At 42.6% G+C, this 72,089-nt stretch overlaps 2 protein-coding genes across 2 annotated transcripts; both read left to right on the forward strand.

Moving 5' to 3' along the window:
* Window positions 1-279: 279 nt before the first annotated feature.
* Window positions 280-14,456, forward strand: ENDOU (endonuclease, poly(U) specific; the record flags this gene model as incomplete). The annotated part of the gene is made up of 10 exons (XM_081083998.1): window positions 280-346; window positions 3,228-3,350; window positions 5,754-5,837; window positions 6,339-6,473; window positions 6,918-7,089; window positions 7,472-7,671; window positions 10,723-10,836; window positions 11,438-11,544; window positions 12,271-12,413; window positions 13,335-14,456. The coding sequence occupies 10 exons, from the start codon at window positions 280-282 to the stop codon at window positions 13,453-13,455; spliced, it is 1,266 nt and encodes a 421-aa protein (XP_080940124.1). The 3' UTR covers window positions 13,456-14,456.
* Window positions 14,457-17,016: 2,560 nt separating this feature from the next.
* Window positions 17,017-52,384, forward strand: RPAP3 (RNA polymerase II associated protein 3). Its single transcript, XM_081083362.1, has 17 exons — window positions 17,017-17,124; window positions 21,042-21,200; window positions 22,599-22,739; window positions 26,456-26,578; window positions 27,390-27,517; window positions 32,293-32,414; window positions 33,107-33,177; window positions 34,200-34,325; window positions 35,570-35,697; window positions 39,291-39,412; window positions 41,197-41,267; window positions 41,385-41,486; window positions 43,880-44,118; window positions 45,779-45,965; window positions 47,578-47,675; window positions 48,144-48,244; window positions 50,858-52,384. Exons 2-17 carry the CDS (start codon window positions 21,048-21,050, stop codon window positions 50,941-50,943), a joined length of 1,998 nt encoding a protein of 665 aa, XP_080939488.1. The 5' UTR covers window positions 17,017-17,124; window positions 21,042-21,047; the 3' UTR covers window positions 50,944-52,384.
* The last annotated feature ends 19,705 nt before the right edge of the window (window positions 52,385-72,089 follow it).

Here is a 72,089-nt window from a genome sequence, read left to right on the forward strand (position 1 = left end):
TTAGTTGACTAGGTCTCCATGGAAACAGCATCTGGGCCCCTGTAGAGGCACAGATGTAGGTTGCCCCAACCATCAGAGGGGCTCAACACTGGCATATGGGGTCGCCCAGGCTCTCTTGGGCAGGATGGATCGGGAGTGAGGATCCATTCTAGCATATTGACATCTTGGCGGGTGCAGAGAAATTTAGTACTTCATTGGGGGGGTGGGGGTGGTGGTGGTCATGGCTAAGCTCTTCATGGGGAATGGAGGAAGAATCTGCGTCTGAGAAGAAAGGCCAAAATGAAGAAAGGCAGCGAGCGGGACGAGGGCAGCTGGTGGCTGGAGCAGGGATTCGGGTGCCTGGCTGGTGAGCGAGGCACACACAGCACTGGTGTAAACAGTAGGCATGGGGGAGGGGGGGCGGGGTGTGCACTGGTGTGAGGAGTCAGGATGAGTGTCCCCAGAGCAGCACAGCAGGAAAAGTCCCTTTGAGGAACAGCTCCTCCCACCCCTCCCCTCCACCCTCAAATCCCAAGGTTATTTTAAAGCAGTGGTTCTCAACCTTCCTAATGCCGCGACCCTTTAATACATTTCCTCACGTTGTGGTGACCCCCAATTTCATTGTTACAAATTGAACATAATTAAAGCATAGTGATTAATCACAAAAACAATATGTAATTATATATGTGTTTTCCGATGGTCTTAGGGGACCCCTGTGAAAGGGTTGTTCGACCCCCAAAGGGGCCTCGACCCACAGGTTGAGAACCATTGTTTTAAAGCCTAAGTTTACAGGGAAGCGCGGAGGATCCTGGGCCAGGCTTCTTGCCGGGACACAGTTCTTGAACGGAGATGAAGAAGTTCACTCAGCTGGGGCCGGGGGTGGGGGTGTTCTCCTGACACCACAGAGCCGCCTATTCACTCGCAACCCGTCTCAACGGGTGCCAGCTGCTGGAATGAAGCGAATTCTTTCCTCGGACTCTGCTGACCTGGCCCATTAGAGACGCTGCCCTGTTTTGTCTGAATTCTCTCCTTCGGATTCTGGGTGTACTGCCAGGCCGACCGGGCACCGACCGGGCAGGCAGCTGACCGAGCCTTCCTCCTGGGCTGAACATTTCTCCTGAAGGTCTTCCCATTCAGGCTCTAAGGGAGCATCATTTAAGATTCAAGAGGAGTTCCCTTGGGCCTGAAGAGACAGGGGCCTTGGGCCTGCTCTTTCTTAGGGACAATTCCCTGGATCAGAGGCCTACCTTCCTGTCACCCTGGAGGCCTTGCACATAAGGTGACGTTGCCTCAGACCCTGGGTAACCTTGACCTGACACTTCTTTGATGTAAGGAAGACAGACTTATAGTGGGGACGTCAGCTAGGAGTCTGTCAGCAACATTCGTCATGGACACCCCAGCCCAAGGGAAGGCCTCGCTGAAACCCAGGGAGGGAGTAGCCGGACAGGCATGTCGGCGGGAGGGAAGACTGCTCCAGCCAGTCTGAATTCCTGTCGCCTTGAAGACCGAGCATAAAATTTTGCCACTGTTTATCTCACAAACACTTGCATAGTGCTAATCTGTCATGCACTATCCTAAGTGCTTTACAAATACTAACCCATTTAATTCTTATAAATATTCTATGAGATGGGCTCATTATCACACTTTTACAGATAAGGAAACCAAGTCACAGAAGGTCAAATAACCTGCCCACGATTGCATAGCCAGAAAGCAGCAGAACCAGAATTCCAGCCCCAAGCAGTTTGGTGCCAGACTCCAGGTTCTTCACCTCCCTGCTGTGTCACCCTCATTAGCACAGCATAACCCCTAATCCCAGAATCCAAAGCAGTAACTTAGCCCATATGCTAATATTCATCTCTGCCCTAAACCCAGGCTAAATTGAGGTGCTCTACCTGCATGGAATCATAATTAGAACCCAAATCCCAAATCTAGTCTAAGGCAAAACTGGGCTAATTTCTTCTCTCCCAGCCCTGACACATTCCACAACCCTGAATGTGTCTTAAAGCTATCCCCAATGCTTTACCCAAACATGAATACAAAATTGTTATTTTATCAATAAGTTTAACTCAAGCCCAAATCCTAACTGCATCACTTAATCTAAACGTAACTAACCCCCACCCTGGCCCAAATTAGGTTTCAGTTTCCTCATTCACACAAATCCCGGCACCGCCAGTAACTCTGACTCTGATCTTGAGGTTCTCCAACCCACAGCCTGACCCTAACCCCAGCACCCGCTGAATCCAAACCCCAGGAACCTCAAGTGGAAAGAAAGGCTCTGTTATCACCCTCAAAGCCCAGAGTGGCGGGAAGGGCCCCACAGCCAGCTCCACCCCGGCGCGCACCCTCCACTGTCTTTGCTGTGGTGGGCGTGGTGGGGCTTGTTTTCTTAGGAGTGGTGGTGGGTTTGTGCCGTTTCTTTTAAAATGTCTTGTCCGCATGCCCCCGTGACCAGAAGCTTGTTTCTGCAAGCCCTTTGGCTGGAGTAAGGGATGTGGTCTGTGGTTACATCACAGCGTATTCCAAAGGCCAAGTCTCACCCACACCGCCTCATTCCCCACCCTGAGATAAACGGATCTGAGTGCATTCCAAAGATTCAAGAAACAGAAAGACGGGCTGTGGGGCGAATAGGATGCAGAGAAGACCAGGTGAAGGGGAGGGAAGAACAAAGAAGCAGGAAGCATAAAAGGGACAGGATGAGAGGAAGGGGGTAGGGGGGGGGGCAGGGGGATCCCTTTCATCTACAGGACAGGTGAATAGTGGCCGCACCCAGCCCACAGTCCTCTCTATTGGGTCTGCCTGAATTTTTTAAAAATTTCACATAAAAATGAAGGCTTTCTCTTGAAGAACTAGACTAGGCTGTGGCAACACTGAGCCTGTATCCCAACATGGCAGCAAGTGGCTAGAGCTGACGGTGGCTGCCGGTTTCAGGCTGGGCATTCGTCCCAAATTTGTCACAGGCCTCACCTCTTCCTGCTGCCTTCCTGCTTTTTCACTCATTTATGTCCCAGGCCTGGCCCCATAGGCATTTGAGTGTGTGATCCTGGTCTATGCTTTCAGGTGGCTGAGGGGCAGTGGGTGCTGGGCGTTGTGCATTTGGGGCTGTGGCAGTACTTCTCCTTGCAGACAGCAATGACCTTCCTTGCCAGGTGGGGTCCCAGCCCTTGTCTGTGAACCCTCCAGCTTGGGGTACCTTGATGAGGAGAATAGGATCCTCACAGGGCTGAGTTTGTGACCCTTACCTCCCATAGGAAAAATGGAGTCATGCGCATCGCGCTGTAATGAGAAATTTAACCGCGCTGCTGCCTGCCAGTGTGACCGCCAGTGTCCCTGGTACTGGGACTGCTGTGACGACTACCAGCACCTGTGTACTGGTGAGGCTCCTTGGGGTGAAGGGTCTGGAAAGCACAGTGGGCTGAGCCACGTCCACGCCAAGCCTACCCCAGGGGCTGCTGGCTTGGATGGCCAGCAGTCTAGAACGGGATTCAGGACTGATGCCGGCACTCAGGGGGCCTGGGATGAGGATACTTGGGCATGCAGCCGGGATCAGCAATTTAGACACCACTTGTCCCAGGTATTCTAAGATGTCCCCAGTGTAAAACCCCAACTTAGAACAAAACGGATGTCATTTGCCTGGACTATCTGTCTGAACTATCAGGATTAATGATATTTTGAAAGTTTAAGTAATTCACCAGAAAGCAACATGATAAACATTTTATTTTATTATGTATTCCAATACCAATTGTTGCTCAACACTTTAAATAGCAAAAGTATAAAAAAACGACAGCATACTTTTCCAACGTGCATGCCCCCAGGAGACACAGTAACTGTCACAGTTCACACCACTCTTCCTCTAGTGAGTAGGCCGAGGGTTGGCCGCAACATCTCCAACCCTCTTTCCCAGTCCAGCGATTAAATGGGACACGCACTATCCTCAAGAGCCAGCTGTTCTTCTGTTACTTCAATGGCACAGTCTTAAGTGAGTCATTAAAAAAAACCACTTTGAATAACCACCTGGTTTGCATGCTGCCGATGTTTCAGACTTTCAGGTAAATGATCGTCTGCTTTAGGACACAGCGCCTTGCTAAGTCCACTGCCAAACCACGTGTCCTGACTCCCAGTTTGGAAAACACAGTCCCTAGAGCCGTGGTAGATCGTGCCCCGCAAGATCACTGCATATGGTTGTGCGCATTGTGCACTGTATGAGGGCACCTGGTGAGAGGGCAAATCAGATCAAAATTGAATCTGTATCTTTCTTGCTAAGCCATGTGCCTTGGAGTAGATCTGTGCCTGCTGAAAGAAAGGAGTGACTTCTCCTAATTTGCCCAAAGGTGGTGTCTGCTGACCCAGTTCTGTGCCCACAGAGCTGCTTTCGCCCAAAAGGGACCTTTCTTCAATTTACACAAACACACCACACATACTCTCAGGAATTCTGCTGATCAGGCGCAGACAGGGAACACAGGCTCAGCGCTCACTGTCAGAATCTGAGCCGCCCTTTCTGCTGCTTCTGTGCCCCACTCAGCAGACCCAGGAAGGCTGGTTCACCCTAGACCGGTGGTCGGCAAACTGTGGCTCGAGAGCCACCTGCGGCTCTTTGGCCCCTTGAGTGTGGCTCTTCCACAAAATACTGATTTCTGCGCATGGGCCACGAAGTTTCAATCACACTGTACATGCGCACCCACACGTGGTATTTTGTGGAAGAGCCACACTCAAGAGGCCAAAGAGCCGCATGTGGCTCACGAGCCGCAGTTTGCCGACCACTGGCCTAGACCATCAGACTCGCATTTCTAGATAGAGGCAACACTCAGTCCAGGAGCCATTTAATCTCTATCTGTCTGATGTGCAACTCAAATATTACAAGTGATGATTGAGACCCTAGATCAGATCACAGAAGTCTGTTCGCGTAAAATATAACTGAGTTTAGAACCCTGTGAATCGTCAGCACTCAGAACACAGCCTGGCTCAGGGTACGTGCTCAGAAGGTTCCTGGTGACTGAATGGATAACCTGACCAGTGGTTCTGATGGTAATCACCCAGTATTGTCCAGCGAACTCACTCATGGGTTCCCAGTCACTTTGTAAGAGCGTTGTTTCTTTGGGGGAAATTATTCCGCCGTGTGATGAGCAAGGAGCTCAGAATCCCGGGAACATTCCTCCTCTTCCTCCCCACCCCAGCTCACCTGACTCAGCCCAGGGCAGAGGCTGCAGTCACGCAGCTTGCAAGCCGAAGGGATGGAGCAGCAATAGGAATGGGCTTTTCTCAGCCTTGGTGGCCATTGTCAAGTGTTGCAAAGAAAGAAGGGAAGCTGGTTTCTCAGGAAGCAGTCCTTATTCCTGGAGGCCCTGGGAGGAGCTCATGCTTGACTCTGATGGGGAGGTAGGATAGGTCTGGCATGTTCCTAAGTGAGGGCCTTGTCATTTGGAGAATGTCAAGCCTGCCCACCTATCAACTTTCATTAAAGCAAAGTCATAACCAAATCAGAGTTTTCAATCCAGAAGGGACCACCTCCTGCCTCCCCTCCCCTTTGTATAAGGTGAGCACACTGAGTACCAGAAGGTAAAGTGGTGAGGAGGGCTGTCACCTGGGGAGATTCTTTTCAATAATCAGTCCCCTTCTGTCTTCCATTTCTCCTCCTTCACTTGGTACTGGTTCATTGCTCCCTAGCCCCCGTTTCGCACTTTCTTCTACTGCACATGCTTGTCCCTGAGGCTGGGGGAACTGAGAGCCAGAGATAAAGGGAGGGGGGGATGGCTGGTGACTTTACTTCTCTGTTTCAGTTGAAGAAGACCCCAGAGAGCCAGAGCCGTTCCTGGAGCTGGAGGAAGAGATGGAGGAAGAGATGGAGGAGGCCCCGGCTAGCAGTGAGTCTGCCCCCCCAAAGGGGACCTTCAGGATAAAGAAGAAGGGATATGAGAGGGTGACAGGGGAGGGACAGCCATATTAGCGGCAACAGGCCGAGGCCTAAGTCAGACAGACCCCAATCCAGCACCTGGAGGTGGTAAGAGGGGCTCGCTGGACTCAGGATCTGGGCAGGAAGAAGCCTGAGGCCCTCAGCAGCCTGGGGGTGGGGGCTCTGGCAGGAAAGAGGGCCCGAGGCCCCTGGAGAGGCCGGAGAGGGAAGTGGAAGAGATTTTATTTTTAGAGTGGGAAGATTATAAAAACACAGGCCAGAAAGGAGAGTTGGGCATCAGAAAGGACTTCCTGACTGTGAAGGGTGTGGACCAATGAAGCTTGTTTGTTTCCCTTCCCCTGGGATCTTTATAATAGAGTCAGGAGAGCAAACAAAGCTAAGTGTGGGGAGCTAGCTGTGACCCAGCGACCTCTAGAGGTCCTCAGGCACACACCTCCCTCTGTTCTCTCAGACCTGTACTCAGCCCCCGACTCCTGCCGGGGCCGCTGCCATGAGTCCTTCGACAGGCACCACCCATGTCACTGCAATGCCCGCTGCCCAGAGTTTGGGAACTGCTGCGAGGATTTCGAGAGCCAGTGCGGCCATGGTGAGTCTCCTGCTCCCTTTAGCCTGGCCCCAGGAACAGAGGGACTCTCCAGAGCAATAGTCCTCCCAGTGGGTCATCATCTGGGAATGTATTAGAAACGCTTCACCCTGGACCTACTGAATCAGAACCTCTGGGGTGGTGGGGCCCACGAACCTGTGTTAACAAGCCATCCAGGTGATTCTGATGCATGTCAACGTTTGAGAACCTTCCTAGAGGAAGGGGCCAGTGTGGACATTCTCTGGACATTCTGTGGGCAAGGCCAGGTGCTGATTTTAAGGATCCTTAAGGCTTGAGGCCCCTGTCTTCTGGCCACTAGGGGGCCTGACTGCAGCCCCTCTCCCTTGCTGCCAGCTTCTGGAAGGTGCCTGAAGGGATGCATCCAGACAGTTGCCTCCCTCTGGCCACCCTCTGGCTCTGAAACACCCTTCCCCCAATTCCTCCCAGAGGGCTTCTCCCACAGCAGTGACGCCATAACCACGGAGGAGCTGAAGGCCATCTCTGAGAAGATCTACAGGGCGGACACCAACAAAGCACAGAAGGAAGACATCATTCTCAACAGCCAAAATGCCATCTCGCCCTCTGAGACCAGAGACCAAGTGGACCACTGCCCAGAGCCGTGCGTTCCCATCATTCCCCTCCTGCAAAGTCTCTCTCCCAAGCTTGCTTCTTTTGATGCCTCAGCTCTTTTATCCTCCAGGCAGGGGGATCAAAGGGAGAGCAAATAAATAGGTCTCCAGAGGCAGACAAAGCTACCTTGAGGGACTGTGGGCATCCAGGGGGGAGGGTCTCTGTGACTGGCCAGGCTGAGAACGTACCTAACCTTCCAGGAGCTGAAGTGTAAGGACAGAGTGACCTCATGCAGGCCCTCAAGAGCATCTGAGGTCCCCCCTCTGCTCCTGAACCCAACCCTCCCAGGCCTGCCCTGGCCCACCTAGCAGTCCTGGAGGGGTTTCTGCCCCACCTTCAGGCCTCTTACTGGCCACCTTCCACCTCCCTAGGCTCTTCACATATGTCAACGAAAAGCTGTTCTCCAAGCCGACCTACGCAGCCTTCATCAACCTCCTCAACAACTACCAGCGGGCGACGGGCCAGGCAGAGCACTTCAGCGGCCAGCAGCTGGCTGAGCAGGACACCTTCCTCAGAGAGGTCATGAAGACGGCCGTCATGAAGGAACTCTACAGCTTCCTTCACCATCAGAGTGAGTGAACCTGCCCCCGGCCCCGAGGCAGTGCTGAGGGCTCGGGTCTGTCTGCAGGAGAGCGAGGAGCCTCTGGGGCCTCCACAGTGGGGAGGGCAAGAACGTGGGTGGGGACTACATGGAGGCTGGTGTCCATTTTTTTATTATTATTATTATTATTATTATTATTATTGTTTTAGTCCTCACCCAAGGATTTCCATTGATTTTTAGAGAGAGAGTAGAAGGGAGGGAAGGGGTGGAGAGAGAGAGAGAGAGTCACATCAACTGATTGCTTTCCACATTCCCTCTGACTGGGGTTATAGATTGAGCCTGCAACTGAGGTACATGCCCTTGACAGGAAATCAAACCCGATACCCTTTGGTCCGAGGGCCAACGCTCTAACCACTGAGAAAACTGGCCAGGGCTGGGTGTCCATTTTTTAAGAGGGAAGGGAGAGACGGCCAGAGAGAAGCCCAAAAACATCATGGACCCAAGCAGGAGCTGAAGAATCTTCTGTCTGGCCTGGAAGTCACCCATCTTTTGATTTACTCTCAGCTGCCTTGTTTACCTCCCACTCACTGCTCCAGTCTCAGGGTTCTCTGCAAGGCTGTGAGCCAGCCGGCTCCACCCAGGGCACGGTCAGCCACCTCAGCTGATCCCAGCACAGCGCCACTTTCCAGGCCTAGGGCGTCCCTGATTCTACTTCTGCTCCTGCTAAGTCCAGGAAGGAGGTGGGCCCACTCCACTTTTGTTGTTGTTGGGGAAACAGCAACCGAAAATCAACAAAGGTTCAGAGGGGAAGGTTCTACCAGGAAGGGTTCTGATTGGAGTGACTCCAGATAGAAACATTTGAGTCAGACCAAAAAAGGTCAGGGCTGTGGAACTTCTTGGCACGGGTCGTGTTTGTTAGCGTCCTCCAGATTCCTTTCCCGCAGCCCAGGCAGTCAGGCTTTGCCTCAGAGCGGCTCTGTCCAGGTCTTCCCTCCCTGGCCCTGGGATGGCCTCTGATCCCGGCTATCCATTCCGTTCAAGGGCTTTTGCCTTGACTTGGTAAGGTGCTTTGTTTTTTAGGCGAAGTCCAAGGCACACTTGTAATCCGAATGAAGGGGAGGCAATCCTTCAACGCCCCCTGGTGTTCTCTTTGTAGTAAACACTGGAGAGAATCTTGGAGGTCCAGGCTGAGCCCTTCAGCTTTTCAAGTGAGATGGAGGCCCAGACAAGCTAGGTGAAGTGGCTGAGGCCACAAGGAAGTTGTGAGCAGAGCCAGGCTGAAACCCAGGGGTTCCCATACGGAGGCCAGGCTGTTGGAGTACTCACCCTGTCTTCATCCCTCTCCCTGTCCAAATTCCACTTGTCTTTAAAGTTCTAGCTCACATCCCACTGCATGTGATAAGCTGTACTTGCTGCAGCTTCCAGCTAGCTGGCTTTCATCATCTCTTCAGAGCTCAGGGGCTTGGGGTCTCGCCCCAAATAGCCTGGGTCCAGAGAGACTGGATTACAGTTCGGCTGTGCCACTTACTAGGAGTGACCTCGGACACGTTATCCTACTTGTCTGAGCCTTATCTGTGAAATGGGGTCTTGGAGGACGTATTCTTGTAGAGCACCCAGTGGAAAGCCTGGCACCAAGAAAGTGGTTGCCATTCAGATTGTGAAACCATTCTGTTATTTTGTGCATATTTAGTCTTGTTTTCCAATTGTGTTTTACGTCCTTGAAAGAAGGGACTATGTCTGGTATCACGTTTGCATCCCCCTCACACAATTCTGGGCAGTAAACAGTTGGTATTTGATGGCTCCTTCATTTAGACCCCCAGCCCTGACCTTTTCCTTGGCTCCCAACTGCCTTTTCGACACCCCTACCTGCCTACCTAATGGCATCTCTTTGGAACTTAGTGTAAAGTGGTTCCTGCCTCTTCCTCGTTTTCCCCATCTCATAAACGACACTGTCACTCATCCAGTTGCTCAGGTCAGAAGCCCGGGAGTTATATTTGATTTTTCTTTTTACCTCACTGTTCCCCATTTCCACTTCCTCCACCAGCAACATCTATTATGTCCACCTTCAAAATCTACCCCTGGCCTGGCTGGCGTCGCTCAGTTGGTTGCGCATTGTCCCATGCACCGAGAGGTCGCTGGTTCCCAGTCAGGGCACATGTCCAGGTTGAGGGCTCAATCCTCAGTAGGCAGCCAATCAATGGTTCTCTCCCATTGATGTTTCTCCCTCTTTCTCCCTTCCCCTCCCCCTCTTTCTCTAAAATCAGTAAAAACTTCTCACCCCTCCTCCATGGCTTCCACCAGTCTAAGCCACCATCACTTGTAACCTGGACAAAGTATTAGCCTCAAAACTGGTCTCTCTGATGCTCATATGCCCTGCTGACTCTTTTACACACACAACCAGAGTGATTTAAAAAAAATGTTTTTATTGATTTCAGAGAGAGCAAGGGAAAGGGAGAGAGAGATAGAAATCTCGATGATGAGAGAGAATCATTGATCAGCTGCTTCCTACATGTCCCCTACTGGGGATTGAGCCTGTAATCTGGGCATCTGCCCTAATCGGGAATCGAACTGGCAACCCCTGTTGCATGGAATGATGCTCAACCAACTGAGCCACACCAGCCGAGCGAGGAGTGATTTTTTTTTTTAATCCTTTGTCTCTGATTAGTGCTATCTTCTCAGAGAAGCCTTTCTGATCTTCCTTTTCTAGACGAGCTCCGCCTAGCCCCATCATCCCCACTTTCAGTCATCATGGGATAATCTTTATTTCCTTCATAGCACTTATCTGAAACCATACTGTTTACTTATTGTTTATTTGTTTATTATTTGTCTCCTCTACTGGAATGCAAACTGTAAAGACAGTAATCTAGTCCTGTGATTCCCTGCTGAATCCTTCGCCTTTAGATCTGGGCCTCACACAAAACAGTTGCCCCATAGGTCACTGTTGAATGAACAATTGAATACATTTGTTGGTTGAACCCATGTGTCTCTTGACATGATGGAGCAGGTGGCCCTTCCTTCCTTCCTTCCCAGGATCTGGTCTTGCCTTCCCCTCTCTTAAATCCTCTATGTTTCTCTCCCCAGACCGCTACAGCTCTGAACAAGAGTTTGTCAATGACTTGAAGAACATGTGGTTTGGGCTCTATTCAAGAGGCAATGAAGAGGGGGACTCAAGTGGCTTTGAACACGTCTTCTCAGGTGGGATTACTCTGCTTGGAAAGAAAGCGATGGAGAGATAGCTTCCCTCAGGATTGGGCATTGACGAATCCGCAGCTGCACCAGCTAGCAGGGAGGGGGATGTCTACTCCCAGGCCAGGAGGGTGGGGTCTGAGGAGTCACTGTTGAGGAACAGCCTAAGGGCGAAAGAGGACCAGATGCCGGGCTCCCAAGGGGCACATGTAGGAAGGGAGACATGTTGGGGGCCATGGCTGTCTACCTCTGAATGGTCTTCCGCTTCTAGATCTTGGTCAGCTGCTTCCCAAGAGGGCCTTGGTCTCTCTGCCCATTGCACTGACCCACAAAGCTCCCAGCAAGTCTGGTTTGCTCTTGGAGAAATGTATGTCAGATTGGTTACCAGAGTAAGCCAGGAGGAGGAATTTCCCCAAGGGCTTGAGCTGAAAGCGGGGCCTTCTGAAGGTAAAGGTTAGGAATGCAAGGGACTCTGAGCAGCCTGGGCAAGGGGCTGAGCAGGTGGGAAGTCTAGGCGCCAGAGACTTGAAAAGTGAGACAGCCTTGGCATGGGAGGGTGAGAGGGGCTAGCAGGGAGGCCCCATCACCCACTCTGCACTCTTTATTTTAGGTGAAATAAAAAAAGGCAAGGTCACTGGCTTCCATAACTGGATCCGCTTCTACATGCAAGAGAAGGAGGGCCTGGTTGACTATTACAGTCACATCTATGATGGGCCTGTGAGTACTGAGCGCTGACCCCGGGGAAGCCTTGCTAGTAGCCAGACTTTCTGCCCTCGTTCTGCATTCTGAGCAGACCGACTTGTCTCTCACCCTGACCTTCATTGGCAGCTAATGGGGTTTACGGATTTGACTTCCCCATCTGCTGGACAGTGGGTTTAGCCAGCCAGGACACTGGGATTCCTTTTCAAACCGTGAAGGCTCCCCAACGGCAGGGGCAGGAGGCAGAGGGCACCATCTCTGGATGGGGCTGGGGGCAGGGGAGGGATCTCAGAGGGGAGGACATGACATGCAATTACTTCCTGCCTGAATTTTCTTAGAATGCGGTGTCAGCTGGAAGTTTCATCTGGCTAGTCTGAGCTCAACTTTTTATAAAAATGAAACCTTTAGTGCCCGGTGCCAGAAAATAATTTGGGAGTGATCAACGATCCTTTTCTTCCACGTGTGAGGGCCATAGGGAACAGATATATCCCTGTTCCCCAGGCATCGGTCATATGGATGCTGACTCTGGCCTCCCTGGGAGATATGCACAGGAAGCTCCAGACACAGGGTCTGAGAGGGGCTTACACACTGTCGTAGGAGGGACTGTTTATTTAAAGAATCCAGCCTCCCCTGAAAGTTCACACAGACACCTAATGGGCCCTCACCAAATCCTGGCTGACTGCTGCCGTTTGCTACCACTCAGTCAGCCTCCACTCTGGCACTCATACCCCCCTCTGTCCGCAGTGGGAGTCTTACCCTGACGTGTTGGCCATGCAGTTCAACTGGGACGGCTACTATAAGGAAGTGGGCTCCGCCTTCATCGGCAGCAGCCCCGAGTTTGAGTTTGCCCTCTACTCCCTGTGCTTCATCGCCAGGCCAGGCAAAACGTAAGTACTGGGCCAGCCAGGCCAGGGGCAGGCTGGGGCCGCAGGCTGCCTCAGCCGGGACTGTTGGGGCACCTGGATTCTGCCACTCGGTGGCTCAGAGGGTATGGACTGGGCCTCACGGTTCTCACTTGGGAAATGAATCTATCAGATTGGTGGCTGCCAAGCTTCGTCTTAGCCGAAGAACTGCCGCCCCTCTTTCCTCCATGGTCGGCAAACTGCGGCTCGCGAGCCACATACGGCTCTTTGTCCCCTTGAGTGTGGCTCTTCCTAAGCCTTAGGAGTACCCTAATTAAGTTAATAACAATGTACCTACCTATATAGTTTAAGTTTAAAAAATTTGGCTTTCAAAAGAAATTTCAATCGTTGTACTATTGATATTTGGCGCTGTTGACTAATGAGTTTGCCGACCACTGCGAGTCTAAGTGAAATCTTATGCAGGACCTTAATGTATATAACAGTGAGAAATGGACTTGCCCTGGTGTTCCAAGCCTCCTGATTGCCCCTGAGGCTGCTTGGGGGAACCCTAGAGCCCCAGGGAGTACTGTTGAAACCACTGGGCCTCATGTGCTCTAACATTTGAGGACTCTGGGTCCTGCTACTTCTGAAACCCTAAGAAGTAGACATTAAGCACACATTTAATTTCTGGGGGTTCAGCTCTAGAATCTAGGATTTTAGAATACTGCTCTGGGAAAGATGAAAAACTGTGTGTGTTTTTTTTAAGAAGATAGGAAATAGGCATAGATTTTGAAAGGGCTCCATGCACATGGGGAGCTGAAGGCAGTGGTGAAGTAAGCGGTGGCGGCCTCTTAGAGGCCTTCCAAGATAGTCTGGAGTTCTGCATGAACTGGGCTTGTTCCTTCCTGTCTGCGGACAGGGGTGGAGTGAAGCAGGAACCCAGGATTTGATGATCTTTCTCCACAGGTGCCAGTTAAGCCTGGGTGGCTATCCCTTGGCCATCCAGACCTACAGCTGGGACAAGTCCACCTACGGAAATGGCAAGAAGTACATCGCCACAGCCTACGTGGTGTCTTCTACCCGATAGAGCTTGGAGCCAGAAAGGGGCATGAGGGCAGCGAGAGCTTTGGCGGGACGAAGATGCTATCCGCTCTGGGCTGGAGGGGGCATGGAGGAGACTGGGAGGGATTCCCAAATCCAGACATGTCCATATGGGAAAGAGAGAAAAGATACAAATTAGAAAAATGCAGGGGAACAGTCAAGTGTTTGTCCTCCAGCATTTTGGGAACAGCATCCAGACACAGAAGGTGGGGTCCTCCATAGCTTGTTGCCCTGATGGAAGTTGGAACTGTGAGCAAGTCCTTGACCTCTCCAGGCCTCAGGTTTCCTTTTAATGTCAGGGAGGGGGTTTGCCCCCTCTCCTCTTTTTGGGGTTGGGGAGAGGGCAAACCTGATGAATTACTACTGTGAAAGTGTTATCAATTGTTCTTAGGAAGAACGGCTGACAGAAATTCAAGATTACTATAATGGCTGTTATTGTACACAGCTCTGCAAACAGCAGTTCAGCCCTATGTTGGGGCCTCAAAGAAATCAGGCCATGGAAATCAAGCATGGGTATTTGGTCTTTTCTAGGGTTGCATCCTCTCAGAGCAGGGTCTGGGAGAACTCCAATGCTAGACAGAGAGGATCATGGGTTGACACAGTGAGTGGGCTGGCAGGGAGTGGACTTCTCCAGGCCTGGAGGGTTTTGCAGCCAGCTCATTAACTGCATCAAGAATGTTCCTGCTTGTAGCTATTGAGTGCAGTTACAGAGCTGTATTTTGATCCCAAATAACCTGTGAAAGAGTTCTCCCATCGGAGGATTTTGCATCAGAATAAGAAAGGAGCCTATAGCTTGGTGTCATTAACAATTATTGTAAGGCTTAAGCAGCAACAAACTCTAGAAGGGAAGACCAGGGAGACTGCGTTTCAACCTCAATTATGCATTTCTCCCCTAACTCCACTGAGTACCAGATGCTGTTCCACAGAGCCAGGCTTGAACTATAGTGAGGGTTTGAATCTCCAATTAAAGTCATTTAAGAAAATTTGAAATGTGTCTCTTCTCGTAACTGGCCTTCCTCAAATGTCTGTCTCCCTGCCTCTGCCCGGAGCAGGGCTGGGAGTGGTACTTCTGCTTTCAGTGTTTCTTCAGGATGGCTTGGAAAACATGGTATCTCTGAAGTCCCTGAGGACTCACCAAGTCCCTCTAGCCTAGATGGGGACAGAATTCTTCCCGGTGGACTTGTAATGTGAAGAATGCGAGGAGTGTACTTCTGGCTTCTGGTTCCACAGACAGGAGCTTGGAAGTTGCCACTCCACCCTAACAACAAGTGAAAACGGAACAGACTGAAAAACCAACAACTCTCCTTAGATTCCTAAGAGAAGAGAGGACACAGGCAAACCACTGCCCCCAAGGTTGGAAAGACAGGAGACCATAGATAGGGCTCGCTGGAAAAGAGATTCTGGAGCAGAAACCAGTGCTGGGGGTTCCGACACAGGCAGGAGAAAAGAAACCATTTTGAACTATTCCTGAGCACGGGTCCTTCTTAAAGCCTGATGTAAGGGGGAACTAGTTAGTCAGAGCCTAACCTGAGAGGGAGGGGGAGCAATAACATTTGTTAGAGCTCTTACCATGTCCCGAGCTGTGCTAGATAGGAATTTTACATTCATTTTCTCTCTCCACTAGGCATTTTTTTATCTTCACTATTTTAATTATACCTGAACAACTGAGATTTAGATTATGCCTCATTTTACAGATTACATTCTCAGTAAATAGCAGAATCAGGGTTACAAAATTCAACCCTTTTCCTCAGGTGATAGTGAGCCTGGATTTCTAGCAGTACTGATTCATTCATTCTTCTTTCAAAGGATACTTATTAAGGCCTGGGACAGTGGTTACTGTCTGCCCTTCAATATCTGCTCTCCTCTTCTTCCTTATCTATTGAATTCTTAGTTTTTAGATGAACATGACTTCCCCCAAATTAAAAATGCTCCAACTCCCTTGAAGAGAGAAGGCTGCCATTATAGGCATAGTTTTTTGTAGGCCAGTGGAAGCCTCAGAATTAGGTGATGATGGCCATGGAGACCATTGGACTAACTCCTCTCACTTTGATTCTGTACTCACTAAACAACTGTCTGATTATTGTGAGATGAGAGAGAAAGAGAATTCACCCAAGGGTCTAGGACAGTGGTTCTCAACTTTGGCTGCACATTAGAATCACCTGGGAATTTTTAAAATCCTGATTTTGGGGCCTCATCCTTTGGAAATTCTGTTTCTTTGTTACTAATGTTGTGGCCCCACCCCATAACAAAGAAACAGAATTTCTGGAGGTTGAGGCCCAGAAATCAGGATTTTAAAAAGGTTCCCAGGTGATTCTAATGTGCAGCCAAGGTTGAGAACCACTGGTCTAGGAGGTTTTACCAGAGCAGCCAGCTGGCTCTTTCCTCTCCCATCTCAATCGACTCTGCCAGAATTAATTTAAAAAATACAGTTGCTTTTGTTAAGAACATCTATACATCAATATCTGCTTTAAGTTTTTTACTATTAATTTTTAAAACAAAAAATCTCTTAGTTATCTATTCCCTTAACACAAAAACCAAAGAATCATTTCATTAGTAAATATTTTAATGAGATTAATGATTTGACCACTATGATTTTAAAATACAAAGATACCAAATAATTGTACAGTGGGAAAGATGTGCTAATAATATGACCTTGGAAGGGAGGGCCCAACAGAGGTTATTCATTGACCATTACCTGGCTTAGTGGTTCCCAACCTCCATAGTACAGCGATAGCCTGTGACTTAAAAAAATCATGATGCCCAGGTTGCATGAATAAAATAAGAATCTCTGGGTATGGGGCCTAGAAATCAAACATTTCTTCATACTTCCTAGGTAATTCCAAAGTCTAGTCAAGCTTTTGAGAGCCACTGATCTGAATTTTTGGGCTAATGTTTAAGATCATAGAGCTGTTCCAAATGAAAAGTTTTGCTCATTTGTTTTGTTTTCGTGGAATTTAAAAATTATTTTTGTTTTACAATTTTTTTGGAGTTCTCATAAAAATAAAAGAGAAATCACTCATATAGGAAGTAGAAGCAAGAATTGTTACAAGCTTCATATTCTTTCTGCTTGGTAAGCCAGGACACACCTAAAGACAGCCCTTAGCGCTCACACATGCTGCAGAAGGACTCAAAGACAGACACAGAGGAGGAGTCTACTTGCAAAGGTGGACTGAGGAACTGGCTTACCAAATGGTTTACACATATAGGCACTTCAAGGGGTGGGCGGCGAGGGGGAGAAACCTTGCAAAATTGCCAGAGTTACAAGTTTACATCGTCTGTTCGCGGTAGAGAAACAGTAACTCTCTCCCATGACTGTCATCCTCACAAAGATCCAAGGCAAATATCCGGGACTAAGTAGTGTGAGGGAAGTCCGAGCAAATATCCACGGCATTACATCTTGGGACACGAGTCAGGATGACCCTGAAGGTTTCGGGTTGCCTCCCGTGAAGTTTAGTCACAATGGAGGCGGGCAAATCTCCCCACTTCGCTTTAACACACCTGCCGACTCCCCAGTCAGGTTTTACCTTCTGCGCACGCGCCTGAGGGCGGGGCGGGGGCGCGCGGGGGCTTGTGGGAAAGCCCGGGGAGGCGGGGTGCGGCGTGAGCGGCTGTGCGCTGGAGGCGGCGGAGGTGCGGGCCCTAACGGCCTGGTGAGGTGAGCCGGCTTCGCAGTTATCGCCGAGGAGGCTCTGGGGGTCGCCGGGCGGGTGAAGGGGCGCGGCCGGGGCTGCTGGGTAGACGGAGCGGCCGAGGGCGGGCGCGGTTTGGCGCCGCGGTGTCCCGGGTAGCGGCGCACCGGGGGGCGCGCTCCGGGAGGGGCTGCCCCGCGCCGCCCGGACCTGGGCGCTCTGCTTGGCTGACGGCCCCTCCCCCCGGGCTGCCCGGGCATTGGGTGATTTGCGGCGGTCAGGACCGCAGGTCCACTCTCCGGAGAAGTGCGCGGTGGGGCCTGGCCCCGTTCCGCGTGGGTGCGCGGTGCTCGCCTGGATACGGGGCGTGAGGCGACCCCCCGCCAGCACTGGGAGTCCCTGGGTGCCTGCCTGGACCTCCCTCGGAGCATCGCAGGTTCCGTGGGAGTGGCTGGGCCTGCAGGGGGGGCAGAGGTGATGGGCGAAATGGAGAGGGAGTTGACCACCCTACAGCATCTCAGGGGCTCGCTGCACTTTTATTCATGCTTTTGAGTCCCCAGCAAAGCACTGCACTTGTTTTGTTTCTTGATGAGATAGACACATGTGATCAAACATGGGCACTGCCCGAAAGGAGCTTAAACTTAGTGTCTGGGTCTAGGCTGGGGGTTAGAAGACCTCTCTGCATTTGCAACCATCTCTTTCCCGAATCCCCTTTTTAATCACCTCCCTCCCGCATTCTGCTTCCCCTTCCCCCTCCTCCTTTAAGCTTTGAATCCCCTCTCACCCGTTGGTGACCTTGCGCCATCACCTACCTGTTTCTCATATCTGCTTTCACCGTGTTTCCCCCCGGACCCCTCCAGCAGTCCTGCACCGCCTAACGATGAAGACAGCTTCTGGGAAAGGTTACGGGAAATGCATGGTTAGGGGATGGGTGGTGTGTGGCAGTCGGTGCGCTCACACACACGGGGTACAGCCGACTGCACACCTAGGCTGCATCGTACGGCTTAGTGGTCCTAGGCTAGGAGCCTGCACAGCAGGTTACTGTACAAAACAACGTAGATTAAATCAGGCACGAGAGAAAGTGAGGGCATGAAGAGACTGGGTAAACAGGAGATGGGTGAGGCTGCTAGTGTAACACAGCATACTTTTTAAAAAATAAGTATAAAGCGTACACTCTAAACCATAACGATAAAAAGGGTAGAATAGTAAATTAGGAACCATTAATATAGTCTTTTATTATCAAGTATTATGTACTGTATAATTGTATGTGCTCTACTTTTTTTATATGACTGGCAACGCAGTAGGTTTGTTTGCACCAGCATCACCACAAACACACGAGTAATGCATGTGTTACATGGGCACGATGTCACTAGGTGATGGAAAATTTTCAGCTCCGCAATTATCTTACGGAACCATGGTTGTATGTGTGGTGCCTTGTCAGCTCAAACGTGGTTATGTGGCACAGGAGCTATCTTACAATATCAAAGGCAGAATCATGTTAATCTCCTTATGGTAATCTCATTTACTCAGCTCCCTTTATTCCATTCTTCTTAAAAATCCCATTAAGACTTTCAATAATCTTTGTATGACTAAATATAGAGATTACATTTTAATCTTTAAAATTTTCCTTTCCCCATACAACCTCTATGCCATTTGGCACTGCTAACCTATCCCACCTTGTTGAACTCTTGAAAATACTCACCTGTGCCGAAACCGGTTTGGCTCAGTGGATAGAGCGTCGGCCTGCGGACTGAAAGGTCCCAGGTTCGATTCCGGTCAAGGGCATGTACCTTGGTTGTGGGCACATCCCCAGTGGGAGATGTGCAGGAGGCAGCTGATCAGTGTTTCTCTCTCATCGATGTTTCTAACTCTCTATCTCTCTCCCTTCCTCTCTGTAAAAAAATCAATAAAATATATTTTAAAAAAAAAGAAAATACTCACCTGTGATGGTGCTCTCCCAAGTTTTCCTCCCAGCTCCCTAGATGCTACTGCCTAGTACAGTGGGGCCTTAACTTATGAGTGTCCCGACTAACGAGTTTTTTGAGATACCAGCTGTCTCTCGAGGATTTTTTGCTTTGAGTTGACAGAGTAATTTGAGTTAACGAGCTCCTTAACGAGCTCGGTCTCGGAACAAATTAAACTGGTAAGTCAAGGCCCCACTGTAGTTCTATATGGGCATCTCTTCCTGGGTTTGTTTAAATACTAGTGTTCTCTAATCTCCTACCCCCACCCGTAGTCACAGTTTCCACCTTTATGCCAATGATGCCCACATTTATAACTACCCCTCTGTAAATACCTACCATGTCCTCCTGATGTCCCATAAGCACTCAAAACATCCCAAACTGAAGTATCTGTCTTTTCATTTGTCCTACAATCTTATCCTTTTAAAATTGTGATCCCTGACTCAGAATGTCACCACTAATCTTATCAGTCTCCCAAACTAGAAATCTAAGGCACTGATGGAGTCTTCCGCACTCTGCAGTTCCTCAGTCTAATCAGCCACCATTTATTTTACCACCTTAATACTTTCACATAGCTTTCTGGCATTTTAAGATCTGTTTCATTTCCACCTTCTCTTCCATGGGAGAGTCCTTCATAGTCCCTCACTGTCTGCTCACTCCTTCAGTTAAATCACTTGGATGGCCTCTTGAAACTCCGCTGAAGTTGCAGCACCTGGTCGACTCTTCTTGAACCTACCATCCTACCATCTGATTTATGCCTGTCCTTTGTGGTCAGTCCCATAGCATTTATATGTATCTCTAGCACAGTGGTTCCCAACCAGGAGTTATTATGCCTCTCAGGGAGACATTTCTGATTGTCACAGTCTAGCGGGGAGGTGGTCATATATGGGCACCTGCTCGGTAGAGGCCAAGGATGTTGCCAGCCATCCTACAATGCACAAGACAGTCCCCCCCCCCCCCCCCAATGAAGAATGGTTTGGCCCACAATGTCAATAGTCCCAAGGTTGAGAAACCTGCCTAACATAATATTTTGTTACTTAGTATTTGATTGTTTTGTTTTCTTCTCCACTAGACAAGGGACTTTGTCTTATTTTTTATTCCTTCAATCTTGATACAGGACCTATCACACAGCAGAAGGTCAATAAATGTTGAAAGAAAAAGGAGGAAAGGAGTTAATTAGGATAAATTTATTAACTCTAGAGATGAGCAACAATCTGCTACCATGGGTACTTGCTAATTTCAGTGATTCCTTCCCGATTGCCTTTCAAAGTTTAGGGATATCCAAACTTGTTTTTTTTTTTTTTTTTTTTAAATATATATTTTATTGATTTTTTTTACAGAGAGGAAGGGAGAGGGATAGAGAGTTAGAAACATCGATGAGAGAGAAACATTGACCCGCTGCCTCCTGCACACTCCCTACTGGGGATGTGCCCGAAACCAAAGTACATGCCCTTGACTGGAATCAAACCTGGGACCCTTGAGTCCGCAGGCTGACACTCTATCCACTGAGCCAAACGGGTTAGGGCTTAATTTTTTGTTAATTTAGCAAATGTTGATTGACCTATTTCAAAAATAATTTACTGATATTTTCTTTCTTCAGTATCACTCTAGGCTCTCTTCTATCCATATATCTTGGCCATTTATGACAAGGTAAAAAGCAGTTAATTAGCTAGGTTTCAAAAAAATAAAATAAAGCCCTAGCCGGCTTAACTCAGTGGATAGAGCATCAGCCTTCGGACTGAAGGGTCCCAGGGTCGATTCCGGTCAAGGGCACATGCCTGGGTTGCGGGCTCAATCCCCAGTAGGGGGAGTGCAAGAGGCAGCCGATCAATGATTCTCTCTCATCATTGATGTTTCTATCTCTCTCTCTCCTCCTCCCTTCCTCTCTGAAATCAATAAAGAAATATATTTAAAAATAAAATAAAACAAGTAAATAATTCAATTTAATTCTTATTAGAGGTTGGTTGTTCAAAACTCTGCAGGCCATAATGACTTCAACTAATAAAGCAATTGAATTACAACTACAAGTAAAACAAAATGCAGAAGAATTACAAGACTTTATGAAGGATTTAGAAAACTGGGAAGAAGATATTAAACAAAAGGATATGGAACTAAGAAGACAGAATGGTGTCCCTGAAGAGGTAAATTTCTTAATTAAATTTCTACTTCAGAATCCAGCAGAACTATTTACTTTAAAATAAAGCCCCTTTTAAAATGGTTTGTGAAAATATTGTAATAGAAGTGATTTGCTTCCTGTCAACATTTTGGAAAATTCTGCTTTTAAAGTCTTTGTAATAATAATAACTATAGTAAGACATTTTTAAGGCTTAGTGAGAGAAAGATCATATGATAATTCTTAACACATTGTATGCGGGAAACGTATTTATACGTTTTACGTTGTCTGGTAGTAGAGCGCGGGACACATATTAATCCGTTTTTTATAGACTAGCGGTAGAATGCGGGTAACGTATAAATACGTTTATTTTTATACTTTTTTATTGCTCTAAAGGGATGCTAACATGCAGATATACGAATTCCAAAGGACAAAATTTGGGTCTCTAACACATACAATGGTGAATTATGTATGTATTTCCAAGTATAACGGTAATCTATTCAACTGCGTAGAGTCATCCCTTCACACAATTCTCTACCTCACCACGCATTCAGTGCGATTCTAAGAAAAATAATTCAGTATACATTTTATAGTAAATCACAAAAAGTTTCATTGAAAAAAAATATGTAAAACTAAAGTTATCGTAATTTTACTGAACGTTGCCATTTGCGCAAAAAATTAGCAAAAATGGCCCGCGCCACCTGTTAGCGCGCGATAAAAACTACCCACAAACAATGTGTTAAAGTAAATGAATAGCAGTGTGGCTGGTGTGGCTCAGTTGGTTGAATGTCGTCCCATGCACCAGGAGGTCGCTGATGATCTATGTTTCTTTCATTGATGTTTCCAGCTCTCCCTCTACCTTCCTCTCTAAAATCAATAAAAACATATATTTTTAAAAAGTAAATGAATAGCAGTATGGCTGGTGTGAGTATATATATATCATGTATATCATATGTAATTTTGTAATGACACTAACATACACTATTGTCATAAAAATGTAGGTACTACCTAGGTTTAATCAAATGTTTCTCTAAAGACTGCCTTTTTTATATTAGATGTAATGATGTGGAGGCAGTTCAATTTGCCATGTATTACTGCTAATTAATTGTACTAAGGCTGAAGATAAGGTAGGTTTTGAAGTTTGAATTTAGGATTACAAATTAAGTGTATAATTAAAATTTCTGGGCAATACTTTTCTTGTGACTGAACAATGTTTGACATTTGTCAAAGGATGAATTAAGCTTTTCAAGCATAAACTATCATTATAAGTGAAGGTGGTAAGTTGGTATTTTTAAGCACTTGAAAATTAAATTTAAAAACACATTTTACATGAAATATAATTTAGTGAGAATTTTAAACATCACTAGTTATACAAAAAATTAGTAATAGAGTGGTGCTCAAAACATGTATTTTTTTTCCTCCCTAGAATTTGCCTCCAATTCGAAATAGGAATTTTAGGAAAAAGAAGAAAGGTAAAGCAAAAGAGTCTTCTAAGAAAACCAAAGATGAGAACACAAAAAACAGGATAAAGTCTTATGATTATGAGGCATGGGCAAAACTTGATGTGGTAAGTTAATCTAATTATGTGTTTCTTAGTATTTGAGTAAAATTTCATGGCATTAGCTGAGAGTCATGGATTAAATGAAAAATAATGTTGAATTCTTACAATGTGTTTCTTTCTCTTATAGACATTTGATGTGGAATAAAAATAGCACATAGAGGTCCAGTGTACTTTTCACTCAGTTTTCCCCAGTGGTTACATCTTTTTTTTTTTTTTTTTTTTTTTTTTTTTTTAATATATTTTATTGATTTTTACAGAGAGAAAGGGAGAGATAGAGAGTTAGAAACATCGATGAGAGAGGAACATCGATCAGCTGCCTCCTGCACATCTCCCACTGGGGGATGTGCCTGCAACCCAGGTACATGCCCTTGACCGGAATCGAACCTGGGACCTTTCAGTCCGCAGGCCGACGCTCTATCCACTGAGCCAAACCGGTTTTGGCACATCTTAATTATAGTATAGTATCAAAACCAGGAAATTAACATTGGTACAATGTATGTATAGTTCTGTGCCATTTTATCACATGTGTAGATTTGGGTAACCACCATTGCAATAAAGACACAGAAATATTGCATTACCACAAAGATCTTGTTTGTGTTACCCATTTATAGTTGCACCCTCTTCCCTTCTCCCACCATCTCTAATCCCTAAACAACTTGAATTCTAAGGTAGTAGTACTCCCAGAAAAGAATGACTGCCAGTACCTTTTTTATAGACGGAAGGACCTGTTGAATACTGGCTAAAAGAGAATGCCTTTGTGTCTAGTCTTAGGGCTTGGGCTGTATGACAATAAAAACAGGTCTGCTTTGATCCCAGGAAGGTGAGAGACCACGAATAGCAAAAGTGTAGTGTGTGCTTCCCGTCTCCCAACAGATACGCAGTGTAACTGGAGAACCAGTATTCCTCCTCAGAATCCTCTACCCAGTGCTCCAAGCAGCCACTGTCAAGTCAGGGAACCTGTGAAAGGAAACCTGTTTGGCCAGCCTATTTTAGAGTCTGACCCATCTTAAGGGTTGATTTGGAATATACATTCCCTTTTAGTCTTTTTAAAAGTGTTTATTATGGCCTGGATGGCGTGGCTCAGTGGTTGAGAGTCTATCTATGAATCAGGAGGTCACGGTTTGATTCCTGGTCAGGGCACATGCCCGGGTTGTGGGCTCAATCCCTAGTGTGGGGCGTGCAGGAGGCAGCCAATCAATGATTCTCATCATTGATGTTTCTCTCTCTCCCACTTCCATCCTCTCTGAAACTAAGAAAAATATATTTAGAAAAAAAAGTGTTTATTATGTAATATTTGATTTGTACAAAAGAGCATGTAGAGATACATGTTCTAAATCATAATAAAATAAATACAGGCTGGGACAAAAGTAGGTTTCCAGTTGTTTGTATCTAATCTAATAATAGACAAACATGGTAATTGACCGTACCCTCGCTACGCTTCCTATGGGTGAATCAGGGCAATATGCAAATTAACTGCCAACAAAGATGGCGGTTAACCACCAACAAAGATGGCGGTTAATTTGCGTACGTAGGCGCAATGCTGGGAGGCGAAAGGGAAAAGACAGAAGAAGCTGCCTGCCGCTGATGGTGATCCGAAACCCAGCTGGCAGGCAAGAGCTGGGGGGCAGGGCAAAGGCGGCCCCCAGGGCCGCCATTGCCCAGCTGGTGATCAGAGAAACCGGGTGGGGCAGGGAAGAGGTGGACACTGGGAGCAGGGTGGGAACTTCCCAGGGTTTGCGTCAGGCAGCTGGGAGCGGGGTGCGAACTATGTAGCCAGGAGAGGGGTGCCGGGCCACTGGGAACAGGAACTATGCAGTCGGGAGAGGGGGCATCGGGCTGCTGGGAGCAGGGCAGGAACTTCCCAGGGTGGGTGTCAGGCAGAAGTTCCGGCCCCATAGCTGCTTGCTCATTCATTCACTCACTCACTTACTCATTATTCACTCACTCAGCGAACCCTCTCAGGTCCCTGGCACCAGGCCAGGCATGAAGTTGAAGCAGGATAAGACAGAACTATGTCCTCAAGATGTTAGTAATTCAGTAGGGTGAAGCAGGCACATGAATGAGGCAGTTGTACATACAGATGCACTGTACTGGGTTCGGTGAGGGCTATAACTAACGCCGACTTTGTTCTCTTGATAAAATGGGGCCTCGGGAGCCAGGCTGCCCCAAGCCTGTAGGCCTGTGCTTAGGCCAGGAGTGGCCGGGGTCCCGGAACATGACAGAGGGTGCAGGTCAGGCTGAGGGGTCTGGTCCCACCCTTCACCCCCACCCCCAAGTGCACAAATTTTTGTGCACCAGGCTACTAGTAATTAATAATAACTCAAGAATAAACTTTTGTGTACTCAAAACTATGAATCTACTTTTGCCCCACCTGTAAAGAAACAAACCTGGTGCTGGGAAAGAAGTTGCAAGGCAGAAGAGAAACCAGTCAGACTTCTGTTGATGAAGAGTCAGCTGATGGTGGCTCAGAAAATTATTGCACTTTCATTTTCTGCCCCCTCCATGTCTAAACCAGAAGTTCCTTTGGTGAATGTATGAACTGTAGCCATAATGTAGGCATCAACATTACATTGGTCAAGAACAAGTGCTTTCTTAGTTACCAGTCTGAGAATAGCCCAACTCAGCAGAAAAAGTCCCTTGTACTATGTGAATCGACCATCTAATTTAAAGAGAATTTTCTAATCCTGTTGAAACTGCCATTTTGCTCCTTCCCTATTCCATCTTGTCTCTCTTTACCCCCAGACATTACCACTACTCTGATTTTTATGTTATTATTTTCTTTGCACTTTCCTGTTTTTATTGAGATATAACATACATACAGTCCAAAAACCTTACATGTGCAGCTGCCTGAATTTTTAGTCATGAATTCACCTGGGAAACCACCATCCAGATCAAGATACAGAACATTTCCAGCATGCCACCAACCTGTTCAGTTAATTACCTCCAAGGGCAGCCACTGTTGTGGTCTCTAATATTTAGATCAGTTTTGCCAGTTTTGGAATTTCATGTAAATATATCATACATATGTACTGTTTTTGTGTCTGGCTTCTTTTGTTAGTGTCATCTTAGATTGATCCGTATTGTCAGTAGCAGTAGGTTTTTTTTTTTTTTTACTGCTGATCAGAATTTCACTGTGTGAATATATCACAAATTTGTTTGTTTTTGTTAATCCTCACCCAAGGACATTTTTTTCTTTCTTTCTTTTTTTTTTGAGAGTGTGAAAGGAAAGGAGAGGGAAGGAGAAGAAGCGGGAGGAAGAAGGAGAGCGAGAAACATTGATGTGAGAGAGACATCAGTTGGTTGCTTCTCACACGAATCCTGCAACCCAGGCCCATAACCTTGACTGAACCCAAGCGCTTGACTTTGCTGTTAGTTGATTTTAGGTTTGGGGTTATTTGCAAACTTCGCTTCCCTCAACCCATAATACTTCACTGCTAATAGTTTGTGATTTAGGGGTGCTCTGTAGACTTCTTTTGACTTAGCTTACTTTATGAAATCAAAGTCAAATTCTTTAAGTGGTTTGGATCCTCATTTTCTAAACAAGAGTACCTTTTTCTCTTAACAATGAGAGATTATTTGGTTTGCTTTTGCTAGTATAGACCTTTAGGTCCTTAGATCATAGCAACTTAAGTTCTGTTGAGTATACTTTTTTTGTATGTCTTTTTTTTTTTTTTTAAATGTTTATGTAATTATGAGCACTGTTCCTCTACTTATAATTTCAGGAAAGTATCCTTGATGAACTTGACAAAGAAGAGAGTACCCATGATTCTGTGTCTCAAGAATCAGAGTCAGAAGAAGATGGAATTCACATAGATTCACAAAAGGCCCTTGCTCTAAAAGAAAAGGTACTCTTTGGCTTAGCTTTAGGTTTCTTCAGGTGGGCAGGACGTATAGAAAATCATGTGGATCCCAGGATTTCTTCAACATAGTTTAGGGGGTGTTCACTCTCTAAGTTGTTATTGGCTGTGCCTTTATGGAAAGGCAGTATAATTTAGTGATTAGGAGTGTGTTTTCTAAAATCAGACTGCCTGGGTTCAAATCCTATGATAAGTTCTTTAAATTCCTTGTATTAAATTTTCTCAGCTGTAAAATAAAATTAATATTATTAATAAACCTCAATGGGTTGTGAATATTAAATTAATTCTTATATGTAAAAGTGCTTAGACCATACAGAGAGTTATTCTGGGATTTTAGTAATAGACTGAAGTAACTTAAAATTAGTGTGTGACTCTTGATGTGAATATTATATTCCACGTCTCCATATCACAGGCCATCTGTGCTTACTTTTTGGAATGTTCCTTTTTCTTAGGAGTGCCTCATTATAAAACTAGGTATATTGCTTTTCAAAAAGATGGCACTTTTTAAACTTCGTCTTGATACTTTTTTTGTTTACATTTCTGCGGGTTAGTATTGTCAATAAAAATATATAATGCTAAGTATTTTATTCATTTTTCTGCCAGAACCCTCAGATTGTGACCAAACTATGACTGTATAGCGAATTTCAGCACTTGTAAAAAGATTATTTTGTTTTATTCTCATTTCTTTCTGTTGACCTTGATCACACAGCTAGTTAATTATAAAGAGCTGGATAATATTGGCAAAAAATGGCTCTGTAATTCTGTGCCAGTATATATCTGACTTGTATGCTTTTTTCAGGGCAATAAGTATTTCAAACAAGGAAAATATGATGAAGCAATTGAATGCTACACTAAAGGCATGAATGCCGATCCATATAATCCCGTGTTGCCAACAAACAGAGCATCGGCATACTTTAGAATGAAAAAGTAAGGAATTTTTATAATGTGTGCATATTTTAGTATGGAGACTGATATTTTAAAGTAATTTTTATGACAAAAATGTGTGGGAAGGACTGAAAAAGTACAGTAGGTCCTCGGGTTACGTTGGAAATCCGTTCCCATGCCGCGACGTAACGCGATTTTTGCCATAAGTCGGAACCCACGTACATAAGCACCTACGTCACTCACATGGAGCACATACACAGCAGTAATGAAGTGAAACAGTAAAAAAATTTAAAAGAAAGATAATTCCTGACCTTTACTTGTGGTAAATAAGTAAAAAACATAAAGCACATATGTACATACATCGAAATGACGGAACTTTTTTTTTTTTAATGAATAAATGGGAGATGGCGATGTACCCATGAAATGATGTATGGTGAGTCTGGCGTAACCTGAGGATTGCCTGTACTACATTTATTTTCAATTGTAAATTCTAATAGCTCACTCCCTCTTACTGAGTTATTTTATTTAAGCCATTTTATTTAAAATATTCAGGTGCTCAAACCATGCCCCGTAGCTTACTTTACTGAAGTGTTCCTCCTCAAAAAATCTAATAATGATGTTCTACACCTAATTCACAAAAGAAAAAGCAAGTAAGCTGAGTGATTTCCTTTTTAGAAATTAATTTTTCTCCATTATTTTGAAAAATTGTTTATCTACTATTTAACCTAGAGAACTTTTATTATGGTAAACTTAAAATATATTCCAACATTAGTCTTTAAGTCATAATGACTCTAAGTACATTCTTTTTTTAAAAAAAATGTATTTTATTTTTTACAGAGAGGAAGGGAGAGGGATAGAGAGCTAGAAACATCGATGAGAGAGAAACATTGACCCGCTGCCTCCTGCACACTCCCTACTGGGGATGTGCCCGCAACCAAGGCACATGCCCTTGACTGGAATCGAACCTGGGACCCTTGAATCCGCAGGCTGACACTCTATCCACTGAGCCAAACCAGTTAGGGCTAAATACATTCTTACTGTCGAAGAAAATAAATGTGTTATAGTCTTATCATATGCAGGGAATTTTTAAAAAGATAAACACCATCAAGGAAGACATTCTTACTGTTTTTTTTTTTTTTTTTAAATATATTTTTTATTGATTTTTTACAGAGAGGAAAGGAGAGAGATAGAGAGTTAGAAACATCGATGAGAGAGGAACATCGATCAGCTGCCTCCTGCACATCTCCTACCGGGGATGTGCCCGCAACCCAGGTACATGCCCTTGACCGGAATCGAACCTGGTACCCTTCAGTCCGCAGGCCAACGCTCTATCCACTGAGCCAAACCGGTTTCGGCAGCATTCTTACTGTTTTAATTATCATTTGGAAATATGAATTATATTGGTGTCTGAGTTTTCACTATTTTAAACAGCATATTTATATTTACTTTTTTAAATCCTCACCCGAGGATATATTTTTATTGATTTCAGAAGTGGATTAGAGGGGAGAAAGAGAGAGACATTAGTGTCAGAGAGAAACATTGATCCATGGCCTCCCATACATGCCCCAGCCGGGGATCAAACCCACAACCTAGGTATGTGCCTTGACTGGGAGTTGAACTTGCAACCTTTTTTGGTGCACGGGACGATGCTCCAACCAACTGAGCCACCTGGCCAAGGCTAAGTAACCTATTTTTAGATCTTTGAAATTTATGTTATTAATATCCTGACAAATTAGGGGAATATTCATATTTTATAATATTTGATATCAACAATATATATAAGTGCTGAAGAATAATTTTAAATAATCTCACATGAACCCATCACACAATTTAAGAACCAGAACGTTACTACTTTTGAGGCTACCTTGCTACACCTCTCCATATGCTGACCCTTTTCACTTCTAGTTAACCACTACCTTCAGTTGTATATTTATCAGTTTTGATTAAAAAAATGTTTATTATATACATAATATATTGTATAACTTTGCTTATTTTTGAACTATAAAAGTATATTATACTGAATGTAATCTTAAATTTCTCTGAACATTAAATTTCTCAGATTCCTCATGTTTGCATATAGCTGTAGATCTCTTTTTCACTATTACATACAGTTTCTTCTTAGGAATACACCATGATGTATCCATTCTCCTATTGCTGAATTGTTGGTTTATTTATTTCTTCCTCTCCTTCTCCCCATTCTCTCTACCTCCCATTCTGCTTTCCTGCCTTATTTAAAAACATTGATACTATAAACACCTTTCTACATGTTTCTTGGTGCGTGGTGGTAGGGTGTGCACATGTTCAACTTTAAATGGTGATGACCAGCCCTAGCTGGTTTGGCTCAATGGATAGAGTGTCAGCCTGCGGACTGAAGGGTCCCAGGTTTGATTCTGGCCAAGGACACATGCCTGAGTTGCGGCTTGATCCCCAGTAGGGGGCCTGCAGGAGGCAGCCAATCAATGACCCTCTCTCATCATTGATGTTTCTATTTCTCTCTCCCTCTCCCGTTCTCTCTAAAATCAATAAAATATATTTTTAAAAAAATGGTCATGACCATTTGTTATAAAGGTAGTTGTACAAGGTTACAGTTCCCATTAGCAGTGTATAAGAATGCCTGTTCCATATCCTTTTTTTTTTTTTTTTACTTTTTTTAATGGAATTTATACAGGGTGACATCCTATCTAATAATAGACAAACATGGTAATTGACTGTACCTTCGCTACGCCTCCCATGGGCTAATCAGTGAGCTATGCAAATTAATCACCAACAAAGATGGCGGTTAATTTGCATACATAGGTGCGAAGTGGCGGAGCGAAGACTGAAGGCTGCTCCGGCCGGAGCAGCGAAGGCTTGTAGGCGGCTCCGGCCGGAGCGAAGGCCTGGGTCCCGGCTGCCGGAGGAAAACCGGTGCCGGCAGCCAGGGGAAGGGAAGGCCTATTGCACGAATCTTTTCGTGCAACAGGCCTCTAGTTGGTTAATAAAAATACAGATTTCAGGTGTACAATTTTATAAGACATCTCTGTATTGTATTGTGCGTTCACCACCTCAAGTCCTGTTCTGTATCTTTACCAATCTATATAATAGAAGCCTAAGTGACCTTTGTTGCAGAATGACCAGGATGACCGGTCACTGTGATGTGCACTGACCACCAGGGGGCATATGCTCAACGCAGGAGCTTCCCCCTGGTGGTCAGTGCGCTCCCACAGGGGGAGTGCTGCTCAGCCAGAAGCTGGGCTCATGGCTGGTGAGCGCAGCGGTGGTGGCGGGAGCCTCTCCCACCTCCGCGGCAGCACCAAGGAGCAGTGAACTGAGTGGTAAGGAGCAGTGAGCAGGCAGGCGGTAAGGAGTGAGGGGTCCCAGGCTTCAAGAGGGCGCAGGCTGGGCTGAGGAACCCCCTCTCCCCAGTGCACGAATTTTGTGCACCAGGCCTCTAGTACTGATATAATAGGGCTTCTTAATTGTTTTCAGTCAAGGAGTTGTAAAATGGTAATTCATTGTGGTCTTAATTTGCATTTCCCCAGTTTCTAATGAGGCTGAGCATCTTATATGATTATTCACCACTTGTATTTTCTGTGAAATGCTTGTTTTATCTTTTGGCCATTTTTCTGTTAGGCTGTTTTGCTATTAATTTTTACTTTATTCTAGGTACTAATTCTCTAGTGCTTGCTTGTAGTAATTAATTATCTTTAAATTTGTAGCTTATTTCCTTTATGGAGTCTTGATAAATGGAAATTCATAATTTTAATGTATTTTTTAAAAATGTTAGCACTTTTAAAAATATGATTTGTTAATATAGTTTCCTTCCCTGAGTTTATAATCTCCTGTGTTCTGAAGTTTTTATGTCTTACGTTTCACATTTAAACATTTTTATATATGCTGAAGGTAGAATTCCAATTTCATATCTTTTCATAAGAATATCCCAATTGTTCCAGCCCTATTTATTGAATATCCATGCTTTCCCCATGGATCTGCAGTGCTACCATGTCATATCTCAAGTTTGCATGGATCTCTTTCTCATCCCTCTATTCTTACATTGATCTGTTGCCTCTTACTAACTCCATTCCACACTATCTTTAATTACTATAGCATTATAATTTTAAGTCTTGGTGGTATTTGGTATAGGGCATGTTATCCTGCCTTATTCTTCAGGAAGGTGTTGGATGTTCTTGGGTTTTTGCTTATCAATATAAATTTAGGATCATCTTGTCAAATTTCTTGAAAAATTATGTTGGGATTTTTCTTACAATTGCTTTGTATTTATAGATTAGTTTGGAGAGAATTATAGTTATGTTTTTGTGCCTTATAGATGAATGTGAAATACCTCCGCTTAAGTTTTTTTTTATATTTTTTAAGACAGTCTTGTAGTGTTCTGGTTTGGCACTTGTACATACTTAGTTAGATTTGTTTTTTGTTGCTCATCTCTAGTAAAGTAGCCACCTTGCTAAACTTTGTTATTTCTAACAATGTCTCTAGATATTTTGAGTTTTCTAGGTATACCATCATATCATCTAAAAATATCAGTTTTGTTCCTTCCTTTTCAGTCTTTTTAGCTGTCTTTCTTATGGAACTATATTGACCAGGACCTATAATACAATACTGAGAAAACAGTGTTCTTTGCCTTAAAGGTACTGCTACTTAACATTTTACTATAAAACATTATTGCTTTTAATAGGCTTAACTAAGTAAAAGGAGGTGGGAAATATCCCTTCAGTTGGTAAATTAATCCCTTTTTGGGGGATTTCAGAAACAAATTTTGAAGTTTTAGTTTTAACAAATGATTTTTATTAATGTCACTTTAATTTCTTTTTTAATTGCAGGTTTGCTGTTGCTGAGTCTGATTGTAGTTTAGCAATTGCCTTGAATAGGAGTTATACAAAGGCTTATGCAAGACGAGGTGCTGCTCGATTTGCTTTGCAAAAATTAGAGGATGCCAAAAAAGGTATTAATATTTTCCAGATCATCGTTATCTAAATTAAATCTTTAATCATTTAATTTAATAGATGTTATACAAAGAATATTGGATAATCAGAGTTATTACCTTCAGAGAGTTTTCTATATATGAATAAAGTTCATTTTTGTAATTTAAAAAGTTACCTTGATATTTTTGGAAAGAATGCATTATTTGCCAGCAATGAAATTTTGGTTCAAATTCTCATTCCACCATGTATTAGCTGTGTGACCAGGGAAAGGTTATGTATCATCTCTGGTTTTCAGTTTCTCATCTGTAGAATAGATGTTGGCTATTGTGAGGTTATAGTTCATGATTGTAAAGCTCTTAATATATTTTTATTTATTTGTAATTTGTCAGCATTTTATTATTCCATAAAATTGGTATGTGAAATATAAATTATAGTCTGAATAAAGATGATACCTAAAAGATTCTTAAGCTTTTTGGTTTCATGATACATGAATTATCATAGCAAGAATCGTTCCTGGTGGAAGAAACGGATCTGTCAGGATTTTGTCTGTCTTCAGAGAGAACAGAGTGAGCCCAGTAGTCTAATGTTAGTATTTCTTAGTTTCTCTTAATTTTGCTATTGGACAGTTGCCTATTTGTCACATGTCGCAGCAAGTAATTATTGTTTTTAAATATGTACCTTTCAAGTATTTTTTATCCTCTCTTTTACTCAGATTATGAAAAAGTATTAGAACTGGAACCAAATAACTTTGAAGCAACAAATGAACTCAAGAAAATTGATCAGGTAAACTAGTTACTTAAATTAACTGCATTACTTATTAGCTTTATATGATGAAGTAAGGGTTTTAGCATAGACTTTGTACTATAGATTATTTAATATAGACATTATTCTAATTTTAATTTTTTGTACTATAGACTTTTACCAAACAACTTGCAAATAAGAGATAGTATAATGGTATTTAAAGATCCTTAATCATCATTTTAAAAAGTTGTCTGAGATCTTTAGAACTACTGTGCTTTACTTTTTTTTCCCCCCAGGTGACAGAATTATTTTTTTTTGTTTTGCTTTGTTTTGGCTTGTGTTTTGGTTTCTGTACTAAACTTTTGCATATTTCTTTGATTTTTAAGTTGTTGCATCTTTGTAGTTTATATCATAGCATATTTATGTACTAATTTTTTTAATAGTAAGAAAATAGTTATATAAATGTAAAATTTGCTTCAAATGATACTGAACAGTTATATATTCCTTTCACTTGGCTGTTGAATCAGTTATCATTATTTTGCCATCTATTGAAACTATGAGAAAAAAGTGACACTGATTAAGGAAAATCTGCTTTTAAATATGGCCATTATTTATTGCACATAAAAACCTGTTGGTAAATATATCAACTTGATTGTAATTGTGAACCGTGCTGTATATTTTTGCATTTTGTCTTAAATCAAATAATGACTATGAAAATTAAATTTGAGAATTTGGTTATGTGGTTGTAATTACCTATTTTCTTTTTGAAAATAGTTCCTTGAACAGTAACTGGCCTGTGTAGAAATTCAATAAATTTTTGTTGAATAAATAAACAAGCATCTACCTTTAGTGGATACTACTTATTTTAATTGGAATAAGATGCACGTTAAATTTATTATAGTCTTTTGCCTTTTATTTAATAAGTAGAAAGACTTTGAATTAGTAAAAATATTATTTTGTAAGTGTAGCAAAAATTCCAATATATTTGAGTCATTTATTATTTTAGAGTCAAATATGTATGCATCTTGCATTACCTGTTTTAGTTTAGCTGCTATGTCTCCTAGGCTTTAACATCCAAAGAAAACTCACACCCAAAGGAAGCTGACACAGTGATTAAGTCAGCTGAAGAAGAGAAAAAACAAATCGAAGAGCAGCAGAATAAGCAGCAGGCCATTTCAGAGAAAGATCGGGTAATCCAGAGGAAATCCACCATATCTATGTTTTGCTGAGTTTACTCTTAGTTTCTTATATATCTGTTAAGGTTTTGTCTTTTCTAATATTACATTAAAATTCTTTTTTCAGTAGGAACTGAAAATTAAATATAATAAAACTTCTGAAACCTACTAGTTCAAAATTTGAGTAATTAATGACTTAATACATAATTTTTAAAAAACATTCAATTTTAGGGAACAAATTACTTTTGAGCATTTTTTAAAAAAATATACTTTATTTATTTTTTACAGAGAGGGAGGGAGAGGGAGAGAGAGTTAGAAACATCAGTGAGAGAGAAACATCGATCAGCTGCCTCCTGCACACTCCCTACTAGGGATGTGCCCACAACCAAGGTACATGCCCTTGACTGGAATCGAACCTGGGACCCTTCAGTCCACAGGCTGACGCTCTATCCACCGAGCTAAACCAGTCAGGGCTACTTTTGAGCATTTTAACATATTTACTAGTACATATAGTTGTAGATTTAACAGAAATAAGTTACAATTTGTTCTTATAATTATTTTCATTAGTTCGCACTAGACTATCTGATAAAAAATTACAGTAGAAATCCTGAGTTGAGTTTTAATTTAATATATTTACAGCTTTTCATGGACCCATAGAAGACTCCTAATAAATACTTATGGAATGATCATTGATTGTGATATACCTGACTTCGATTATAAGTAAACGTTACAATAAAATCTAGTATACACATTTCAATACAGCTTAATTTAGCCTATGTTTAGGTTTATTAATGCTACTGAAGAGTGAGTTGTTCAGTTCTGATACTCTGTTCTTTCACAAAAATTATGTGAGTTACAAACATCTTTTGTACAGCTTCTAACTAACTAAAGAGTATAATATTTGGGCCTCTTTATTAAAATGTGTTTAAAGTTGAGCTTTGTGTAATACCTAATTAGTATAATAATGGTTAATGATACAGAGTAATAGAGTAGTATACTTTTTTCTTTTTTGGAGCTGAAGAGAATAATAACATTCTATAAAACAATTCAAACTAACAAATTCTAAAACATGTATCATGGGCTAGATTTTTAACAATTAAAATATACTTTAATTATTATAAAATATACTTTAATTATTTTTAACAACTAAATATACTTTAATTATATAATAAATTGATGACTGGTGTCCTTGTAGTGAATTCAGCTAATTTTTTTGCATATGTTTTCATTCTTCTCCATACTTCTTTCCAAAATGATAGGGGAATGGATTTTTCAAAGAGGGAAAGTATGAAAGAGCAATTGAATGCTATACTCGAGGAATAGCAGCAGATGGCGCTAATGCCCTTCTTCCAGCTAACAGAGCAATGGCCTATCTGAAGATTCAGAAGTAAGTATTGGTTACATTTAATGCTTTTCAGGTTGAAAATGAAATTTACCTTAAATTGGCATATTGGCTAAATAAATTAAAATTTGTTTACTCTTAAGCATTAAAATTAAAATAGAAAGAAGAGAGAGAGAGAATGTCATAGTACATATTAAGTACATTTAGCTCTCAAAAATGTTTTTCCACTTTAATAGTCTGGCATTACACAGTTTAACACTTTTAAATTGCTTTATGCATGTTATTCTGAATTAGTGATTTGAAAATTATTTTTAACTTTAGAGTCCTTTGGGCAAAATCTTAATCTGGAAGTAGTTTTTGTATATATACTTATATGTATATTTATACATACACATATATAACAAAAGGGAATTGAAACTGCTAATTGATTATATATGAACTAAAAATTGGTTTCTGGATATTCTCAGGGGCTCCAGACTGGGCAAGCAGCAGGGTAACATCTGATGGCAGAATCTGTGTCTTATATTTCTTTGTATCTTTGTAATAATATTGTACACACTAGTGACAGAATTTTTTTTAATGCTATAAATATTATAAATAGGAATTAAAAAAAATTTTTATTTTTTATTTTTTATTTTTTTTAATTAAATCTTTATTGTTCAGATTATTACATTTGTTCCTCTTTTTTCCCCCCATAACTCCCCTCCTCCCAGTTCCCGCCCCACCCTCCGCCCTCACTCCCCACCCACTGTCCTCATCTGTAGGTGCACGATTTTTGTCCAGTCTCTTCCCGCATCTCCCACACCCCTTCCCCCCCCCCAAGAATAGTCAGTCCATTCCCTTTCTATGTCCCTGATTCTATTATGATCACCAGATTATTTGTTCACTTGATTCTTAGGTTCACTTGTTGATAGATGCATGTTTGTTGTTCATAATTTGTATCTTTACCTTTTTCTTCTTCTTCCTCTTCTTAAAGGATACCTTTCAGCATTTCATATAATACTGGTTTGGTGGTGATGAACTCCTTTAGCTTTTCCTTATCTGTGAAGCTCTTTATCTGACCTTCAGTTCTGAATGATAGCTTTGCTGGATAAAGTAATCTTGGTTGTTGGTTCTTGGTATTCATCACTTTGAATATTTCTTGCCATTCCCTTCTGGCCTGCAAAGTTTCTGTTGAGAAATCAGCTGACAGTCGGATGGGTATTCCCTTGTAGGTAACTGAGTTTCTTTCTCTTGCTGCTTTTAAGAGTCTCTCTTTGTCTTTTGCTCTTGGCATTTTAATTATGATGTGTCTTGGTGTGGTCCTCTTTGGATTCCTTTTGTTTGGGGTTCTCTGCGCTTCCTGGACCTGTAAGTCAATTTCTTTCACCAGGTGGGGGAAGTTTTCTGTCATTATTTCTTCAAATAGGTTTTCAGTATCTTGCTCTCTCTCATCTTCTGGCACCCCTATAATTCTGATGTTGGTACACTTGAAGCTGTCCCAGAGGCTCCTTACATTATTTTCATATTCTTTTTTCATTTTGCTTTTCCAGTTGGGTGTTTTTTGCTTCTTTGCATTTCGAATCTTTGACTTAATTCTTGCGCTCCTCTGGTCTGCTGTTGGGTGTCTGTATAATATACTTTTTTTTTTTTTTTAAATATATTTTATTGATATTTTACAGAGAGGAAGGGAGAGAGATAGAGAGTTAGAAACATCGATGAGAGAGAAACATCGATCAGCCGCCTCCTGCACATCTCCCACTGGGGATATGCCCGCAACCCAGGTACATGCCCTTGACCGGAATCGAACCCGGGACCTTTCAGTCCGCAGGCCGACGCTCTATCCACTGAGCCAAACCGGTTTCGGCCTGTATAATATACTTTATTTCAGTCAGTGTATGCTTAATTTCTACTTGGTTCTTTATCACAACATCGAGGGTCTCATTAGATTTCTTGAGGATCTCACTACATTTATCGGCAGTTTCTAGAAAATTATTGAAAGACCTTAAAATTGCGGTTTTTAGCTCTATATCCTCCATTTCTGTCATGTTTCTTTGTCTCCGCATTTTTTATGCTTTCTTGGTGCACCCCCTTGTGGTCTTTGTGCGCAGTCTTGTTGTAGTTAAGCCTTTGTTGTTGTCGGCAATACTGGGAGTGATTTCAGAGAGGAAGGGAGAGGGAGAGAGAGATAGAAACATCAATGAGAGAGAATCATTAATTGGCTGCCTCCTGCACGCCCCCCACTGGGGATGGAGCCTGCAACCTGGGCATGTGCCCTTGGCCGGAATTGAACCTGGGACCCTTCAGTCCGCACGCCAGCGCTCTATCCACTGAGCCAAACCAGCTAGGGCAGGATTTTTAAATTTTTTTATGCCATGGACTCCTTTGACTGCACTGTGAAATGTTCTCAAAATTATTAAATGTATAATTAATTTTACATTTAGGATTATAAAGGAAACCAATTATATTGAAATACAGTTTTAAAGATATTAAAATTTGCGATATGCTGATATATATACTTTTTAAAACACATTATATAATGAGAAACTACATTTAAAATATAGGCAAGTTAAAATTAAAAGTTTTTAAAAGATGTTAATGTGAAGACTTGAATAAGGACACTAGAATTTGGGGTGATCTTTGACACATCTTCCACATATTGATTAACTAATAAAGTGTTGGTAAGGAATACACAGAAATCAGCATTGATAATTATGTTACTAGTGTGATAACATGACTTCACTCTTTGCCATTTGAGTGACTCCTAGGGATAGAATTGCATGGTTGTTGGCTAGCTATGACATAGGAGCGTCTATAAACAGGGATACTACTAAGGGCCCAGTGCATGAATTCGTGCACCTTGAAAGGAACTGTGGGCTGCGAGGCTGCACTGGGCACAAGGGTGGGTCTCAGCCCATCTTCCCCCCCCCAGCCCACTGTCTGCCAGCAGCCCCGCTCCCGCCGCTGCCGCTCCCATGCGCTAACAGCGCTTGCCCCACTCGCACCCGATGACAGCATGAAGCGACTGCGGCCAGTGCCAGCAGTGGGTGTGATCGGCAGCTGCTGCCCCGATTGCCCCTCAGGAGCAGGGGGAGGTGGAGAAGTCATCAGAGGCAATCGGGGCTGGCTGCTGCTGCTCACACCTGCTGACGACACTGAGCGATTGGGACCAGTGCCAGGCACCGGCAACAGGTGTGAGTGGCAGGTCCGGTGCTGGCAGCTGGTGCAAGCGGGGCCGGCGCCAGTAGCAGGTGCAAGTACCAGGTGGGACCACAGCACTGGTGCATGAATTCATGCAACGAGCCTCTAGTTTTATTAGAAAATTAATGCCAATTATTAATGCAGTGTGTGTTTATTGAAGGTGGACGGGGGGCAGACTTCCAGCAGTACTATTCTTTTGTCTGCTCTACTTGTATTTTTGCCATCCTAATTCCATCCTTTTCTGACTTTTCTTTAATCTGGTACCTTCTCCCTCCTTAGCAGATGATTCCAAGATTTGATGAGAATATAAAATTTTATAATTGTCTTTTCCCTCAAACACAGATATGGGGTTGATATTTGAAATTATATGCATGTTTTTTTATATTAGAAACTCAGTTTATATGAAGTTTTTCTATAGGCTGCATTTTTCCAGTTGGTAATTGTATTATGTTTAATAGATATGAAGAGGCTGAAAAGGACTGCACACAAGCTATTTTATTAGATGGCTCGTATTCTAAAGCTTATGCCAGAAGAGGAACTGCAAGAACATTTTTGGGAAAGTTAAATGAGGCCAAACAAGGTATGACTATTTTTATAACACCTGCCATTCACTCATTCTGACGGGACTCCCAAGTTATAGAAGCAGAGATTTGTGTAGCCTTCCCAGGGTACAAGGATATAGAATTTAGAGAAAGATATACATATTTTCTTTCTCAGTTTAAAGCATGAATATGTATGCAGATTTGAAGGAATGCAGCTTTAATAGTAGATCTGATTATCTTTTGAGAGCATACAGTACATTCTGGCTAGTTGCCAATCAAAATTAGTAAAGATTTGAATTATAGCCCTAACCGGTTTGGCTCAGTGGATAGAGCGTTGGCCTGCAGACTGAAGAGTCCCAGGTTCGATTCCGGTCAAGGGCATATACCTTGGTTGCAGGCACATCCCCAGTAGGGGGTGTGCAGGAAGCAGCTGATTGATGTTTCTCTCTCATTGAGTTTCTAACTCTCTATCCCTCTTCCTTTCTCTCTGTAAAAAATCAATAAAATATATTTTAAAAGAAAGATTTGAATTATAGGTGAAAAGGAAAAAAGCAAGACAAAGGCAAGAATGAAAAGGAAGGGAATCAGCAGCTGGAGGTAGAGGATAATGTAGTCTGTAGTGATGCCCCATCCCCCCTTATTTTTTTATACTTGTTATTCTTTTATTTTTCCTTGATCTGTTTTTTAAGTATTTATTAGTCTTTTTGAAGAACCAACTTGTTTCTATTGTGTATGTTTTCAATTTTATTTATTTCTACTCTTTATTTCCTTCCTACAACTGTCTTGATTTAGTTTGCTATTTTTCTAATTTTTTAACATCAATACCTAAATAATTGATTTCAGTCTTTTTTCCTGATCTATGCATTTAATTCTCTCAGTTTTTCTCTAAACCTGGCTTCAGCTGTAACCCATGCATTTTTTTCGTTATGGTAAAATACACATAACATAAAACTTACTATTCTAACCATTTTTAAGTCCATTGGCATTGAGTCCATTTACCTTGTGTAACCATCACCATTATTCATCTCCAGAACTTTTTCATCATTTCATTCTGAAAACTCTACGCATTAAACAGTAACTCTCCATTCCCCTTTTTCCCCAGCTCCTCAGAACCACCATTCTACTTTCTATCCCTGAATATGACTTTTCTAGGTGTTTTATATAAGAATTATACAGTACTTTGTCCTTTTGTGTCTGGCTTATTTCTGTTAGTATAATGTCTTGAAGGTTCATTTATGTCGTAGCATGTATCACAACTCCTTTTTAAGGCTGAATAATATTAGATTCTATCTTACATTTAGTGAGTTACCTTGTCATTTGTTAGTAGTGTGGGCTTTGGTAAGTTAGGTGACCTGTAGGCCTCAATCGTATCATCTGTAAAGTGGGGTTGTAGTGAGGAATACATCAGAATTCATATAAAGCCGAAACCGGTTTGGCTCAGTGGATAGAGCGTCGGCCTGCGGACTGAAAGGTCCCAGGTTCGATTCCGGTCAAGGGCATGTACCTGGGTTGCGGGCACATCCCCAGTAGGGGGTGTGCAGGAGGCGGCTGATCGATGTTTCTCTCTCATCGATGTTTCTAACTATCTCTCTCCCTTCCTCTCTGTAAAAAATCAATAAAATATGTTTAAAAAAAAAAGAATTCATATAAAGACTAGCACTCAGTAAATGTTAGTCCTTGTTGTTGCTCACGTGTTTCCTAGCATCCTGAGTAAAACTTCCTGAGATAAACATGGTGTTACTAAACCAAGTAAACATATCATGTCTTGAACTTTATAAAGTATTTCCATTAATTTATTATATTTCTTAAAAATTCACTTTAGATTTTGAAACTGTTTTGCTTCTGGAACCTGGAAATAAGCAAGCAATAACTGAACTTTCCAAAATTAAAAAGGTAATATATTATTTTCACCAATATATACTTTTATTTTCTGCAACTTAAACACATTCATTTGTTGCATAATTAACTTGAGAATATTTTTATAGTCATGATCACAAATCTGTTTTCAAGGAATTAATTGAGAAAGGACACTGGGATGATGTCTTTCTCGATTCTACTCAAAGGCAGAACGTGATAAAACCCACTGATAATCCCCCTCATCCTGGACCAGCTGTAAGTGAAACACTGTCTTTCTTTTTCTTTCTTGGTATGTAAGTATCTGTGTGGTATGAATAAGAGTAGGAAACAAACTGTTGAATTAAAATCTCTTAAAGACCAGTGATGTACATCAGCTAAGCAAGGGCCTGGGGTTCCCTGATTGGTAGTAAATGAAAGTTTTTCCTGATCTCTTAGTCTCTGCTAAAATATTTATTTTCATTTTTCTGTTTTCTCACATCAAAACTTCACCTTTCTTTTTGGTCCTTAGCCTTTTCTTTCTCCCTTTCTGTTTATTCTTCTCTCTCTCTCTCTCTTTTTTTTTTTTTTGAAATAGCCATTATACAGAGCTAAATAAAATGTCATGTCTCTAACTTTTAATTTTTAAAAAGTAATGAATTGAACCTTTCATATCTTTTCATAAATCTTTCTATAGTGGTATCTTTTGAGTTTTACTTCTGTTCATACTGTCATTCCCCCATCCCTGGTCTACTCTTAATAGAGACTATCTATTTGGAAATTTGTTAATTACAATCAGTGCTTACACATCTAATGTCAATGAAAGTATTTGTTTTTAAACGATAGTGTATTGATATAATTCAATAATTATTGCCTGTCAAATTATAGTCTATTTTTTAAACACTAATACATGTCCATTCTTGATTAATATCTTGATCGTTATCTATTGCTGATGATAGTTCTGAGCAAAGCAAAGGCCTTAGCTTAACGTGATTATCTTTTAAAATAGAACTGCTAACAGGATTCTTTTAACAAATTTGCTAACAGCTTTTTTATTTATGTGCATTTATCCAATAACAATTTTTCCCATTAGGTCTTAGCTTAGCAATGTTAATAGAATGTCTGGTTTTAACGTTGAATTTAGTGTATATGTCAAAAGTGTTTATATTTATAACTTTTTTATTTAAAATTTAACTATACAATTGAACACTTACATTATACTGAAAGTTTTTTTGTTAAAAATAAGAGTACAATATGTAAACTTTAGAAGAAATTGAAAATGTTTGATACTTGTAATGATTGAAATAGTGAATGCAACTTATTTTATTAAAAACCATTATTATGGTCAAATACTTACCAAGTTTGTGATTATTATTTGGCAAACTTAATCCTGAGCTGGCTTTATCCAGCTTCTTATATAGAAAATGTATTCAGGTTTTATTTATTACTAGAGGCCCGGTGCACAAAATTTGTGCACTGGGAGTGGGGCGGGGGGTGGTCCCTTAGCCCGGCCTGCACCCTCTCGCAGTCTGGGAGCCCTTGGGGGATGTCTGACTGACAGCTTAGGCCCGCCTCCCGGACATCCTTAGCACTGCTGCCCAGGCGGGAGAGGCTCCTGCCACTGCCGCTGTGCTTGCCAGCCGTGAGCCTGGCTCAGGGCTTCTGGCTGAGCAGCGCTCCCCCTGTGGGAGCACACTGACCACCAGGGAGCAGCTCCTGCATTGAGCGTCTGCTTCCTGGTGGTCAGTGTGTGTTATAGCAACCGGTTGTTCTGCTGTTCAGTCGATTTGCATACTAGCCTTTTATTATATAGGATTATTATTAAAATGTATTTTTATTGATTTCAGAGAGGAAAGGAGAGGGAGAGAAGATAGAAACATCAATGATAAGAGATAATCATTGATTGGCTGCCTCTTCCATGCCCGTTTCTGGGAATTGAGCCTACAACCCGGGCATGTGCCCTAACTCGGAATCGAACTGTGACCTCCTGGCTCATAAATCTTTCTATAGTGGTTGAGGGTCAACCACTGAGCTACACCAACCAGATGTATTCAGGTTTTAATGTTGGTCTGTTTCATACAGAATGCTGGTTATTGCCTAGCCTTGTTTTTCTTGTTTTCAGTTAGCCCACAAAACTGTTGTCAGTTTGGTAATATTTTTTCTTGGCTTTCTTGCCTCTAAAATAAAGTCCAAACTCCTTGACATGGCACACAAGTCTCTTTATAAGCAATTTTTAATGAGCCTTTCAAGCTTTGTCTCCCATCACTTATCCTCTTGCACCAGTGCCATTGGACTTATCACCTTTTCACTGACCATACATACCATGGTTAATCTTCCGCATTGCCATTCTTGTGTACTTTTTCTAAGAAGTCTCTGCTAATGCCAGTGTTTTTCTACCTTCCTCTGTGTTCTCTTATAGGTTTGTATACTATTGCTTGTAATTATTTATATATACATCTTCTTTCCTCCATTTAGACCTACATTTGGTGGGTGCTATGCATCTTTTTATTTGTGTTCTCAGAGTGTGACTCCTAAGTCTGTCTAGCCATCAAATTGAATTTTTTTTTATAACTGGGATATTGGCTGTAAGAACACAGCAACCTTTTAATTTCTAATTCTAAAATAGAAAAACTTTATGTGTTGATTTAAGGAATTGATTTTAATTGTTTTAGAAACCACTCAAGAAGGTGATTATTGAAGAAACTGGTAATTTGATACAGACTATTGACATGCCAGAGAGCACTACTGCTGCTGCTCCCAAAAGTAATCCTATTAATGTAGCAGATGTAACAGCAACCACAGGCACTGCAAGTAAGAAGAATTCAAGCCAAGATGACCTTTTGCCCATGAGTGATATTCCAAAAGCAAAAGTATTGAAAATAGAAGAAATCAGTGAGACTTCAGCCCTCCAGTAAGTAGAACTGTTGTTATTTGATAATCTCTAGAATGGTAAAGCCAGACCCAGGATTTAATTCCACTAGAAAATTGATATTACCAATGAGCGTTTTGGTTTATACTCATCACTGTAATTTTTTTAACTACCCAACTTCATGGTCTAGTTTTTCTTTTTTATTTGTTCTGACTCATCAGAGACGTTTTGCGTAAGGAATGATCACTGTTCCTTTACCATAGTGGGGAATTTAGAGATAATAAGAAACTGTCTTTAACAAGTTGGTTGTGTTCATTATTCCCCTCAAACTTCAGTATATTGTTTCCCTTCTTAATTCAGCAAAAAATTTAATTTTTTAAGAGGAAGCTTCTAAAAAATGTAGAATTTAGACATTTACATTATTCTAGCCATTCATATTTAAGATTATTTATGGATTGTTTTAAATTTTGTTTGGAAAAAAAATTTTAATGTATTTTTATTGAATTCAGAGAGGAAAGGAGAGAGAGAGAGAGATAGAAACATCAGTGATGAGAGAGAATCATTGATCAGCTGCCTCCTGCATGCCTCCTACTGGGGATCAAACCGCAACCTGGGCATGTGCCCTTGACTGGAATTAAACCTGGGATCCTTCAGTCCACAAGCTGACACTCTATCCACTGAGCCAAACCAGCCGGGACTTGTTTGGAATTTTTAAAAATAGTGATGTGTTTCCTTGATCTATATATATAAAAGCCTAATGTGCTAAGTGTCTGACCATGCAACCAATCACTATGATGCACACTGACCACCAGGGGGCAGACACTCCGAATGGTAGATTAGCTTGCAGCTGGGGTCCAGCTTATGGGGACTGGGCGAGATGGGTCAGACACACCCTGGAGCCCTCCCGCAGCCCCTCCCCAGCCCCGATCTTGCACCAGTAGGGTCTCTCAGTCTGGCCTGCACCCTCTCGCAATCCGGGACCACTCGGCGGATGTCAGAGAGCCGGTTTTGGTCTGATCCCCGCAGGCCTCTAGTGAGAATATAAAAGACATAGACTAGGTTTGTTTTGGGGTCTTGAAATTTTATTCATATATTATTGTATTGTACTCAACAATTTTATTGGAATTTTTTTTTAACTTTGAATTTTAGTAGTAATTCTATTTAAAGTGATCGTATGGATTGTGAGAAAACACTAAATAGGTAGTTTTGTTTGTTTGTTTGTTTAAGGAGAAAGCATTTTTTCCTTCTCAGAATATCTTTCTTGAAACTTATAATTCAGATTTCTGAAAGGCTGAGTTGTAAGTATATATGATGTTGTAATGCGGTATATAGAAATGGTGTCCTCAAAAAGTGGCCAGGCTAATAGCCCAGCAAAGAGAATAGTCATTGTGTAGCATGTGAAAATTTGCAGAGGCGTGTCTTGCAAAAAAATATACATATGTTATCAGCTGAAAGAGTTTAGTATTTTTAGAATGTAAATAGATAATATAATATTAGTTAAATCAGAAATTTTAAAATCTCTATTGATGCTTTCTTATAATAAGCTTTGACTCACAGACAAACGGGGGGTGAGGGCATGAGTGGGGGGCATAGGGGGTAATGTGGGGATAAGGACACATATGTAATAACTTAATAAAAAAATAAGCTTTGACTAATTTTGGTTCTTTTCAATTGTTTGACTGATGTCTCTGCAATATTTCAGTTCTCAAGTTAATATGAAACCTGACGTATGTCAGTCTTCCCGTGAAAAGATTTCTATAGAGGGAGACAAATTGTCTGCTCAGTTTATCACAACTGTTCTTCCTCCAGTTCCTGCAAACTCATTCCAGCTTGAATCTGATTTTAGACAATTGAAAAGTTCTCCAGATATGTTATATCAGTATTTGACGGTAAGAAAGAAGAAGCTAGTAGTTCTGTTGTAAACAAAAGGTCAAAGACTGTCTTTGTCACTCACTGTATAATAGTGTTATATTTGCTCTTTGTATTGTATAACATGATTGTAGAAAATGCTCTTATTATCCCTTACCTGACACATGTATCACCCTGGCCAGACCATTTTATTTTATTTATTTTATTTTTTCAATTTTTAATTCATTTCAGAAAGGAAGGGAGAGGGAAAGAGAGATTGAAACATCAGCAATGAGAGAGAATCATTGATTGGCTGCCTCCTGCCCACTGGGGATTGAGCCTGCAACCTGGGTATGTGCCCTTGACCAGAATCGAACCTGGGACCCTTCAGTCCGCAGGCCAACGCTCTATCCACTGAGCCAAACCAGCTAGGGCTGGCCAGACCATTTTAAATATTTGCAGTCAGGGAACCTTTGGAAATAGGTTCTGTTTTGAATTCTCTTCTCTAAAAATAACTTAATCTGATTTCATATATCATAACTTGAACTTCTTCATCCTTCAAGATGGGGAAAGAAGCTAAAATACATTAGATGCCTTCTTTGTGTCAAGTAATACTTGCAATATTTAGATAGTCATTCTCCTGAAAATGAGATTTCATTGGCTCCAAGAAAAAGAATCAGCCCTGGCTGGTTTGGCTCAGTGGATAGAGTGTCGGCCTGCGGACTGAGTGGTCCCGGAAGGGCACGTACCTTGGTTGCCAGCACATCCCCAGGTGGTGTGTGTGCAGGAGGCAGCTGATTGATGTTTCTCTCTCATCGATGTTTCTAACTATCCCTCTCCATTTCTCTCTGTAAAAAATCAATAAAATATATTTAAAAAGAAAAAGAATCAAATCATAAGAAATTTACCAAATAATGGATTAACATACTTTTTCTCCAGTGTAATCCTATATAATAAAAGCATGATATGCTAAGTGTTCGACCATTCAACCAGTCGCTATGACATGCACTGACCACCAGGGGGCAGATGCTCCAACCATTAAGTTAGCTTGCTGCTGGGGTCCAACCAATCGGGACTGGGTGAGACCGGCTGGACACGCCTTGGAGCCATCCTGTGGTCCCTCCCCAGCCGATTGTGCACCAGTGGGGTCCCTCAGCCTGGCCTGTGCCCTCTCGCAATTCGAGACCCCTAGAGGGATGTCAGAGAGCTGGTTTTGGCCCGATCCCTGTAGGTCAGGCCGAGGGACCCCACCGGTGCATGAATCTGTGCACTGGGCCTCTAGTTATAGTAATAATTCCTTATAATTATGCAATATATAGTTACTTCCAAATACATTATCTCATGTAATTTTATTTTTTAACTCTCTATTGTTTTTGCTCTTTGAGAGCTCTAAGTTTCCTGTCTCTCTCATGGTGGTGTACATCTATCTGTTGATGAGGTTTTTCTCTGATTTGTACAGAGTAATTATCTTACTGTTCCTCTAACCTTCTTCTATCTTTAATTACATTTCATTGTGACAACCCCCCATCCCCATTATTATTCATTATGTATTAATGCATAGTAGTTATTCTTTATTCACCTAAGCAATTATTATATAAGTACTTTATATGTAATGTTGTCATAATTTAATTTTCTAACTGTTTTTTTTCCAAGAAAATTGAACCATCCTTGTATCCTAAGTTGTTTCAGAAGAATCTAGATCCAGATGTATTCAACCAAATCATTAAAATTCTGCATGACTTTTACATTGAGTAAGTTGAATTTTTTTAGTTATACTTTCATACTGTAGTGCTATGCTATTTCTAGGGGTTTGGGAAATTCATTTGTTTTGATATTATTACTACCTTCTATATGGCAATACTAGCACTCTAGTAAATTTTACTATGGCAGAAGTTGTGAAGATGATAAGTGCAAGAAGTAACAAGGGAAATGATTAAGTTTTGTTTTTTTAAAGAGAAAAGTAGGGCATGGAAGTGTTACAGTAGATTAATAACATCTGTGCTATTCCTCACATTTGAGAATATTATTTCTTCAATTGACTTGATAAATGTCTTCACCTGGGCACTTAAAATAAATAAAGACAGTATTCTTTATTTTAACTGCCCAGGGAAAAAGATAAATGAAGACCTTATTTACATATAATTAGAAATATTGTGTTAGTAAAGAATTAAATGAGCTACTTTTAATGGATCATTTGGTTTTTATTTTGTTTATTTCAGGAAAGAAAAGCCATCACTCATCTTGGAAATTTTACAAAGGCTTTCTGAATTAAGAAGGTTTGATATGGCAGTGATGTTCATGTCAGAACCTGAGAAAAAAAGTGAGATTTGTGAACAAAGCTTTTCCATGTCTCTTTATTCTTATATTCCTCTTTTATTTTTTAAACAAATGATAGCAAATATTTGTTGAATGTTTACTATGTCCAGGGTACATGCAATTAAATTTAAATAAAACATAATTAAATTAAGTAAAATTAAAATTTTTAATCCTGGCAATAACATTATGAGGTATTGGTATGATTATTATTCCACTTTTACAAAGGAGGAAACTGAGTCAGAGGGAGGTAAGGAATGCCATCAAGGTCATGTAGCTAGGAAGTCGGGCCCAGGACTTAAACTTAGGCAGTCCTGCTCTAGAGTCTGAGCTGTTCTACTTGAAAATGCAGTAATAACAATGGTTGAGCTCCTGCCATCATGCAGCATGTAAAGGTTCCCTGCCACTGGGGGCATGTAACTGGGTGTGGGTGTACCGAAATCTAACTCATTCTTTGACAGCTAATTTTCTTGAGTTTGTTTCATTTAAGCTGAATTCTCACAGAAGGGCAGAATTCAGTTAGATGAAGTGGGTAGGGAAGAGTTTTAGACTGAAGGGATGATGTTTTCAGAGACTCTGAGGCAGGAAAGGCAGTGTGGCTGGATTGTCGAGTTAGGGGGTAAAGAGTGGCAAGTGATGAGCCTGAATTAGATCCCTTCCTTCTATATCTCAGTCTTTGGAAGATAGTGTTACTTTGGGGGACCCTAATTTAAGTAAGATCAAATGCTGAAAAATCTTCAAATTACCTAGAGGTTTTGGGCTATACTGTATAGTTTTAGGAAAAAGAGAAAAAAATCATTAGAATACCAGAGTACCACTGTTTTTAGTTTTAAAGATAGGGAAACCTTGTACCATTTTCAAACCTCTTAGGCTAAATGTACTTTGGGCTCCTTTTCTTCTTTATGTATCTAGCAGTGACATTGAATAAGACTCAGTCAGTAAGAAAAAATACCCTTTATGTTGTACTTAGGGAAGTGAATATATAACTTAGTGAAATTTTAAAGTAGAATTTAAATCAAAAGAAATTTCTGTTTCATCTTCAGTTAATCAAAAACAATTCCTGAAATTTCCCGGGAAGTATTGCTCTTACTTATTACTATTCTAACCTCATCTTCTAACACTTTTTTCACTCTGCCCACTACACCGCTGGGTGTTTTTTTTTAATATACCAAACTAACAGACGTAATTTAGCCTCTGGGGCTTTGCATTTGGCTGTTCCCGCAGCCTAGAATATCTCCCCACCTGCTTCCTTACTGTATTTAAGTTTCCGTCTAACATTCAGAGATGCCTTTCCTCACCGGCCTAGTTAAAATAACTGCCTGCTTCCCCTCCTTCGTCACCCTCTGTATTCTTGCCCTGCTTTACTTTTCTTCATAATACATAACTAGCTGGGAGTATTCCATGTATATGTTTATTATTTCTCTCCCTAATAGAATTAAAGCTCCATGAGAGCAGGAACTTTCTCTACTATTTTCTAGGCCTCAGGCATAGAACAGTGCTTAGTACACAATAACTTCTTAGTAGAAGCATGTTGAATGAATGAATTTCTTGCCACTATAATGTGATAAGTTAAAGTGTACTCAAAGAATGTGAGTTGGCTCTTCAGACTGGCCTTCCATCCTGGTTGGGTCTCCACTGTCCACTAAGTTAAACATGGGAAGCACTTATAATGGTTCCTGGCATGTAACTAAACTTTCAATAAATATTAGCTGCTCTTATCTTCTATTATTGCCATTATTATTAACAATTGTTAGCTAGTTTTAATGTTGAGAAATAGATGAACTATAACAGTATTTTCCAAAGTGTAGAGTGTGGACCATTCAGTGGTGTGAAAGATAAAGAATTTTACATAGTTTATAGAAAGATCTTTGAACACTTAATAGTTATATATCTTATTTTATGATATACTAGAGGCCCAGTGCACAAATTCGTGCACAGGCAGGGTCCTTTGGTCTGGCCAGCGATCCAGGCCTATCAGAAGGCCAGCCGGCCCCCCAAACGGAGCCAATCAGGGGGGAAGGGGCCCGGGAGGTTGGCTGTGGGAGTGCACTGACCACCAGGGGACAGCTCCTGCATTGAACATCTGCCCCCTGGTAGTCAGTGCGCTTCATAGCGACTGGCCAACCGGTCGTTTGGTCACTTAGGCTTTTATATATATAGATTATAAAATGTATAACTAGCCCATCAACATGATTTTGTAGATGTTATTGCTAATTTTCAGTTAGAGATATAACATTTTCTTCTAAAATAAAGTTATTTATAATATTTGAAAAACAGTTAATTATAATATTAAGTAAAATAGTTAAATAGAGTAAAAATTTTAGGAAGCTTAGAATGAGTTAAGTTTACTCTGTAAAGTTAATGTCATTGAGGGTGTAGAGGAAATTTTTTACTGCTAAAGCAAAATATTTTGGTAAACATTGGATTGCTATATAATTTTCTATTCTCAGATTGGTTTTTAAATATCTGAATTAGAATTTAGAAATAACCTTTATATTATAACTTTCAAATGTAAAATGTTTTATTTGACAGATCAGATTATTCCCTTTAATTTTTGTTTTACTAAACTTTTATAAAAATGGAGATTAAAATGGGACACTTTTTTTCTTTTCTTTTTCAGTTGCACATATATTATTCAGTCACATAGAGAACTCAGGATTGAAGGATAATTCTGTTGAAGAACTCAAGAAAAGATATGGTGGTTGATTTCCATTTTTACTAAAATTATTGTCTTTGAATTTCACATGTAAATTTTTTTCTACTAAAATAAAGTTTTGTTTTGCGTTGAAGAAAATGAAATTATACAGGACTTTGGATATAAGTTAATTAACTATAAAGTGAATTGTGATTTAGTGAGAAATGTATTCTTTATAAGTGATCTATTTATAAGTCTTTTCTGAAAATAAAAATATAAATAATGAGGTATATTTGTAAAGATCAGTATTTTGTAAGTCATTTAAATGTTAGATATAGATATATTCTCCAGTGCCCTGTAAGTGTAACATTATTTCTACATGACAAGCTGCTTCATTAGCATATGAGTAAAGTTATATTTGTATAGAGAGAGTTAAGTAGGTAACTGGATTGTTTCTTTATAAGACTTTTTAATATCATTGTGCCAGTTCACTAACAAAATTACTTAGCTGCAGGATAAGTATTTTTAGTATTTATGTTGAAAAGAGACTTTTAACTAGACTTTATATCGGCTCATTGAGGAGTCACAGCATCCTTAGATTTAATGCTTCAGATTTTTTCTTCATGACATCCACATCATATATATACTAAAGGCACATAATCTAAAGCAAAGTGTAGAAAATTTAAAAACTGGGAATATTTAAGTAGTAATTAGCATATAGCTTATGTGTGTATGTGTTGTGTGTGAGTGTGTATCTATAAAGCCTTTAAACGCAGGGTTAGTATTCCACTCATCCTTGTTTTGTACAGTACCTGGCACAGTCCTTTGCACCTGGTTAGGTGCTCAATTAATATTTGTACAATCTAATTTAATTTAACAGCAAGAATCAATTTTAGTAAATTTAAAAGTAGCAACCTAGCAAATTTTGGGCATCCTGTAACTGTTGTTAAAATCAACTTTATTTTAGAGAGTATCAAATTGTTAAAAAACATACTAGGTTGCCTTGCTGGTTTGGCTCAGTGGATAGAGCATTGGCTTGTGGACCAAAGCGTCCTGGGTTAGATTCCAGTCAAGGGCATATATCTGGTCAGAGCACGTGCAGGAGGCAACCAATCAATGTGTTTCTCTCACATCGATGTTTCTCTCTGTCTTTCCTTCTCTCTTCCACTCTCCCTAAAAATTTTCAATGGAAAAATACTCTCCGGTGAGGATTAACACCAACAATGAATACTAGGTCACCATCCTATAGCTGTTATCAGCATCAAATTTAAAACTGTATTTTACACTGTTGATAATTTTTGTTGCATCATACATTGTTATACTTACAATTGCATGAGTAATCATAATCTATTTACAAAGATTATTGTCCAGATATAAATTATTGAGATGATCATAGTTTGTATATTCACGGTACCCTTAGGTTAGAATTTATTAATGTTATGCATTGCAAATTGTATTGTCTTTTTATGGTATATAACAAACAATAAAATTTAGCCTTTTATGTATAGCTTACACATGTATATTGAATTTTGAATGACTTGGATTTTTTCTCAAGCCGTTAGTAAGAAGTTGATTTAGATGAATAGAAAAGTATTATAAAGGCAAAAAAATTATTTCTCATTAGAGACTCAGTGCATGAAACTTGTGCACTTGGGGTGGTCCCTCAGCCCGGCCTCTGCCCTCTCACAGTCTGGGACCCCTCGGGGGATGTCCACCTGCTGGCTTACAGCCTAAGCTGGCACTCGGACATCCCTCTCGCAGTCTGGGACTCTCACAGTCCGGGACCCTGTGCTCCTTACTGCCTGCCTGCAGCAGAGGTGGGAGAGGCTCCCACCACTGCCGCTGCGCTCGCCAGCCATGAGCCTGGCTTCTGGTTGAGTGGCGCTCCCCCTGTGGGAGCACACTGACCACCATGGGGCAGCTCCTGCATTGAGCGTCTACCCCCTGGTGGTCAGTGCATGTCAAATGTTCCACCATTTGGTCGATTTGCATATTAGCCTTTTATTATACAGGACTAGAGGCCTGGTGCACGAATTTGTGCATGGGTGGGGTTCCTCGGCCTGGCTGGTGACCGGGGCGATTGGGGCCATCTCACCCAGTCCCAATAGGGGCTGATCGGGACCAGCCAGCTGGCCGGGGGGAGGGACTGCAAGTGGTTGGCCAGCTGTGGGAGGTTGACTATGGGAGCACACTGACCCCCAGGGGGCAGCTCCTGGGTTGAGCATCTGCCCCCTGGTGGTCAGTGCGCATCATAGCAACCAGTCGACTGGTTGTAACAGTTGCTTAGGCTTTTATATATATAGATGGTTTTTGGTTGATTACCTCCCACCCACCCACGATCAGGGCCGGGGAGGGATGTGGGAGGTTGGCTAGCCAGGGAGGGACCACGGGAGGGCTACAGGGCGTGTCTGGCCCGTCTCACTCAGTCCCAATCCGCCAGACCCCAGCAGTAAGCTAACCTATCGGTCAGAGCATCTGCCCCCCCGGTGGTCAGCGCACATCATAGTGACTGGTTGACTGCCCCCTGGTGGTCAGTGCATAGCATAGCGACTGGTCAACTGGTCAACTGTCTGCTTCCTGGTGGTCAGTGCACATCATAGCAAGCAGTTGAGTGGCCTTAGCATATCATTAGCATATTACTCTTTGGTTGAACGGATGACCGAATGACCGGACACTTAGGCTTTTATTATATAGGATCTTTTCTTATATGATCCTTAGAAGAAACTTACAAGTAGTCAGGGCAGGTAGTGTTATTGCCATTTTTAACAAGAAAAGGAGATTCAGAGTTAGTGTTTCCATGATTACAGCGTTTAAAAATAGCAGAGTGGGTTCAGAGCATGCTGTCTTCTAATTTAATCTACAGCTATTTGGACTACTCTAGTTGTATTATTCATGTTGTGTTGTCTGGATAGGGACTAGCCTGAAGAAGTATGAATCCCAAGATTTGCTTTATATTTTTATTTTTTTTTAAGTTCTCACTTGAATATATTTTTTCCTTTGATTTCTAGAGAGAGTGGGAGGGAGGGAGTAGGAGGGGAGAGAGAGACACACACACACATCGACGTGAGAGAGACTCATTGATTGGTTGCCTCCCACATGCACCCCAACCGGGGCTAGGGAACCTGCAACCAAGTTACAGTGCCCTTGACTGGGAATTCAACCTGTGACCTTTTGTTTGCAGGCTGACACTCTAACCACTAAGCCAAACTAGCCTGGGCCAAGATTTGCTTTAGAATTTGCATTAAAAATTGTTTAATGTTAACTTTTTTTCCATTATAATTAGTTCAAATGTTCATTATTTAGTTCCTACGCTCTGCCATATTCTTCTAATTGGTCTCCTCTTGGGGGTTACCTTCTTGGATCCCATCAGGTGAGCTTCGTGTCCTGTGTCTAGACTTCTGTCATTGCATTCGTCACTCTTCACTGTAGTTGCTATTCTTGCCTGATTACCCCACTAACTCTGAGATCCTGGAAGGCAGAGGCTGCAGCTTTGATTTTTATATTTGTAACAACTCGCACAGTGGCTGGTGTATATATAATATATGTTGCTGACTTTAAAATTAAATCCTCAAGTCAGAAAGGCCTTTGTCAAACCATGTGCCCAAGATTAAGTTAGAAAGACCATCACTGTCCTTCAAGAAGTGAGTTGTCCCGCAGGTTGTGTGCATGGATCACATGATTCATTGGGGACAGAATTAGTCTTCACATTGTTGGGATTACAAGCATGCAGTGTGTTTTTAAGAGATGACTTTCCAAAGCCTGTTATCTGGCACATAATATGAAGTTAATAAATATTTGCTGAATACATGAATGAATGACTTTAAGCCCTATAGAAAGAGATGAAGGATCCAGATGAAGAGCCTTTTAAGTGTGGCTCAAAGAACTTGCCTGGACATTGAAGACCTTTTCATCATCAATGGGGATTAATTTTCTTTTCTTTTACCGGATTGTGTTCAGATAGTTCCTCTCCCCATCCCAAAACTGCTTTTAAAGGGAATAGGAATTTTCTATGGAATTTCTCATGTGCAACTCTCTTACTGGTCACAGCAGTTCAAACAGGCTTGGTGATTAATATAGCTGCCATGTACATGCACTCTATTGTGTGCTAGATGCTGTACCAGGGGCTTTGCATCTATCATCTCACTTCATCCTGGAAACAGGCTCTGGGAGACAAGATGCCCTGCGAAGCTGGGAGTCAGGCAGAGGTTAGTCTGACAGGCACTTGGGCTCTTCTGTGCTATAGTCAGTGTTGAACAAATCGGAACAGAAAAGCAGGACAGCTGGCATTTCTTTCGTATTACTGCCACCCACTGGATCTTTTGAAAATAGCACCTATGTGGCTGAAAGCACGCCGATAAGAATCAAAGGGAAAGTGAATTTTAATTTCTTAGCAAGGCTGTTCAGTATTAGTAGAAGTCTGCCAGCATGTCTAGCAAACGTGAAGGTGTAATCTTTGATTGTGTTGCCCAATGCTGAAACCTGGGTAGTGAAGATAGTGAGAGGAGTGAGTGTGGCCGACAGTCTTGTATGAGTTCTGTAGTTCATTCAGTCAACCATGGGTAGGTCCTGGAGGCCTTCCTGCCCGTCACCGTGGTAGTAGTTGGCACATGAGAAAGGAATTCGTGTTTCTTTGGGCCCTGTTCTGCCTGATTCACTCTGTCCTGCGTAGTTGCCTGACCCCTGTGTCTTGGTCGCACAGGGAGGCTGTGAGGTTACTGGGGAGTGTCATCTCAAAGGCAGGGAGGACCCTAAAGGCAGTGCCCAGCCATGGCCACATCAGAAGCCCCATCGGCCTCCTCCAAGCAGAGGCCCCTTTTCTAGTGTGTCAGGGCCTTTCTAGGGACTAGAGTGCACGTGGGAAGTTCCTCCAGTGCTTTAGTGCATGGGACCTGCATCTGAAATGAGTATCAGAATGGACTTTGGAGAGGAAAAGATGTCACAAAAGTGCAGTCACAGAGGACTGCGGATGTTCTTCCTTTGAGAGGGAGGAGGTGCATGGTTATATGTGTGCATGTGCACATAGTGTGTGTGCTTGTGCACATCGTGTGTCTGTGTGTGTCGTGGGAAATGTAAGAGTTTGTATAGGATACTTGGGTCTGTTTTAACTACTGGCATACACATACCTGCTTCTCTTCTACTTTCCCTGCTTCCCCATTTCTGTCATCAATAAATTGTTTTGATGTTTACTTTAAATTGTTTTGATGGTTACTTTATGGAGTCCATTTAAATAATATGGTGATTTGGGCATTTATTCTCACTGGGATAATTGAATATGCATGTAACATCAGAGCATAAACTATGAAGTCAAGGCAGATCCTGAACTAGAGTGAAATAGTGTGTTTGTAATGACACAAGGCGAGGCTGAGACCAAGAAGTTGTCCTACTTCTGTGCTTTTTGGCTTGCTATTCCAAAGATTATACCATGTTCAACCCTTTCCTTTCTACTCTGCCTCAAGCTTTTTGTGCCAAACATCCTTGAATTCTTTGTGATTAGTTACTGCTCATGGGGCAGGTGGTAACTTATTAGGATGACAAGAGGATCAAAGGAAAGGAAAGGACTCATCTATTGCTTACCCAGCAATAAATTGAGACAACCGGCATGCATATCTGGTTCTCTGCTACTGACCTGATTTTAGCCCTAAGAGCCTTCAGTTCAAAACCCAGGGCAGTAGTAGTATCCTGGAGTCTGGCCGTGGTGAAGCCCTGCTTGGTTATAGACATGACCATGTCCTCTTCTCTAGCCCTGCATTAGACAGCCACCAGCAAGTGCTGGAGGAGGCCTCTTGCCTAAGGCATCTCCCCTCTGGCCTGCTGCAGTGCCTGAAACCCATCCTAGACCTCTTGGGGACAGGTCTAGGATGAAGCCCCATTATGCAGACTCCAGAGAGCACCAGATTCAGATAGACTTATATAACTGTCTCTAGGTATCCTCAAAGGCTCCTGCTCTAGGGATCATTCATCCCTCTGATGGCCCAAAACATGGCCTGCGCCTTCTTCCTGTGTCCCTGGGAGACGTCAGTCTTCTATTGGGCCCAGAAACACTAGCCCAGGGAGTGTTGGCACAAATCCATCCTGACTGCCCCTTGTCAGCTCTCTGGGCTGCTGCTGCAGGCTTCCCTGCCTGGCTGTCTCGCAGCCTCCTCTCCTCGCTGCTGCCCCTCCACTGAACTCCAAGGCCCCGCTGTCAGCCTCCCACCCACGGGTCATACTAGAAGGCAGAGACTGATACAACGTAACAATACTTGAGGACCTTGTCACAGCATATGGGACTGAGAAGAGGAGAGGCCTCTGCTCCTGGAGTCAACTGCTGCTCTGCACGGGACCCCCGGAAGTCCAGAACTCTCTACCAGCTGGCCGAAGCCAGAGGAAGCAGAAACCAGCCGCAGTCTTGCCCCAGGTCACTGCCTCTGTGAAGATGACTTCTCTGAAGCTCCTCAGCGTCTCAGTCTGCAGCCTCTGCCTTGCCTTTGGATCACTCCTGCTCGCAGGGCTTCCCTGGAACAAAGGGCAGGCGCTTCCTTCAGACATGCTTGACCCAAACTTAAATTGTGTTTCCAGAACAATGAGAGAGTCTTCCCGAAGACAGAGTCCCGTGAACACACAAGAACGCAGAAAAAATGCTGTGATTCCCTAAACCGGGGCTTTACGTTTTTTGTTTCATGTCTGTTGCATCAGGTACCTGAACTTTGCCCTTTTTCCTAACCCCCTCCCTTTCATTTCCACCCAAGAAAGCCTGATTTGGACCATCAGAGTAAGTCAGGCAAATCTCCACACTGGGTGTGGAGTCTGAACTCAGGTCCTGCAGTCTGAAACGTGTTGGTGAGGCCACTGCATGTTGCCATCTCATTTCTCAGCACACTGGATTTGTCACTGCATTTGAGAGAGCAGAGCAGAACAAAGTTTTCACTAACAATCAAGCAGAAACTTACCACTAGAGAATTTTGAGCCCAGGCCTGAAGGAAATTCAGAAAATCACAGAAGGGAATGAGGCTCCTTAAGTGAACGTGGAAGATCCTGTTAACAGGTCAGCTTTCTGTGCATCACCTGAATTCAGGTTTAAATTTTTCATTACTCTAGTCATCAATATCGATTTTAGTTACACGACCCCTAACATTTGTTAGAAGGAAATCAGAGTCTCATTTGTGTAATTGTCTTAGGCTTGCTTTTGACTTAACTTGGAGCTGTGTTATTATCCTTTTAAGGGCTGCATTTTTAGCTTTGATCAGAAGGTGGCAGTGTGCCTTCTGTTTTCAGATTTGGATGTGAAATCTTGTACCTCCTTCTCCTGTAAGGTGCTGTATAATACGGTGGTACATTGTGAAATCATGATGTAATGTGTTCATGGACCTACTACATTAAAACAATTAAAAAACTGATTCTGAATTATAGGAATGGGGTCATATACATTCATAAAAATGCTTATTTTTATCAATCAAATAGTGACCACAACACTGTACTGGATATTCACTGGGTAAAATAGAAATATGTTAACTCAAAGGCTAATAAAAATGAAACAGAAGGCAGCTATATGTTCAACGAATTAGGAGTTAAGAGAAATGAGAGATTACTATGGTCTTTGTTGGTAAGAGGACTTCTCAGAGGGAGCTGGTTATCTAAAGGATGGTTAGGGGCTTCTGGATAAAGATGGGGGATTGAGCACATTCATTTCTCTCCCTCTAGTAAAATCATAGTAAAGGATTAAAAATGAATAAACCATAAACAGCCAAAAGGAAACAGGACATTAGGAAATGAGATACCAACAAATTTTGGAATGATGAAGGTAAAGGGAGTTATAGAAAGGATTTGCATGAAGGAACATAAGGAAGGTGTTACAGGTTGAATTGTACTCGATCCCAAACTTCATATGTTGAAGTCCTAACTCCCCGCATCTCAGAATGTGACTGTTTTTGGAGGTAAGGCCCTTAAAGAGGTAATTATGAGGACCCTAATACAATATGATTGTTGTCCTTATAAGACAGATTAGGACACACACAGGGAAGGCCACATGAAGACGGGAAAAAGGGCCATCTATAAGCCAGAGTCCAGAAGAAACCAACCCTGCTGGACCAGGATCTGACTTCTTGCCTCCAGAACTGTGGAAAGTAAATTTCTATTGTCTGAGCCACACAGTCTGTGGTCCTTGGCTGTGGCAACCCTAGCAAACCAACACAGAAGCTATCTGCATTCTGGGACCCTGGAGAGGCTCTGGACTGAGGGAAACCAGTATAATGGGTAGGTGTCTGTCATTAATTTTGGGACATTCTCAGTTATTATTCCTTCAAATATTTCTCTCATTCTTTTCTTTCTTCTGATATTCCTATTACATGTTTGTTGAACCTTTTGTAATCATCCCACAGTTCTTGAATATTGTCTTTTCATTTTCTTTTCTCTTTGCATTTCAGTGTTAGAAGTTTTGTGTTCTACTTTAGATCTATGATTTATTTTGAGTTAATTTTTGTGAACTGGCCAGACCTTCCAATATTATGCTGAATAAGAGTGGTGAGAGTGCACATCCTTGCCTTGTTCCCAATCTCAAGCAGCCTTTTGCCATTAAGTATAATGCTGGTTGCAGTTTTTTGTTGTTTGTTTGTTTGTTCTTTATCAAGTTGAGGAAAGTTCCTTCTATCTTTATTTTTCTGAGAGGTTTTTTTTTTTAAATCAAGAATGGATGCTACATTTTCAAAAGCTTTTTCCGTACATGATAAGATTATATTTTTTCATTAGCTTTTTAATATGGTGGATTACATTGATTGATATTTAAATATTAATCTAGGATTGCACCCCCAGAATAAACCCTACTAGGTCATGATTTAGAATTTATTATATAATGCTGAATTATGTTTGCTAATGTTTTGTTATGGACTTTTTTTTTTTTACATCTATATGCATGAGGGATACTGGTTTGTGGTTTTCTTCTTTGATACTGTTGGTGTCTGGTTTGGGTGCAAGAGTAATGCTGGCTTCATGAAATGAATTGGGAAATGTTATCTCCTATTTTCTGGGAGAGATTGTTTATGATTGCTACTAATTCTTCAAACATTAGATCAAATTCTCCAGTGAAACAATCTGGGTCTACAGATTTATTTTTCAATCCTCACCCAAGGATATGTGTTTAGGGAGGAGGAGGCAGAGCAAGAGGAGGAGGAGAAGGAGGAGAAGGAGGAGAAGGGGAGAGAGAGAGAGAGAGAGAGAGAGAGAGAGAGAGAGAGAGAGAGAGAGAGAAACATCAATTGATTGCCTCCTGTACACATCTCGACCAAGGATGGAACCTGCAACCTGGGTATGAATCCAAGACCTTTCAGTGTATGGGATAATTCTCTAACCAATTGAGCCACACTGGCCAGGGCAAAGGCCTAGAGATTTGGAGGCAGTGTGCAGCTTTTAAATTACAAATTTTAAATATTATCAAATTATTTCATATTCTATCTAATAAAAGACAAAAAGGGTAATTAACCGTACCTCCACTATGCTTCCCATTGGCTAATCAGGGCAATATGCAAATTAACTGCCAACAAAGATGGCGGCCAGCAGCCACGCAGCTGAAGCGAGCAGGAGGCTTTTGCTCCAGTGATGGAGGAAGCCAAGGTTCCCTGCCTGCCATGGCCCAGCTCTGAGCTCTGGAAGCAACAATGTTTCAATTATAGAAGCTAAACAAACCCCAGATACCTGCTTTCAGCCCCCGGCCTCAGAGCTGGAAGCTCCAGTGACGGCAACAATGTTTCAATTATAGAAGGTAAATAAATCCCAGAATAAAAAAAAAAAAGAAAAAAAGGAGAGGCTGGGAGCTTCAGTCACCCGCCAGCCTGAAAACGGCCCTCAGCCCCTCACCCAGACTGGCCAGGCACCCCAGTGGGGACCCTCACCCTAAAGGGGGTATGGCCAGCCTGCAAACAGCCATCAGCCCCTCACCCAGGCTGGCCAGGCACCCAAGCGGGGACCCCCACCCTGATCTGGGACACCCTTCAAAGCAAACCAGCCGGCCCCCACCCATGCACCAGGCCTCTATCCTATATAGTAAAAGGGTAATATGCAAACTGACCCTAACAGCAGAAAGACTGCGAATGACTGGTCACTATGACACACACTGACCACCAGGGGGCAGACGCTCAATGGTGGTCAGTGCGCTCTCACATGGGGGAGCTCTGCTCAGTCACAAGCCAGGCTGATGGCTGCCAGTACAGCGGTGGTGGTGGGAGCCTCTCCTGCCTCCTCAGCAGCGCTAAGGATGTCCAACTGCAGTTTAGGCCTGCTTCCCACTGGCAAGTGGACATTCCCCGAGGGCTGCCAGGCTGCCAGAGGGATGTCTGATTGCCATCTTAGGCCCAATCGCCCGGGGAGCAGGCCTAAGCCAGCAAGTGGTCATCTTCCGAGGGGTCCCAGACTGTGAGAGGGCGCAGGCTAGGCTGAGGGCCCCCCCCCCCGAGTGCACAAATTTTTGTGCACCGGGCCTCTAGTTGAATAATAATAATAAAAGGCTAATATGCAAATTGACTGAACGGTGGAAAGACTGGTAGCTATGATGTGCACTGACCACCAGGGGGCAGACGCTCAACATAGGAGGAGCACTGGGGGAGCACTACTCAGCCAGAAGCTGTGCTCACAGCTGGCAAGCGCAGCGGTGGTGGTAGGAGCCTTTCCCGCCTCCTCGGCAGTGCTAAGGACCCTTCAGGGGAGTCCCGCACTGTGAGAGGGCACAGGCTGGGCTGAGGGACTCCCCCCCTCCAGTGCACAAATGTCATGCACTGGGCCTCTAGTTGAATAATAATAGTAGTTTGTGTTTTTTGTGAGGTATTGATCAATTTCTTCTAAGTTGTCAGATGTGAGTATATAGATTTGTTTGTAGTATTTTCTTATCCTTGAACTAATAATTTCAATAGTTTTAAATTTATTGAAATTTGTTTTAAGGCCCAGGATGTGGTGTATGATTTGTGAATACTTGAAAAAACTATGGATTCTGCTGTTGTGAGTGGAGTGTTTTATGAACGCCAACCCATTGGTTGATGGTATTTAGTTCTTCTGTACTTTGCTAATTTTTCGTCTAGTTGTTCTATCAGTTGTTGAGAGAGGACTGTTCAAGTCTCCAACTATAAGTGTGGATTTGCCTATTTCTCATTTCAGTGCTATCAGTTTTTGCTCCCCATACTTTGCAGCTCTGCTGTTTGGTGCATACACATTTGGTGCTGTATCTTCCTAATGGACTGATCCCTTTGTCATTATGTAATGTCTCTTTTTGTTTCTAGTAATTTTCTTTGTTCTGAAGTCTACTTTACTTAATATTAACATAGCTACTTCTGCTTTCCTTTGATTAATGCTTGCATGATATGCCTTTTTCCATCATTTTACTTTCAACCTTCTTGTATCATTATATCCAGAGTTTTTAATTGTACTTAGCCAGAAAAAAATATGGAAAAGTATACCTACAACTAATTGTTTTAAAATATTTTATGTACTTTGCAACTTAATCTCACTAGAAAGTTAAGTCAGAATCTCTTCATAATGCTTGATTTCTCATGTTCCCTCATTTTTCATCAGTAAGTCCCTTGGCTCTGTCTCTGAAAGGTATTCAGATCCTCTCCTCTCCATCTTCCGTCAGCATCTCCTTCCTATGCTACAGATAGGAGCAACTGGTCTCCCTGCCTCCACTCTTGCTCCTACAACTCATTCTTTAAACAATCATTGAGTAAGCTTTTAAAAACAAATTATTTCATGTCACTGTCCAGATTAAGTATCTCTAAATAGTTTTTTCATTACACTGTGAATAAAATATGACTTCCTGATCCTAGTCTATTAGGTCCCCAAATAATCTACCCCTTGCCTACATCTCCAAATGCATCTCCTTCGTTCCTCCCTTAAATCAACATGCTCCCATCATACTGACCTTGTTTTTCTCTTCTAAATTCTTCTACCTTGTACCTGCCGCAGGGCCTTTGCGCTTGCTGTTGCCAAGCCCAGAGTGCTCTTCTCCCAGATCTTCATAGGGTTCCTTCTGCTCATGTGAATTCCAGCTTAAACAGAACCTCTTCTGAGAAGCCTTCCTACCAGCTCCCTTACCCAGATAACTTTATGTATCATCCTGTTTAATTTTGTACAAAGTGCTTATCACTAATATCTCAGGTTTATTTGTTTGCTTTCTAGGCACCTTTTTTCCTCTGATATATAAACTTCATGCGATCAGGGTCATTGCCTAGTCTGTCTACTGAGATGCACTGGGCACACAATATCTAAATATTTTTTACTGAAAGGATTAATTTGATCAACTTATTGAGCTAATTATATATAAGGGTCTATGTTGGGTACAAGACAGCATTTCACATCTGACATTGAATCTGAACACTGACCTTTGTCACCTGTTATAAAGGAGGAAGCTGAGGCTTGAGGAGAATCGGTACTTCCCCCAATGTTAACGAATTCAATTCCACCAACATTTACTGAGGGCACACAGTATGCCAGGCACAGTGTATGATACCAGGGGTACAAAGGGGATTAAACCGGGCTCTTGCCCTGTCATTGCTCTGTCTGTTGTGGGAGACAGAGCACAGACCACCCATTGTACTACAATGTGATGTGGGAATCGTGGTGGCCAACCTTATTCCAAAGGTAGGAACAAAACACTGAGAGATAAAGAATTGTGTGCCTAATTTTGCAGGATGGTTGGATATAGATCTTGAAAAGTTTTACAGAGAAGATGGCATTTGAGCTAGGCCTTCAAAGATGAGTAGGATTTTGCCAGGTGCAGAAGGAGTGATCAGAGCTCTCCAGGTAGAGTGAAGAAGAGATGTGAAAGCAGGGAGACTTGAAAGAGTGCCCATCCCAGCTAGTGGGTAGGCTAGTAAATTTCTTGGTAAATTTCTAGTTAGCTATTGAAAGCAGGCTGGACTGTCAAACGTTTATCAAAGTCAGCATTCAAGTGAATCTGACTCAAAATTCAAATGAAAAATTAATGAATTTTTTTATCTATCTCCTGGAGTTAATAAAAGTTTGCTATGTATAAGTTTTTTTTTTCAAAGCTTTATGCGTTTTTTCCTCATTAGCCTCTTGTTTGAATGAACTGTGGTGGTACCATGTGGAAGTGGGGCCAAGGGCATGGTAAACTCACAGATACCCGGTTTGCTGACTCATGGGCTTGGCCCAGGCAGTGTGCTGTGCTTAGGGGAGGCCTTACTCCTGCCAATGTGGCCACACGACATGAAATCCCTGAACTAGGAATTGCTGTGGAGTCAACCTTGCTGATTGGAACTCAAATACCACTGGGAGGAGAAATACATAAAACTGATTGGATATTAACATCTCTGGGAGAATGAGTTTGTGAGCATCTTCCCTCAGTGCTGGGCAGTGTCCTTAGGGACAAGGGAATGGACTTTGGTCCAGGGGAGTGAGGAGAAGGACAGCATGAACATGGAATGTATGCCCGATACGGAGCTAGGTGCTCCAGTGCTTTTTGCATTTTAATATACTCCACGCTATTCTCTTACATTTCCAGATTGGCTCACCGAGGCACACGGAGGGTGGGTAGCTTGACTGAGGCCACACTGCTAACAGTAGTAAAACTGCAATTCAAAACCAGGTCTGCTTCCAAACAACACTGCCTCCCTACCCTGCTCTTTTTTTTTTTTTTTTTTTCAGGTGATCATCATAGCTGGGTTCTCTTATCAGGGTCTCCAGCCAGGTTCTGTAGCCAGTTCTCCAGCCAAGTTCTGTCTAGGATCTCCAGCCAGGTTCTGTAGCCATGTTCTCTCACTAGGTTCTCCAGCCAGGTTCGGTTGCCAGGTTCTGTAGCCGGGTTCTTCAGCCAGGTTCTGTCTAAGTTCTCCAACCAAGTTCTGTAGCCAGTTTCTGTCCAGGATCTTTTGCCATGTTCTCTCGCTAGGTTCTGTCTCTAGGTTCTGTGGCCAGTTTCTGTCCAGGATCTTTTGCCATGTTCTCTCGCTAGGTTCTGTCTCTAGGTTCTGTGGCCAGTTTCTGTCCAGGATCTTTTGCCATGTTCTCTCGCTAGGTTCTGTCTCTAGGTTCTGTGGCCAGTTTCTGTCCAGGATCTTTTGCCATGTTCTCTCCAGCGAAGTTCTTCTGTCTGTAGGTTCTGTGTAGGTTCTGTGTCTAGGTTCTTGTGTAGGTTCTGTCCCTACCCTGCTCTTGCAGCAGCATGGGTCACTGGTGGTGGTGGTGGTGGTGGTGAGCATGGTAGGAAAAAATGGTGAGGATGTAGAGCATGGAGGCCAAAGTTCACTCAGTTCACAGTGGCACTTTGGGCTCACCCTCTGAAGAGCATGTGCTCATCTATGTGCTATCTTTTGAGCATTTGGAGGGATAGAAGCAATATGTGGGTAGGCTAGTAAATTTCTTGGCAAAATAAGAATGTGCCAGGCAAGGACCGGTATTTGAAGTGGCCTGCATGCTTACTTCCTACGGTGAATCTGGGGCTTGGAGGTAATCAGATAATCGGTCTCATCAGGTGGCATATCACAGATGAGTCAGGCAAACAGTGTTAGGTACAGACTGGCTTAAGCCCATCGCTCCCCCATCCTTGGGGAGGCTGGTGTGCTTCTTTGCCAACTTCCCTTCCTGCTCATACTCAGGTCCCTCAGAAGTAGCAAACATGACTCTTAAGAATCTGTCAGCAGAAATGAGGACTACAGTCCTCGTATGCATTCTGTCCTCCAGAGATTAAAGAGGATTGTACACATGGCCAAAAGGAAAGCTATTGTGCAGATTGTGAGTAGGGGCACCACACACACACACACACACACAGTAATGGCCCTCCCATCTCCTACTCCTTGTATTGTAGATGTGCAACAAAGTGGGAAAGGCCTTCGATGTGCAGTTCTCCATTCTCGGGTTTCTAACCACCAGGCCCTGCCCTCCGTGTGCACCTGGGTCAATGTCAGGGTCTCAGTCCCCTGCAGGATACACGGTTCTGTACCTTCTTCCTTAGAGCTGGAAACTGGATATAGTTCACTCTTTCACTCCTTTAGGTAACAAGCATTTTACTCAGTGACTATTACATGTACCTTAAACACATCACTAAGTTCTCTGGATTCAGTGGTGAAGGAGACAATGTTGGCTTTTTATTACAATGAAAATAAAATCTCACCTCCGGCATCAGATAGACTCTTCTGGTTTATTTCACTCCAGCCATACTCCTTTCTAGTTCTTGAACATGCCTGGGACCTTTCGCTGGCACTCTCTTCCTTCCTTATCTTGCAGGTCTCAGCTCAGATGTTACCCCCTAAGAGGGGTCCTCCCCAATCACCCAGACTGAAGCTGTACTCTCTTTGGGGGCCACACACCTGCACTATCATTCTCTAGCCAGCTTATGTGCTTTGCCTATTGAAACCTTACCACTTATGACTTAACTTTTTTATTTACTGGTTGTTTCTTGTTTGTTTTCTAATCCCTAGAATGTTAGCTTTTTCAAATAGGAAACTTGCCTGCTTACTATACTCCTGGAACTTCAAATAGCTCAGAAGAGTCTGTAGTAGTTGTTCAATAAACCTTGTTGCATAAATGAATGAATGGCACTGTTCCTGCCTTTGTGCTTACAGTCTAGCGAGGTAGTATTGCATCAGAACTTAAATCCAAAAGTCAGGTGGCCAGGGGTTTGAATCCCAGCTCTGGGGCTAGTGACCTAAAGTCCCAGACTCACCATTTTTAAAAAGGAGACAATAATAAAACACCTACTTCACTGAGTTGGCATGATGCTTAGTGAGGAAATTCATCTAAAGTGCTTGGCATTGGGCTTGAAACATAGTGGTAATAACTGTTGTGTTTTATTATTACTGGGAGTGAATCTGATGAGAATACAATAAAATGGAAAAGCATGTAATAGAATGTAGTAAGTGGGATAGAGAGGTGGAGGGCAGGCTACCTCAAATGAAGCTTTCACCGAGGAGCCATATCCAGCCAGTTATGCCCATGACTCAAACCAACAAACCACTTTGATGAGCATCCTCATTGTCATCCTAGTGCTGGAAGAATCATTCCCAGGTTTCCCTTGGCCCTTGGTAGCTCTTGTCGATTCACCTACAGCTCAAGAGTCAGGTTCTTCACCGCAGTGGAGGCAGCAGCCTTCCAGCAGTGAGCACTCTGTAGTTAGGAATGCCAATGACTGACTTTAATAATCGTGAATGTTTGAGATCACTGTCTCTCATTTAAATTCTGGGTCACGTATTGAAAGAAGCATACTAGCCCTTTATCTGCTGTCTGTTCAGATTTCATGCTTCCTTCTGCGTGTTCTATCTAAATTAAATCTCTCTTTCACTGGGAAGCCCTTTGGCTATCAGCTCCTATTTTTAGAATAGTAGTCAAGACTTGGATTTCAAAAAAACGGGAGGCCCCAGGGCTCCTGCTGTGGTCTGGGCTCCCCACCGACTGCTCTGCGTACTCAGCCAGACCACAGCGGCTCTGAAGGTTAGTGTTTCTTTTTTTCCTGCCACTGGGAAATTGTTCAGCCAGTGATACTAGTGGTACCCGGAAGCCAAGCCCTTGTCCACCAGTCCTTCCAAGATGTCCCTCCCAGGCTCTGTAGTCACAGTCCCAAGGGCAGCATTGAGGTTCCAGCTCTCAGGCTTGTCTGGCTCTTTTTGTTTGAGTAGATAGGCTCCCAAGAAAAAAGGACGTGTAATAGCAAGCTAGAGAACCTCAGGGGGAAGAAGTGAGCCTGGGAGCTCAGATTTACGCACTGGATTGAGAATGTTGCCGGAGTCCAGCTGTTAACAGTCCCGGGTCCTTTGCTGCTTTCAGTAACACTGTGGGTAGAGCTGGGGGTGGGGATGGGGTAACCGATGGTGCTCCTGTGGGCCAAGCATGTGGAGGTCTCTCTTCCAGGGCTGAGGGGCCTGTCAGGTGGGGAAGTGTGGAGAGGCTATGGCTTGGTTTTCCCTTGGAGCACTTATGCTAGAATGGCCCCTGCCACCACTGAGCCTGGCTCCCAGGGTGGGGGGATTAAACTTGAAAACAGGCCCACAAACAGATACAAACCTTTTTTTGGTTCCCCTCAGCAGAACTTGGACAAACTGGCATTTTCAAGAGGATTTTTATCTAACTCTAAGAAAGAACATCCTATATAATAAAAATTTAATATGCTAAGTGTCCGGTTGTCCGGTCAGCTGTTCAACCAATCAAAGAGTAATATGCTAATGATATGCTAAGGCTGCTCAACCGCTTGCTATGACGTGCACTGACCACCAGGGGGCAGTTGACTGGTTGACCAGTCGCTATGACATTCACTGACCACCAGGAGGAAGATGCTGTGACTGGTAGGTGAGCTTGCTGCTGGGGTCTGGCCTATTGGGACTGAGCGAGATGGGCTGGACATGCCCTGGAGCCCTCCTGCGGTTCCTCCCCAGCTGGCCAACCTTCCGCATCTCTTTCCGGCCCTGATCATGCACCGGTGGGGTCCCTCAGCCTGGCCTGTACCCTCTCACAATCTGGGGCCCCTCGGGGGATGCCAGAGAGCTGGTTTCGGCCCGACCCTGCAGGCCAGGCTGTAGGACCCCACTGGTGCACAAATTTGTGCACTGGGCCTCTAGTAGACTATAAATGAAGATGATACTGGAGGCATAAAAAGTTTAGCTCACACAATCCAGGTTCCTTGTGTCACCCTGGGTGGTCTGTGCCATTCCACTGGGTCCCGTGTCCCACAGTCCCAGCTCCTACACTGCCTCCACGTGGAGGGCACCTTCTCTCCTCCCTGATGTCATAATCCAGGTTCCCAGATGTCAGCACTTGGTTTTCCTCATATTTGTAGTTCTTCAAGGCCAAGGCCCAGGGAAAATGCATAAATTTAAAGAGTGAAAGCTTAGAAAGACACAGTTTGGAAAACTTTCCCTTTTCCTCAATGCCTTTTTCAGGGCATCTCTGTTTTGGTGTCATTCATGACATTCACACATTTAATACAAGATCAATAATGAGAACAAATGGAAGATTCTTGAGAAGTGCAATGAAAGCAACTGCTTTGTTAAGAACCAGACTTCAGAAAAGGAAGAATTTGAACACCAGCAGAAAGAGTTGGAAAAAGTTTGCAACCCCATCATTACTAAGCTGTAACAGAGTGCAGGAGGCCTGCCAGGGGTTGCCCGGGGGCTACCCTAGGGGAGGGGCCCCTCTATCTGGTGGTGCCTCCTCTGGGCCCACCATTGAGAAGTTTGATTAGACCAATCTTGAGTATAGATTTAGCATTGTTCTACACAAAATAGTGAAGGACTCAAATTTGGCAGTTTTAAAAGTAGAGCTGCTGTATGGTAAATAACTGCGTTTTATTTTTTTTAATATATTTTATTGATTTTCCACAGAGAGGAAGGGAGAGAGATAGAGAGTCAGAAACATCGATGAGCGAGAAACATCGATCAGCTGCCTCCTGCACATCTCCTACTGGGGATGTGCCCGCAACCCAGGTACATGCCCTTGACCAGAATCGAACCTGGGAACTTTCAGTCTGCAGGCCGACACTCTTATCCACTGAGCCAAACTGGTTTTGGCAATAACTGCGCTTTTTAAATTCTTGACTATAGGCTATGTGCACAGGGAAAGGAAATAAGGCACGTTATAAGCACTGATTTGTAAAGTGGCAATACGATGTCTTAAAACTATTTAAAACTGGCACTATATAAAAAAATAAAGTGCTTGGCCCTGAGCATGGTACATTATAAGTGCTCAATTAATACTACTTAGTTACTGCTGTAGTTGTGTAAATGTGATGTAACATTATCAAAGTGAATGGAGGAGACTTGGAAACGAGTCCTTGAGCCAGGGACAGTTTGTTGAGTGCGATCTGTGAGCTCAGTGCGGATGGGCCATATCTCCTGTCATCGGTTATCGGAAGGGGACAGGCGTGGCCAAGTTTATCTGGGGAAGAACTTCACAAATTTTCCTGGCTACGTTCAGAGACGGAGAGAACACCTTTGTGAGCATTTTTGAAAACACAAAAATGTTCCTGGATCTCGGTTCAGTCTGCAGCTGCATAAGAACTCGACAGCTGATGCCCGTATTTCACTCCAGGCAAAAACTTTCCTCAGAAACAAACAGGCTTCACCGCAGCCTTCGAGGTGTCGCTAGCCTGAGGCGAAAACTCTGCCTGCTTATGACATGAAACAGACCCGATGGGGGGCACAGTGTCAGCTGTCAGGGAACGGTGAGCTGGCCTCACCTGCTTTCTCTACATCCCTGAGCCCTGAGGGGTTAAAAAGAACTAACCAAGCAGAGCCCCATCAGGGGAGTGTCAGGGGAGGCTCTGATAACGGTTAATATATGAAAACAATAAGAGGTAACCACACAGAAATGTAGAAACAGAAGCTAGGTATTAGTGGAAGCAGCAACAACATTTTAAAAAACAACTGAGCTTGTTCAAAAAACATGAATATTTGCTTGGTTGCATCGTATATGCTATCAGTGCTGACTTTTTCAGGGACTTCAGAGATTAATGGAAAAGTGGACTGATAAGCAAATGAGTAAGCCACAAGATCGTGGGGCCACCAGACAAACGGAAACCCTGCCTTCCTCCCTGCCCCTGAGCCCTCCCCAATTTGGGCTACAGGTTTTTTAAGCTCCTCTTTTCTCTCTTTCAGTCTCTCCCCTGGTGTTTTCTTTACCAATTCTTTCTATTCCAAAGTTTTTACAATCCAATCTCCAGGTTGCTGCTTTGTGTCATTTTTAACATTTGGTTGGTTTAGTTGCTCAAATAATTATTCTATTCCCTAAAGTAATGTGCTGGGGTATGGAGTGGAGTGAAGAAGTGAATATGTATCTGTTTATAACACTTGAAGGGTGATAAACAGACTTATATCCATCAAGCTACATAGTCTGAACTGACATATAAGATGCCCCTTGGGAGTATTCCTAGAATGGAAAACAAATAAATGTAATTATACTATATCAAACTAGTAGCCCTGCGCACGAATCCGTGCGCCAGTAGCTCTCTGCGGGGCCTGGCTGCTCCGCACCCGCTGCCCAGAAGCTCTCCTCCATGGCCGGGTGTGGAACACTCCTGTGCCTCATCGCCGGGGCGGGGCTGAGAGGACTGAGCACACTATCTTGTGGCTGTGGGCGCTGGCATCTTTGTGACAGAGTGATGGTTAAATTGCATATTACCCTTTTATTAGATAGAATTGGTAACAAACACAAGAAAATAATTATTTCAAATGTTTTAGAAGACAGTATTTTAACATGCTTAATGGACTATGTTCTAAAGATAAAAGAAATTGCAAATTTAATTCATGAGTTTAAAGCAAGTTATAATTCTGATATTTTTATTTTGAAGCTAGCATACAGGCATGGGCAAAAATAGTTGTGAATATGTGAAACAGAGTTAATGAAGCTATTGTAATAAGCATTACCTGCATGTCTTTTTCCATATGAACAAATGTAAATCTACTTTTGCCCACCCCTGTAGGCAAGATAAAATAAATACATGATATGTTAATGTTCTTAGAAACTAAGTCAGTGTAAGAGAAAAGTAAGTATAGCAATAAAAAATGTTATACTAAAACCTTTGTATTGTTAAAATTGAATAGGAAATTTTAATATAAACATATTTTAAAAGGTATACATGTATATTTCTCTCCAACTCTGTCCTTTGGAAGGGTCTAGAACAGCCGTGGGCAAACTATGGCCCGCGGGCCGGATCCAGCCCCTTTTGAAATGAATAAAACTATTGAAAAAAAAGACCGTACCCTTTTATGTAATGATGTTTACTTTGAATTTATATTAGTTCACACAAACACTCCATCCATGCTTTTGTTCCGGCCCTCCGGTCCAGTTTAAGAACCCGTTGTGGCCCTCGAGTCAAAAAGTTTGCCCACCCCTGGTCTAGAAGCATTGAAAAGCCAATAGTGGTAAGTACCCTAGCACCCAGAGCTTGGTCTCTAAGTACCATTTCCACTGAAAAGAATCAGGGCTTTTTAGAGAAACGACTGATTCTGGGTCTGGATGAGCGAGTGTACAAGGTGGGCCTGGGACACCCAGCTGTGCTTGAAAAAGAGCCAGTTTGAAGGGATTCATTGGCCAAAGATGGGACAATTTGAGCTTCAAAAAGGATGACTGCAATGGAAGCAAGCACACTGAATACATAAAAATCTGTGACTCTATAACATAATACTCAGAAAAGAGAAACCCAAAGACAAAACAAAGCAAAAAGAACCCCACCATTTTACTTACTCCTTCTCTGAAAAGTGATGATTATTTACCTTGCTGACCCAGTAGCAGTTGGTGAGATAAATCTCTCCCT

Source organism: Myotis nattereri, assembly GCF_964212035.1.
Source record: "Myotis nattereri genome assembly, chromosome: 2".
NCBI lineage: Eukaryota > Metazoa > Chordata > Mammalia > Chiroptera > Vespertilionidae > Myotis > Myotis nattereri.

Excerpts from the sequence above, each read along its gene's own strand:
- RPAP3 (XM_081083362.1), top strand. The coding sequence starts at position 21,048 with ATGACTTCAACTAATAAAGCAATTGAATTACAACTACAAGTAAAACAA. Across the intron at positions 26,579-27,389 it reads CCCTTGCTCTAAAAGAAAAG|GGCAATAAGTATTTCAAACA; the intron begins GTACTCTTTGGC and ends TGCTTTTTTCAG. Across the intron at positions 44,119-45,778 it reads AGTGAGACTTCAGCCCTCCA|TTCTCAAGTTAATATGAAAC; the intron begins GTAAGTAGAACT and ends GCAATATTTCAG.